This window comes from Hevea brasiliensis, chromosome 16 (genome assembly GCF_030052815.1).
Source record: "Hevea brasiliensis isolate MT/VB/25A 57/8 chromosome 16, ASM3005281v1, whole genome shotgun sequence".
Lineage (NCBI taxonomy): Eukaryota > Viridiplantae > Streptophyta > Magnoliopsida > Malpighiales > Euphorbiaceae > Hevea > Hevea brasiliensis.
In genome coordinates this window covers 2,889,908-2,961,996 of record NC_079508.1, presented here as the reverse complement: position 1 = coordinate 2,961,996, position 72,089 = coordinate 2,889,908, and the positions used below count along the sequence as shown (strand labels likewise).

The following is a 72,089-nucleotide window of genomic DNA, read 5'->3' as shown; positions in this document are numbered from 1 at the left end:
TATGAGGAGCAACTAAAGTCAAGCTTAAGACTTCAGCTCAATCCTCTTAACATTGAATTCCTCCAATATTATCAGCTATCTATTCCACAAATTCACCTAAACTCATGGAGGCTGCTCTAGGCTTTCCAAGCTTTATGCCAGAGAAAAAGGCTACATGCTTCTGTTCAAATATTCATGGCATTCTTCCATATTAATATGAGGGAGACTAAAGAGTAGTGGCACTTTCATGCTCGGAAGGGGATGGGCTTGTTCGCAATTTTCCCTCATCCTTGAAAAAGTGGAAGGATAAGTTTTTCCTCATTGAAGATACTATCGACGAACACTGGGGAGGCATCCAGGGGAGCTGGAATTGCTTTGCCAATAAAAGGGTGGGGAAACTAATGCTTAATACCGAAGAGAAAGCCATGGTGAAGGAGGTAAAGGCCATTGTCCGGCAAGATAAGATTTCAATCGGCACATTGATTGAGGCTGAGGCTGAGGCTGAGGCTAAGTAGTGGGACACCATGTACATGACTGGGGATGCTGTGGCAGCCAAACATTACAATAACATTTCTTTAAAAGGTAAAACTTTTAAATTGTGCTTTGATGATACTTATTGAGGCTCCTTTATTTGTGCAGGGATGTCGATCCGAGCAAAATACATCGAGCAACTAATAAGGAAGAAGAAAAAGGCTAAATGGACACTAGCTACTAAAGATATTCATACTCTTGCACCAAAGAGGGCAAGGATTGCCACCCTTGGCGAACAAAAAGCTAAGGCTCCTGCAACTAATTCAGAGTCAATACAAAGAGAGAGAGAGAGAGAGAGATTGCTCCTCTGCCCTAATAGCTCCCTAAATAGTCAAGTAGCTTTATTTAGGCAATCATTGGTGGACAACCTCAAGCTCGCTAGCTAGTTTGCCAATTGGTATACTCTTTTTCTGGATCATGCTTGATTGGAGGGCTAGCATGATGAAGATCTGGCTCTCCAAGTGGTATCCCTTAATAGCTCCTGAGGGAAAGAGCTTGAGCATTGCGGGGATGTGTCAGAACCCAAGAGACAGAGAACATGATGTTGATTGATGCTGTCGTTGCTTCTGGAAAGAAGATCCATGATCTTGAGGGTGAGCTTTAAATACTAAAGGAAATATTTTTTGCCTTTGAGGGTAAGCTCAGGGACGCTTGGGAAAGCCACTCGGCTGAGCAAGCTAAGTTGAAGAAGAAAGTGCAGGAGCTCGAGTTTGACCTTGTCACCTCTTGTGATCAAATGGCTAAGATATATGTCAAGGCCTAGAATGACATCATTGCAGAGCTTGAAAAGTGATACCCAAAGGATGATTTCTCCTAGGTTAAAGATCTTAGGGGCGATCAGGAACAAGGCGAGGGTGTAGGTGAGTAAGGGTGCAAAGGTGAATATGTAGGCCCCTTTGCTTAGAAAACTTTATACGTTTTTTCATTTTTAATGAACATGTCTTTAATTTTCTATAGAAAGATCTCATTAAGTATTGTAGCTTAGAAATAATAACCATCGCATAAAGAATAACGAGTAATAAGTATAGGTAGAATTTCTCTCCAAATAGGATAACTCGGACCCATAGGACGAGTAAGACAATTAAAATTAAATTTAGGTAACTCGAAATCTTCATCCGAATAAGATAAATTGCAAAATCAATATGCTAAACAATGGTAGCTCGAAACCAAATCCTGAATTGGATAAAATTCAAGATTAAAAGCGTAACTAATAATGCTTGTGGTCTCAACATGAATAAAATGAAGTTAAAATAAAATGCGTAAGTAATATCGCTCGGTATATTAGCTCAAACAACAGAGCATTTTACTAAAATACTTATGCTCATAACTGCGTTTGGCCTATTATTGTCAGAAAGATAATTTGCCTAAGTGTGATCGTTTGGAACCATGTTCTAAACATCTTTAAAATGATCTAATTGAAGTAAAATTGCTCAGAATCATATTCCGAATTGAATGACTAACAAAGCATACTTGAATTGCTCAATTCTTTTAATAAATGATTTTGATTAAGTAATATTGCTCTGTACATAAATCTGAGTTTTATCTGACTGATTTTTCACCCAAACGCTTTACACGATGTCGGTAGTTACCCTTAGTTTTATTTTAGCCTGGAGTACTATAGCAGTAGATGGGCTAAGCACCCTTAGTTTATTTAGCCTGGTGGACTATCACCATAAATGGTTTAGTTTATTTAGTCTGGTGAACTATTATCATGGATAGGCTAAGCACTCTTAGTAAAATAAGAAATTCTAAAAACTTTCTCTTTATTGATAATACTTGCAAAGATTATAGATGTTCTAAGCTCAGGGCAAAACCTTGCCATTGGTTTCAGCTAGCTTATAAGAGCTTGGTGGAAAACCTTTGAAATAATGAAACGTCCAACCTAGTTACAACCTAAATTTCTAGCCTTGGCAACATTGCTAGTGACATCATCTCATTTTAGCACTAACTCTCTAACCATAGACGCTCGACCTTTGACTTTCTTGTTGTACATGTTGACAATTTTCTATTTGTACTGCGCCATTCGAACAAAAGCTCATTCCCTTAGCTCTTCTGTTGTGTTGAGATTGAAACACAAGTCTTCCTTTTGTGAAGCTTCCTTAGAGTGCTTTGTTTAGGAAAATAGCGTACTAAGTTCCACTGGAATTATTACCTCTAACCCAAAAGCGAGTGAAAAGGGGGTTTCTCTTATGGTTAACCTTGGTGTAGTTCAATAAGCCCATAGGACGTTGAACAAATGATCATGCCAGGCTCCTTTAGCTTTACCCAGTCACTTTTTCAACCCTTGCAGTATTGTTTGGTTCATGACTTCAATCATTCCATGTGTTTGTGAATGATAAGTTAAGCCAAAACGAAGGTCAATACCCCATTTGGTGCAGAGTTCTCTAAATTTATTGCTAGTGAACTAAGTACCATTGTTCGTGATACTTACTTTTAGGACTTTGTGCAAAAGATATTTTGTCTGACAAAAGTGATTGCTCAGTCAACTATTGCAAATTGTGTTGCCTCGATTTCTGGCCACTTGGTAAAGTGACCGATAGTGACAATAACATATCTTTGGGACCTTGATCCTATTTGGAAGGGGCCAAGGATGTTGATGCCACAATAGTAGAGAAGCCATGGGCTGCCTATAGTTAAGAGTTTTTCTGTTGGGAAGCGAGAGATGTTGCTATGCTCTTGACAGTTCCTACACTTATGGACCAGATCTTTGGTGTCCTAAATTGCACTTGGCTAGAAGAATCCTTGTCTGAAAGCCTTCTTAGCAATTGTTCTTAGCCCTTTGTGGCCACTACATAATCCTTTATGGATTTCAAGTAGGACCAATAAACCATCCTCTCTGTTGAAGTATTTAAGCCATGGTTGAAAGTAAGATCTAATGTATAGCTAACCATTAATGAAACTGTACTTTGTAAAGTTTTGTATGATCTTTTTGGCTTCCAATTGATCATTTGGTAGTGTGCTTTGCTCGAGATAGTAGAAGATTAGTGTCATCCATGTGTTGCCGATATCGATCAATAGCGCTTTGTAACACCCTCACTGTAGCAATTCCGTACATTCTACTGTTCCGGTGACTAGTGTCAGTCCGAACAGCTAGAACATCTGGAAAAATATTTAGACTAGAGTGAGGAGTCATAAATAACTCAAATAATGATAAGAAAAATTTGAGAAAAATTTTAGAAATAAAATACAACCAAGTTAAATGAGCCGGTGCCCTAGCAATGGGTAACCTAGTGGGAAGTTGCTGTTTTCATAGCTAGAAGCCCTAAATGCAGGGAAAAATTCATGAAATAATTTTTGGGACTCCAGAAAAGAGTCATTGAGGTTTTTATGGCATTAGAATGCCAAGAAAAGGCTTAGAAAAATTTTTCGATCGGTACAGACGATTTTGGCTCCATAAGCCAAACAGATGGCATTTTAGTCATTTCGTCTTCAGAGATGATTTTTGACCGACTTTCCAGTTAAGTAAATAATTATTATGACATAAAATATGAATAAATATTATACAAATTAAATTGAAATTGAGTAGAAAAGAAAAGAAAAGAAAATGAATTAAAATTGTAATTTTGACCTCATGCTTATATCACTAAAGCACTCCCACCCAATCACATTGTGACACCTATATATAAATCCCATTAAAAGAGTTAAAAGGGCAGAAAATTAATAAAGAAATTCTATCATCTTCCTCTCTAAACCCAGCCGGCAGCCCTCTTCCCCCATGTTCACCATTGTTAACCTTCACACCACTTTGCCAACTTGAATTTTTCACCATAAAACCTCATCCTCCCTTCATTAAAATTAACCCTTACCACTAGATCAAGCTTGGGGCAGCCATTAGAAGGAAAAATATTGAAGAATTAAAAGCTCAAGTTGGGACTCAAGTAAGGTTAGTGACCAATTCTTCTCTCTCTCTCTCTTAATTTATAGTTAGGCACATAAATTGAGTAGGAAATTGTAAGAAAATTGCATGAGAAGCCCCTGTATGCTTCCCCCCAAATTTCTGTAGCCATGGTTATCTTAAGGTTGTGATGATTTTCTTTGATTTAAATGAGTGTATAGGCTTCCCTTGATGTGAATGTATCACTTCAATTATTAATTTATGAGTTTGGTGCAAGAAATTGAAACTTAGCAACATTTAGGGCTAGGGTTTGGGCAACAAATTTATGATTTTGTTCATGTAGTGGGGAAAGGAAGTTCTACTGGTCAATTAGTGACCATTTGGTTGTGTTTGAGTAGGACATGAAGTGAGTTGTGCCTTGGGAATTGAGGTTAGAGGTGCTGCCTTGAGTGACCTGCAGAGCTGGGTGTGAGTCCTGCAAGGTTGGACAGCTCTAACTTGAGTTGTGTAGGTTCAATTGGTGCAAGGCTAATTGGACATGACATTAGACACATAATGGCACAACTTTGATGAAGGAACTCTATCCTGAAAACAAACTTGTGATGCCCTAAAAATTGACCAAATCCCGATTGCACCAATTCTTCCTGGGCAAAATGACCAAATGAACAGTGTTCATTTATTTGGTCATAACTCAGTGTAGAAAGGTCCAATTGACCTGAAATTTATATCAATGGAAAGCTTAGGCAAATTAGAACAACTTTCATATAGAACACAAACTCAAATTCTAGACTTAATTAAATGAAATTGCTAGCCAAAGTTGAACTACCAAATCTAGCAGAACCAAAAATTGCCCAGAAATTCTGGGTAAAGGCAATCCTACCAGTTATGGTGAAATAGCCATAACTTGAGCTAGAAAACTCCAAATGGGGTGATTCAAAAAGTGAAATGTAACTAGACACAATGAGAAACAACTTTGATGAAGAATATTTGGCCAAATTCTCACTGTAGAATGGCCTAATGGAATAGTAATCTCTAGTACTCAAAACTGAAATTTCTGATTTATTTTCCATTGGCTAGAAGTATGGATTGGCAACTAATGCCAACACTTTTGGGAACCAAAATGTGGTAAATCTATGTGATTAAAACTCATGTAACTATTATATATGAGAAAGTCAATATTTTGACTTAAATGACCAAATGAATAGTAATCTTACATGTTAAGTACAAATATTCAAGAAATAACTTTGTAATATGCCCTAGTAGGCCTAGTGTGATTGGTTTGGATAGGTTGGCATGCTAATAGGGTTCTGATAGCAGTATTGCGTATGACTTCATGCCATTCTGTGATATGATAGCCTATGGTTATACTGATTATAATGTTATACTTGGCTTTATGCCTTATTGCTTTTATGGCTTATTAGTCATTATGTCTGCACACCGGGAGATACATTGCGACCAATGGTGTGACGGCCCAAGATACCTGGTACCCAGTGCTAGTTTACCTGTTTATCCAGTCCGGTCAATTTGTATAGGTTACTTGGGCATGGAAAAGTATAAATATAATTGAATTGATTATTGAAGGAAGTAAGGAGATTAAATATCAAGATAAAGAACAAGAATGATTACAATAAAAAGAGGCTCAAAATCATTAAGAAAACGATTAATAAAATGTTAGAAAGAGTTAATATCATAAGATGTAATTAGCCTTCGACTAAAAAAAGTTAGTAATTAATTATTTCTTATAAGCTCAATAATTAGGAAATTTTTACTTTTAATTGCATATTATATTTTCTTTTGTTATTGGCACCACTAAGCTTTATGCTTAACGCGTCGCTTTTGCAAGCGTAGTTACTGAAAATTTGGCCAGAGAGCCCAGCAGACCACAAACTGGGTGAGACTTGTATACAGATCTATATAGTGTCCATGTCACCTCACAGACTAAAGTGCATTGGTAAGACACTAGGTCCCATTTTGGTATTTTGTACTATTTATATTTTGTAATTAAACTTTTATTTTATTATGTATAGTTGAAACTTATGTAATATATTTGGTATTAATGCAAATATTTGTAATTTGTATTTCTAAATGAAAATTTAGTATTTATTTATGATTTGTACATGATTATCATATGAAATGAATGAATGACAAATAGAAGAATTTTTGAAAAAATGGTTAAGAAATATTGAGATTATGTTGATATAATGGAGTTTGAGAATGATGGGAAATGTATTAGAAGTGTTTTTCACAAGTTCCAAAGAACTGTTTTATTTATTTTTAGCCGGTACTCTGCCGGATTTTCTATAAAATTTTGAGAACCTCAAATTAATTTATAATTTCAATAAATGATCTAAATGAGATCAATTTCATAAATTTCACTTAATAATTATAAATAAATAAATCAAGAATGGATAATAATAAATGAGATAAAATATAGTGTTTCGGCACACTGTGTGGCATATCTTGCTCGGCTACACTGTAGACGGGTAAGGGGTGTCACATTTAGTGGTATCAGAGCATGGTTTAGTGTGTTTCTGGGTTTAGATAGAGTCCATACCATGCATTGCATTTGTAAGAGTTGAGGTGACACTAAAGCAGATCTATTTGTCTTTCTTATTTTGATTAGGATATGGACCCCACGTCACAAAGAGCAGTAGATGAGGAAGTGAGAGTCATGCTCCACCTGCAGCTGAGATTGGAGGTAGGGGAGAGCCTGCTCCACCAGCACCAGCAGAGCCTGCACAGCCTCCACAGGCCATGTTCCAGCAAATGGCCGAGTTTTTTAGACAAATGGCAAGGGTAATGCCACCACCACCACCTCCACAGCAAAAATCTCATTTAGAGAAACTCAGGAAATTTGGAGCAGTGGATTTTCTTGGCAAGAGAAGATGATTCTGTTGCAGCTGAGAACTGGTTGGACAGAACAGGAAGAGTTTTAAAATAACTCCACTGCATCCCAGAGCAAAACCTAGAAGCTGCTGTATCTCTACTGCAAGACGATGCATATCAATGGTGGAATACAGTGTCCAGTGAAGTGCAGCCAGAACAAATAACCTGGGAGTTCTTCCTCACTGAATTCAGAAAGAAATATGTGAAAAGTGTATACTTGGAAGACAGAAGAAGAGAGTTTATTAGTCTAAGGCAGAGGCAGCTATCAGTAGCAGAGTATGAGAAGGAGTTTGTCAGACTAAGCCGCTACGAAAGAGAGATAGTCCCCACAGAAGCAGAGAGGTGCAGAAGGTTTGAAGAGGGGCTAAATGACAACATTAAAATAATGATCACTGCCTTGGGGATTACAAACTTCACAAAATTAGTTGAAGCTGCACTGAAAGTGGAAAGGGTCAAAGTAAGTGAACAGAATAGGAAAGATAGACAGCATAAGAGGGAATTTGGACCAGGGCAGTCAAGTATACTGACTAATAATAAGAAGCTTAAGGGTTTTGGTACACAAGATCAGACACAGGGCCAGAGAGGACAGATTGGGATATCTGTAGTTAGTTCCCTAGACATAGTGTCACGACCCAAAATTCTGAACCGTGACCGACGCATAATTTAAGTATTCTTAAATCATGCAAGCCTTATCAGAGTATCTTGAATGAATATATTGTCACTTACTAATCCCAAAAATAGACAAAATCCAAATAAACAAAATGCTGAATAAACATCATAAATATCCCATAGGTAAACTGCGGAGTCTCTATAGATTTCAATAAAAACTTAAACTGTTCAATAAACTAAACTAATTAGTAGCCCGAGAAAACATGAATTCGGGCATACCACGAGAACAAATCAAAGTTGTCCCTCTCCAAAAAATGGACTTAATATTTGGATCAGTTGCAGAATACTACTGATCTTAAACATATAACAAACAGAGAAAATGTGGTTTGAGCTAAATGCTCAGTGAATGATAATTATAGCACACAATGGAATAGGAACAAGCAGACGCTTGATTAATTTCACAATAAATTTTCTATTCAATAAACTCATGCTCATGCTGTCAAAATCATTAATAAAATAATTTCATAAAACATATATATAAAATAAATTCATTTAATAAAAATTTTATGGTACAGTGCACCAGGGTGATGATACCTCACATCACCAAAGGCCAGATGGTAAGCGCGCTACCAGATATTAGATACCTTCCTCCTCCTTCACAGATATCAATGCATATGATACTAATGCAAACCATAAGCTGCAATGATGTATGACTCGACAATGCAACCTAATACCGTGATAGTCCACACGGCGGGGCCAGATAACAGAAACAGATACTGGGCACAGGTACCAATTCAAAATAGAAAATCAATTTGTACAAATCAATCAAAATCAATAAAAAAAATTTCAGATAGCAAATAATAACTGATAGTGCAATTCCAATAGTATATTTCAATAGTTTCAAAAAGTCAATAAAATCAAATCAATCTCAAATCAATTCAGTAACACATCGGTAATTTTTATAGTCAAATATCAATCAATATAAATACATTAAAGGCCTGTTCCCGGAATCCTGATGGGTCTAATGCAGAGATAGTTGACAAAATCAATTATTTAATCAAAATCGAAATAAAATTCAATAATAAAATAAAACTCTAGAAAATCACATATAAAATAATTGTTAAAATATTGATTTAAAATTTTATTTAATAACAAACTTAATGCTAAAAAATTTTAAAAGGGACTAAAACGGTGCCATGTATTATAATTACCACTCACCTAGAACCTCAAAGACAATAGTTATTTCAATGGAAGAGAGACAATTTCAACTGACTGATTGAATATTCAGATCTCCTACACACCCAAAATATTTTAAATATATATATATATATATATATATATATATATATATATATATATATATATATATATATAATAATCAATTATTGTCCAACAGCAATTATGATCAACTCAATTCAATACTAATGATCAAAGAAAAAAAAATAAATTTCTAGGGTAGTTGTAACAAATCAATGAAAGAAAATAAAATCAAATTCACCTATTATTGAATAAAGAATGAGAATTTTTACCTTGAAAACAGAATCGAATGTGATGAATAGAGAAGTAAAAATTTAGGAATTATCTGTTGAGAGTATATGATAGAAAAAAGACGTGACAAACAGGTTTTGAGAGCAAAATTTAGCAGAAGAGATTATTAGAGTATATATATATTTCAAGAGTTCTATTAGAGTATATATATTGAGAGCAAAATTTAGCAGAAGAGATTATTAGAGTATATATATATTTCAAGAGTTCTATTAGGTGTAGAATGGGATAAGAGTTATTATTGAACTGGGTTGTTCAGATTGCAGATATATATTTAATTTCAAAAATAATATATATATATATATCTAAAAATAAATAAGCAGACCATCCAATAAAATATATATATATATATATATATATTTTAAATATATTAAATTATTGTTAGCTAATTAAAATAAAATAATAATAAATAATAATTATATATGGGTTTCCACATACTTCCCCCCTTAAAAAAAATTTGGTCCCCGAATTTGAATAGACAAAATTCTAACCTGACGAATCAAATAAGTGAGGATATTTGGCTCGCATTTCAGATTCTGCCTCCCATGTGGCCTCACTACTTGAGTGATTATGCCACAAGACTTTGATCAAGGCCACTTCCTTAGACCGGAGTTTCCTAATTTGTCGATCTAAAATCTTTACTGGTTGCTCCTCATATGACATATCATCCCTAAATTACATGGTTTGAGGTTGTAAAACATGAGATGGATCTGGTACATACTTCCTAAGCATAGAAATATGGAAAACTGGATGTACATATGCAAAACCAGGTGGAAGGGCTAAACGGTAAGCAACTGCTCCAATTCTCTCCAAAATTTCAAATGGACCAACAAAACGAGGGCTAAGCTTCCCTTTTTTCCCAAACCTCATGATTCCTTTCATAGGGGAAACTCTCAGAAATACATGATCACCAATCATAAATTCTACATCTTTACGCTTAGGGTCAGCATAACTTCTCTGTCGACTTTGAGCAGTCAAAAGTCGATCACGAATTAGTCGAACATTCTCTGAAGTTAATTGTATCAACTCTGGTCTAGTAAGCCTTCTTTATCCAACTTCATCCCAACAAATAGGTGACCTACACTTTCGACCATATAATGCCTCATATGGAACCATCTCTATACTTGCCTGATAACTGTTATTATAAGCAAACTCCACTAAAGGCAAATGATGATCCCAACAGCCACCAAAATCCATAACGCATGCACGAAGCATGTCCTCTAATGTCTGTATAGTCCTTTCTGACTGTCCATCCGTCTGAGGGTGAAAAGCAGTACTAAAGTCTACTCGTGTTCCTAAAGCTTCTTGGAATTTCTTCCAAAATCGAGAAGTAAACTGAGTACCACGATAAGAGACAATGGAAACTAGAACTCCATGAAGACTAACAATCTTGTTTATATACAACTGTGCAAGTTTAGAAAAGTCATATGTAGTCTTCAAAGGAAGGAAATGAGCAGATTTTGTCAATCTGTCCACTATCACCCAGATTGCATTGTAACCACCTCGTATACTAGGTAAACCCATAATAAAGTCCATAGCAATATGCTCCCACTTCCACTCAGGAATAGGCAACGGCTGAAGTAACCCAGATGGTCTCTGATGTTCTGCCTTAACCTGCTGACAAGTCAAACATTTAGCAACAAAGTCTGCAACATCCCTCTTCATGCCACCCCACCAATAATGCTCCCTTAAATCACGATACATCTTAGTTGAACCTGGCTGTACTGTGTAAGCAGAATGGTGTGCCTCCTCCATGATTTCTCTTCTCAACTCATCAACATTGGGGACACAAAGTCTAGTGCCATAACGAAGAACTCCATCATCATTTAACATGAACCCTTGAGCGTGGCCTTGATGAATACTATCTATAATCTCACACAACTGAGAATCCCTCTTCTGAGCAGCCTTAATTCGATCAATCAAGATAGGCCTAACTCGAAAATGTGCTAAGAATGATCCAGCTACAATTTCAAACTCTACTCCCTGATCTAGCAACTCATGTAATTCACCAATCAGAGGCCTCATCTTGGTAGATATATGGGCTAAACTACCAGAAGACTTCTTGCTTAGAGCATCAGCCACCACATTAGCTTTTCCAGAGTGATACTGTATGGTGCAATCATAATCCTTCAGCAATTCTACCCATCTCCTTTGCCTAAGATTAAGATCACGTTGGTCAAAGATGTATTGGAGACTTTTGTGGTCAGTGAAGATTTCACAAGTCTCCCCATATAGATAGTGCCTCCAGATTTTCAAAGCAAAAATTACTGCAGCCATTTCCAAATTATGAGTTGGATAATTCTGCTCGTGCCTTTTCAACTGACGAGAAGCATATGCAATAACCCGTCCATGTTGAATCAAAACACATCCTAAACCAATCCTAGAAGCATCACAACATACTACATAACCCCCTGATCCGGATGGAAGGGCTAACACTGGTGCTGTAGTTAAACGAGTCTTATGCTCCTGAAAACTTTTTTCACAAGCCTCAGACCACTGAAATTTCACATTCTTCTGTGTCAACTTAGTTAAAGGTGCTGCAATACTAGAGAAGTCTTAAACAAACCGTCTATAATACCCTGCTAAACCCAAGAAACTACGAATCTCTGACACAGTTGTGGGTCTAGGCTAATGAAGCACTGCCTCAACTTTCTTCTTATCAACGCACACCCCATCCTTAGATACTGTATGGCCTAGGAAAGCCACACTATCTAACCAAAACTCACATTTTGAGAACTTGGCATATAGCTTGTGTTCTCGTAAGGTCTGAAGGACAATTCTCAAATGCTGCTCATGCTCCTCCTTACTCTTTGAGTACACTAGAATGTCATCGATGAACACTATAACAAATTGATCTAAGAAAGGCTTGAAAACTCTATTCATGAGATCCATAAAAGCAGTTGGAGCATTGGTAAGACCAAAAGACATTACAAGAAATTCATAGTGTCCATACCTAGTCCTAAAGGCCGTCTTGAGTATGTCTTCTTTCTTGACCCTCAATTGATGATACCCAGATCGAAGATCAATCTTGGAAAAATACTTTGCACCTTGAAGTTGGTCAAACAGGTCATCTACGCGTGGAAGAGGATACTTATTACGCACAGTTACCTTATTCAATTGCCTATAATCAATGCACATTCTCAAAGATCCATCCTTCTTCTGTACAAATAACATAGGAGCACCCCATGGAGAAACACTAGGGTGAATAAACCCCTTATCTAGTAGGTCCTGTAGTTGCTCCTTCAACTCCTTAAGTTCTGCGGGTGCCATATGATAAGGTGGCATAGATATGGGCTCAGTTCTAGGAACTAAGTCTAAACCAAACTCTACCTCTTGCTCCGGGGGTAAACCTGATAAATCTTCTGGAAACACATCAGGAAACTCCTTAACCACTGCAACATTCTCCAAACTTGCACCTTCTACCTGAACATCTCTAACATAAGCTAGATACCCCTTACACATCTTTCGCAATAATCGGCTAGCACTCACTACTGAGATAAGATTACTAGAGCTACTGCGATCTTCCTGAAATTGAAATTCTGCCTCTCTAGGAATTTTAAAGAGTACAACTTTATTATAACAATCCAATGAAACGTGATAAGTGGCTAACCAATCCATGCCTAAAATCACATCAAACTCAAACATATCCAAAGAAACAAGATCTGCAGCTAATTCCCTATCTCCAATGTGAACTATACATCCCCTATACACCATATCAGTGTCTATTGCATTCCCCATAGGTGTTGATACAGATAAAGGATACTCGAAAAAAGTAGGTGGTGTACTAAATCTCATGGAAAAGTATGGAGAAACAAAGGAATGGTTGTGCCCCAGTCTTAGCCATAGGCATCTGTTCAGATGTCTGATTAATAGTTTGAGGTGGTACCTCCCCTGTTGGATCAAGTTTTGCACCATTAAGACCCTTGGCCCTAGTTCTCCTCTTACATCTAACAGACCCAGGCACCTATTCATTTTAATAAACAAGCATTAAATTTGAAAATATGAGCCAAATTAAGACAGGTGAGAAGGTACGAAGGACGCAGACATCTAAAGCAATGATAAACTGAAAAGACGTTAAGGATCCTATGCTCCGCAAGTTTACTAGATCTCAACCGAGCTCTGATATCAACTTTGTCACGACCCAAAATTCTGAACCGTGACCGGCGCATAATTTAAGTATTCTTAAATCATGCAAGCCTTATCAGAGTATCTTGAATGAATATATTGTCACTTACTAATCCCAAAAATAGACAAAATCCTAATAAACAAAATGCTGAATAAACATCATAAATATCCCATAGGTAAACTGCGGAGTCTCTACAGATTTCAATAAAAACTTAAACTATTCAATAAAATAAACTAATTATTAGCCCGAGAAAACATGAATCCAGGCATACCATGAGAACAAATCAAAGTTGTCCCTCTCCAGAAAATGGACTGAATGTTTGGATCAGCTGCATAATTCTACTGATCTGAAACAGATAACAGACAGAGAAAACGTGGTTTGAGCTAAATGCTCAGTGAATGATAATTATAGCACACAACGGAATAGAAACAGGCAGACGCTTGATTAATTTCACAATAAATTTTCTATTCAATAAACTCATGCTCATGCTGTCAAAACCATTAATAAAATAATTTCATAAAACATATATATATATAATAAATTCATTCAACAAAAATTTTATGGTACAGTGCACCAGGGTGATGATACCTCACATCACCAAAGGCCAGATGGTAAGCGCGCTACCAGATATTAGATACCTTCCTCCTCCTTCACAGATATCAATGCATATGATACTAATGCAAACCATAAACTGCAATGATGCATGACTCGACAATGCAACCTAATATCGTGATAGTCCACACGGCGGGGCCAGATAACAGAAACAGATACTGGGCACAGGTACCAATTCAAAATAGAAAATCAATTTGTACAAATCAATCAAAATCAATAAAAAAAATTTCAAGATAGCAAATAATAACTGATAGTGCAATTCCAATAGTGTATTTCAATAGTTTCAAAAAGTCAATAAAATCAAATCAATCTCAAATCAATTCAGTAACACATCGGTAATTTTTATAGTCAAATATCAATCAATATAAATACATTAAAGGCCTGTTCCCAGAATCCGGATGGGTCTAATGCAGAGATAGTTGACAAAATCAATTTTTTAATCAAAATCGAAATAAAATTCAATAATAAAATAAAACTCTAGAAAATCACATATAAAATAATTATTAAAATATTGATTTAAAATTTTATTTAATAACAAACTTAATGCTAAGAAATTTTAAAAGGGACAAAAATGGTGCCATGTACTATAATTATCACTCACTTGGAACCTCAAAGACAATAGTTATTTCAATGGAAGAGAGACAATTTCAACTGATTGATTGAATATTCAAATCTCCTACACACCTAAAATATTAAAGAAAAATATCAAATAATAATAAAATATAATAACTTATATATATATATATATATATATATATATATATATATATATATATATATAATAATCAATTATTGTCCAACAGCAATTATGATCAACCCAATTCAATACTAATGATCAAAGAAAAAAAAAATTTTTCTAGGGTAGTTGTAACAAATCAATGAAAGAAAATAAAATCAAATTCACCCATTATTGAATAAAGAATGTGAATTTTTACCTTGAAAATAGAATCGAATGTGATGAATAGAGAAGTAAAAATTTAGGGATTCTCTGTTGAGAGTATTTGATAGAAAAAAGAGGTGACAAACAGATTTTGAGAGCAAAGTTTAGGAGAAGAGATGATTAGGGTATATATATATATTTCAAGAGTTCTATTAGGTGTAGAATGGGATAAGAGTTATTATTGAACTGGGTTATTCAGATTACAGATATATATTTAATTTCAAAAATAATATATATATATCTAAAAATAAATAAGCAGACCATCCAATAATATATATATATATATATATATATATATATATATATATATATATATATATATATATTTTTTTTTTTAAATATATTAAATTATTGTTAGCTAATTAAAATAAAATAATAATAAATAATAATTATATATGGGTTTCCACACATAGTAATAAGGGCATCAGCCCCAGTGCTTGAATGTATACACTGTGGTAGGAGACACAGAGGGGAGTATCGACTGTTAACTAGAGAGTGTTTCAAGTGTGGGGCTAAGGATCATTTCATAAAAGATTGCCCTCAGAGAAGTGGTTCAACAGCTCCAGTACAAGTTGATAGACCTGCCCCTACAGTTCAAAGGGGAAAAAGATCGGGCAAAGCAGAGACGGCTGATATTTCACAAAAAATTATTTCTGAGATAGTCGAAAGGCCCGAAGTCAGGGTGGCACCATGAGTATATGCCATGGAGGCTAGAGAGGAGCTGAACCCAGACATTGATGAGGCAATACAAGGAAGTGAAGAAGCAAGGAAGTAGCAGCTCCACAATTACTTAAGTCAGGTAAATTTCGAGGATGAAATTTAAATTAGAGGGGAAGAGTTGTAACACCCTCACTGTAGCAATTCTGTGCATTCTACTATTCCGGTAACCGGTGTCGGTCCGGACAGCTAGAACATCTAGAAAAATATTTAAACTAGAGAGAGGAGTCATAAATAACTCAAATAATGATAAGAAAAATTTAGGAAAAATTTTAGAAATAAAATACAACCAAGTTAAATGAGCCGATGCCCTAGTGATGGGTAACCCAGTGGGAAGTTACTGTTTTCACAGCTAGAAGCTCTAAACCCGGGGAAAAATTCATGAAATAATTTTTGGGACTCCAGAAAAGAGTCATTGAGGTTTCTATGGCATTAGAATGCCAAGAAAAGGCTTAGAAAAATTTTTCGATCAGTACAAACGATTTTGGCTTAATAAACCAAACGGAGGGCATTTTGGTCATTTCGTCTTCGGAGATGATTTTTGATCAACTTGTCCAGTTAAGTAAATAATTATTATGATATAAAATATGAATAAATATTACTACAAATTAAATTGAAATTGAGTAGAAAAGAAAAGAAAAGAAAATGATTTAAAATTGCAATTTTGACCTCATGCTTATGTCACTAAAGCACTCCCACCCAATCACATTGTGACACCTATTTATAAACCCCATTAAAAGAGTTAAATGGGCTGAAAATTAATAAAGAAATTCTATCATCTTCCTCTCTAAACCCAGATGGCAGCCCTCTTCCCCCATGTTCACCATTGTTAACCTTCACACCACATTGCCAACTTGAATTTTACACCATAAAACCTCATCCTCCCTTCATTAAAATTAACCCTTACCACTAGATCAAGCTTGGGGCAGCCATTAAAAGGAAAAATATTGAAGAATTATAAGCTCAAATTAGGACTCAAGTAAGGTTAGTGACCAATTCTTCTCTCTCTCTCTCTTAATTTATAATTAGACACATAAATTGAGTAGGAAATTGTAAGAAAATTGCATGAGAAGCCCTTGTATGCTTCCCCCCAAATTTCGACAGTCATGGTTATCTTAAGGTTGTGATAATTTTCTTTGATTTAAATGAGTGTATAGGCTGCCCTTGATGTGAATGTATCACTTCAATTATTAATTTATGAGTTTGGTGGAAGAAATTGGAACTTAGCAAAATTTAGGGCTAGGGTTTGGGCAACAAATTTATGATTTTGCTCGTGTAGTAGTAAAAGGAAGTTCTAATGGTCAATTAGTGACCATTTGGTTGTGTTTGAGTAGGAAATAAAGTGAGTTGTGCCATGGGAATTGAGGTTAGAGGTGCTGCCTTGAGTGACCTGCAGGGCTGGGTGTGAGTCCAGCAAGGTTGGACAGCTTTAACTTGAGTTGTGTAGGTTCAATTGGTACAAGGCCAATTGAATATAAAATTAGATACATAATGACACAACTTTGATGAAGGAACTCTGTCCAGAAAACAAACTTGTGATGCCCTAAAAATTGACCAAATCCGGGTAGTACCAATTTTGCCTGGGCAAAATGACCAAATGAACAATATTCATTCATTTGGTCATAACTCAGTGTAGAAAGATCCAATTGACTTGAAATTTATATCAATGGAAAGATTAGGCAAATTAGAACAACTTTCGTATAGAACACAAACTCAAATTCTGGACTTAATTAAATGAAACTGCTAGCCAAAATTGAACTACCAACTCTGGTAAAACCAAAAATTGCCCAGAAATTCTGGGTAAAGGCAATCCAACCAGTTACGGTGAAATAGCCATAACTTGAGCTAGAAAACTCCAAATGAGGTGATTCAAAAAGTGAAATGTAACTAGACACAATAAGAAACAACTTTGATGAAGAACATTTGGCCAAATTCTCACCGTAGAATGGCCTAATGGAACACTGAACTCTAGCACCCAAAACTGAAATTTCTAATTTATTTTCTATTGGTTAGAAGTATAGATTGGCAACTAATGTCAACACTTTTGGGAAATAAAATGTGGTAAATCTATATGATTAAAACTCATGCAACTATTATATAGTCAATATTTTGACTTTAATGACTAAATAAATAGTAACCTTACATGTTAAGTACAAATATTCAAGAAATAACTTTATAATATGCCCTAGTAGGCCTAGTTTGATTAGTTTGGATATGTTAGCATGCCAATAGGGTTCTGATAGCAGTACTGCGTATAGCTTCATGCCATTCTGTGATATGATAGCCTATGGCTATACTGATTATGATGTTATACTTGGCTTTATGCCTTATTGCTTTTATGGCTTATTAGCCATTTTGTCTGCACACCGGGAGACACATTGTGATCGATGGTGTGACGGCCCAAGGTACCTGGTACCCAGTGCTAGTTTACCCGTTTATCCAGTCCGGTCAATTTACATAGGTTACTTGGGCATGGAAAAGTATAAATGTAATTGAATTGATTATTAAAAGGAGTAAGGAGATTAAATATCAAGATAAAGAATAAGAATGATTACAATAAAAAGAGGCTCAAAATCATCAAGAAAACGATTAATAAAATGCAAGAAAGAGTTAATATCATAAAATGTAATTAGCCTTCGACTAAACAATAAGTTAGTAATTATTTATTTCTTATAAGCACAATAACTAGAAAATTTTTACTTTTAATTGCATATTATATTTTCTTTTATTATTGGCACCACTAAGCTTTATGCTTAGCGCGTCGCTTTTGCAATGCGTAGGTACTGAAGATTTGGCCAGAGAGCCCAGTAAACCACAAACTGGGTGAGACTTGTATACAGATCTATATAGTATCTGTGTCATCTCACAGACTACAGTGCATTGGTAGGACACCAGGTCCCATTTTGGTATTTTGTACTATTTGTATTTTGTAATTAAACTTTTATTTTATCATGTATAGTTGAAACTTATGTAATATATTTGGTATTAATGCAAATATTTGTAATTTGTGTTTATAAATGAAAATTTAGTATTTATTTATGATTTGTACATGATTATCATGTGAATTGAATGAATGACAAATAGAAGAATTTTTGAAAAAATGGTTGAGAAATATTGAGATTATGTTGATATAATGGAGTTTGAGAATGATAGGAAATGTATTAGAAGTGTTTTTCACAGGTTCCAAAGAACTGTTTTATTCATTTTTAGCAGGTACTCTGCCGAATTTTCTATAAAATTTTTGGAACCTCAAATTAATTTATAATTTCAATAAATGATATAAATGAGATCAATTTCATAAATTTCACTTAATAATTATAAATAAATAAATCAAGAATGGATAATAATAAATGAGATAAAATATGGTGTTCCAGCACACTTTGTGGCATATCTTGCTCAGCTACATTGTAGACGGGTAAGGGGTGTCACACGTCTCCTCCACATCCATTATTGGTGTTACGATCTCTTCAAAGAGGATAGGATGTGCCAAGTTCTATTCGCCTACTGTTACAGCTTTTGCTGGGGAATCTACTTCCTAGTTCTCCCCTCTTGGCACTTAAAGAATATGCACTTCTCCATTGTCTGCTCGGATTTATGCTAGTAAACTTTGGATTAATAGCTCGTATCTTCCTAGGTTCAGTTCTTTGACTTGGTAATTTCCTTACAATTGGATAACAACCAATTGTGAGTCGTAATAGATGTTAACTTTCTGGGCTCTTACCTCTTTGATGATATACAGGGCAATTAGGATTGCCTCATACTCGACCACATTGTTAGTTGCCTAGAACATGAGCTTCATTGTGTATTTCAGCTTTACTTTGTATGGCCCTTCAAGGATTATCCCTATTCCCATGCCAGTTGAGCTTAAGGCTCTATCCGCCCAGATATTCCATTACTTCTTTAATGATGTTTGCTTGGATTCTGGTATTAGTGTTAGCTTAGCTATGAAGTCTGCTAGCACCTAGGCTTTGAGTGCCATTCTTAAGACATAATGAATGTCATAGGCCCCCAAGATTATTGATCATGTTGCTAATCGCTCGGATGCTTTTGGTTGGTGTAGAATTTTTTTGAAGTGGATAATTTTTCATACTTCAATGGTGTGAGCTTCAAACTATGGCTTCAGCTTCGCTACTGATGACAGAACTGTGAAGGCTAGCTGCTATAGGATTGGATAATTGAGTTCAGATCCCTTCAGTACTTGACTGGTGTAATACACTAGTCTTTGCTCACCTCCTTCTTCTCTGATGAGGATCAAGCTTACAGTCTCTTTGGTAACTGCAAGATATAAAAATAATACCTCACCCGATTCTAACGAGTCAAGTAAAGGTGGAGAAGATAAAAATTCTTTCGAATTCTCAAATGCTACCGGGCATTTGTTACCTCATTTGAAATTACTCCTTGCCTTCATTGCTCAGAAAAAAAAAAAAAAAAAAGGAAGGCACTTCTTGGCGGAACAACTTATGAATCTCTTAAAAGCCATGATTCACCCATTATGTCGTTGGTTCTCCTTAATACTGCACGATGGTTACATGTCCATTATTGCTTAAATTTTCTCTAGGTTCACTTTAATGCCCCGCTAGGATATCATGAATTTGAGGAATTTTTTGGCTTTGACAGCAAAGGTGCATTTGTCTGAGTTTAGCTTCATCTCCATTTTGTTCAGTCTATTGAATGCCTCGGTTATGTCCTTGGCATGGTCCTTTAGCCTCTTGGACTTGATGATCATGTTGTTTACATACACTTCAACGATTTTGCCTTTCAAATGTTTGAACACCTAGTTAACTAGCCTTTGGTAGGTTGCTCCAATATTCTTAAGTCCGAATAGCATCGCTGGGTAAGAAGACTCCCAAGTCTGTCATCAAGGCTGTCTTCTTCTCATCCTCTGGATCCATCCTTATTTAGTGTAACTAGATACTGCATTCACTAAAGACACCACTGCATGTCCAACTATGGCATCTAGCAGTTTGTCAATCATCGAAAGTGGATAATGGTCTTTTAGGCAAGCCTTGTTCAGGTCGGTATAGTTGATGCACATTTTCCATTTCCCATTTGCCTTCTTAACTAGGATGACATTGGCTACCTAGATCGGGTACTTGACTTCTCTAATTAAACTTGCATCCAAAAGTTTTTTAACCTCATCAGCTTTTACCTTTAGATGTGAAACACCTTTTCTTTTACTGAACTAGCTTTGTTTTAATCGACACTCAGCTTGTGAGTGATTATGGTTAAGTCAATCCCTATCACATCTTTCGGATACAAAGCGAACATCGCCACTCTATCTTTCAGTGTTCAGATAACTATGTTTCTGCTCGACCAGTTTAGTGTAGTATTGAGATGAATCTTCTTCCCCTCTCCAAGCTCGACTTCTGTTACTGGATCAGCTAGCTTGAGTGAAACCTGGCTCTCAGGCTTCTCCAGCAGCTCGATCGGTTGGGTTACTTTGGTGATGACCTTAATGGACTTCTTGGAGCTTTCTTGTGCTGACTTCTGACTTACACGATTGATAGCTATCCTGCCTAGGGCAAGCAACTTAAGCACAGCTATTGCATGCTAATTATTATGTCGTTGCCATTCAAAATTGGGTGACCAAGGATGACATTGTATGAAAAACAAATGTCGACCACTGCAACTCAGTGTAAATTTTGCGTTTAATTCCTTCATCACCTAGAGCCACTACTAGGTTTATGTTTCGAGGATGGGAACTGTTTTGTCCCTAAGTCCGACCAAAGGGTACATCACCTTTGTTAAGCTCTCCTATTTATGTGCATGCTTTTCCAAGACTTCCTTTGTGATGAGTTTGACTGAACTACCCATGTCAATGACCATTTAACAAATCGTGTACCTGTTCATTTGCACAGAAACCACCAAAGGATTAGAATGTGGTTGTTTTACCTCATTGTCCCCAGAATCAAACATGATGGGTTCTTTGCTTAGCGCGTCCTTCTCAACCAAGAGTATTGCTCGGCTTCCTTCTGATGGCCTCTTGTTGCCAACTTTACCTATGCTTGGTCCTTCTACAATCACATTCATTACCCTAATTGGCTCATTATCCTTCTCTGCGATTGTTATGTCTTTGCTTCTAGAAGTAGTCCCTCTTCTTTCTGAAGATCTATCATCATGAGCATCCCTTACAAATCTTCTGAGGTAGCCATATCTGATTAGTCGTTCAATTTCATCCTTTAGTTGCCTGCACTCATCATTCGTATGGCCATGGTCTTCATGGAACCTACAAAACTTGCTCTTGTCTTGTTTCCCTAAAGTCTCTAGATTAAGCCTCTTCAGCCATTTAATCTGTTTGCCATTTTCCTAGATTTACATCAGAACCTTCGATCTAGCCTCACTTAGGGGTGTGTAGTTGTGAAACCTCTCCCTATTTTACTCGGTATTTCTGTCTAAGTTGTAACCCCATCTGTTTGAGTTATAACTTTTCTTGCCTTGTCTCTTCTCGTTGCCCTGCGTGAACTTTCTTTCTGCCCTTAAGGCCTATCACTCGTTGTCTAACCTGATGTATTTTTATGCCTTTTCCTTCAGCTGGTAATAGTCCACTATCGAGTTTTTTTATTAGATAATCGACGAACTTAACATTCTTAATTCTCTTTTTCAGAGCCTTGAATGTGGTCTCATAGTTTAAATTCTTAACCTAAATTGCCTTAGCATGAAACTGAGCAATATACTATCTAAAGGATTCCCTCTCTTGCTGCTTCACTTTTAGAAATCTGAGGGTAACTTCTTGGGTGGGATTCAGGATATGAATCTATTTTTGAACTCAGTGGCGAGTTGGTGGAAGCATTGGATTGATCTAGACTTGAGACGCTGGTACCATTTTTGAGCTAGCCCAATAAATGCCATTGGAAATGCTCGACAGAAGTGATAATCATTTACATTCTGGAGCATCATTGTTGTTTGGAAATTAGCAACATGGCTCCAAGGGTCAATAGTTCCTCCATATTTGTCGAGGATGGGTAATTTGAACTTTGGTAGAAATTGTTCGGCTAGGATTGGTTTGAATAGTGGAGACTCATCTCCATCTCGAGGTTTTCCTCCTCCACTTGCATCTAATATCTCTAAACTACTTTCACTAAACCCCCAGTTCACCTTTAATTGTGGAGATTCATCAGAATGCTCTTTTTGCTCTTTCGTCCTGGTATGCTTAGTCTTAGTTTGGGCACTATTGGTAAAGCGAGCTCCCTGAATAGCCTCTAGACCTATCCCTTTGGGCTAAGCTGGATGAGCTTCTCTGGTTGGTGCCCTTAGGGGAAGTTCTGCCCTTAATGCTCTGGGTGATGTGCTACAGCCTAGGACTAATCCCTTCAGGAATGCAATTTGGACCTCCATTTCCTGATGCATTAGTGAACCTACTCTGGTGTTAGTCCCTGGGGCTAGCCCTGTTAGTCAGACTTGACAAGTGGTATACCAACACTGCGTGGTGAGACTTGTCCACTATGAGCAATGTTAGATCCAATCACATTTTGAGCTACCCCAATCACCAGTGGGTTTATCTTAGCCATAGCAGTACCAGTAACCATGGACTTGCTAGTGTTTCGTGGATCTACAACCATTGATATAGCAAAAAAGACAAAAGAAGTATAATTAAATTAGGACTAGAAATTAAACTCGCAAAAGCACCAAAAAAGAAAAGCAAAATAAGTGAATGATTTTAATTGTGAGTTGTCAAACGATATTATAAGTTTCTCATAGCTAGCGCCATTGATGTTGCCGTGAGTCTTTGATGACCAGTCTAATGCCAAATCAGCCTGAAAACAAGAAAGACAGTGAAGTCAGTGGCCTATTGGCCAGCCACTCCGACGCCCAAGTTAGAGATGCTAGTAGAAAGTTATAGAGTAAATAATAGAGAGTTCTATAACCAATTTGCTAATAAGCATACTCGATTAATGTTTGTTTCGCATATTTATAGACTAAAAGTCAAATAGCCATTGTAGCTATTTGTAAGATCTCGGATATTAGGCTAATATCCTGAGATTTCTTCCAAATATCTAACCTTATCATTGACTGGTATTGTTGATGCTGGGTAAGGTTGATACTCGATTTGTTGAGTGAGCATCTACACTTGTTTTGTTATCTTGTTTGTGTTCGTTCAGCCTCACCAGCCAGAGCATTCTTTTGCTTAGTCTGGGTTACCCAAGCCTTCTTTTGCTAGGTGCAGTTAACCTAAAGCATGTGATTGTTAGCCTGGCTCTTGGTGATGACTCTTCTTTTTTGCTCTGACTTTTTGACCGAGCACTGACATTTTTTACTACCACATTGGATTGAACACTAACCTTTTAACTTAGTTTTGGACGGAAAGTTTCACTTTTATTTTCTTCAAAAAATTAATGAGCTTTGTGATTATATGCCTGATTTGGGTGATATGCACTATTTTGATTAAAACATAAGTTATTGATTTGAATACAAAAATGTTGAGCGCATAAGGAATTGGATATATAACAGGATAAGTAATGCTACTTGATAGGTGCAGCAAATGATGAGGTAAACAAGTGTTCTAATGAGAGAAATTAAGACTTTTACTCATATTGTTGAAGAAGAATTTGGAATTTTTGCCGGTTGAAGTAAGAAATGAGATCATGGACAAAAGCATGATTTCTGCTGTGTGCTTGGTTTGATTTATGCCTACACCATAACCTGCACAGTTGCCTCCCATGCTTTCGTATTAATTTCAATGTCATTATAAATTTGTTTTTTTTTATTAATCATAAAGAATTAAAGATTAAAGAAGGAAGGAGACCAACTAAACTAATTTTTTTTTTAGTAGTTGATTAAGTTGAAGTCTATAAAAGTTTGCAGCTGTCAAAGCAACAACAGAAAGATTAGAGTAAGATTCATGATTACTGATCTTGCAAGTAGGCCCATTCCCATTTCTACTGTTGATTCAATAGTATTTGCAGTTCCTGAGATTGCAATTACTGAAATCCAAAATGGTATATTAATTTCTATTTAAGTGGAAAATTCAAATTGGAAACTCTATTGTTTATGAATCAAACAGCATGTTTATTTGAAGACAATAGTTGCAGAATATTTATTTAAAATTTCATAGCTCAATTAAAATTGCATGGAAATGCTTCCATCTACATACTAACAATATCAACAGAACAACATGAAACTAACATTAAAAGGATAAATAATAATTGAAGTTCCTCCATTACCTGAAGTATTTGTTTGAACTTTTAAGTCTGTTTCTTCATGTAATCTAGGAAAGTTAAAACGTGACAAGAAAGCAAAACATAAAGGAGTACTACAACTAAAGCCCACGAAACTTTGATGATTAAATGATAGCATGCCCCAAAATTAAGATTTTGTTTATCATTTGATCTTTTGACTACAATAATTGAAAGGTACATCTTTTTTCAAATTTTTATAGTTGCTTAATAATTTAGGATTTACAAAAAACTCAGATATTCTTCTTTCATGGAAGAAATATGGGCTAAATGACCACAAAGTTGACTTTATAAAACATACGTTAGCACTTTTATTTGGATGACCCTGCACTGGATTGTGTCAAGAGAATAAAGCAATAAGTGCCAAGTTATCACCTTCCTTTAAATGTTTGCCCAACATCTGCAGGACCGCAGCAACACATGAGCTCATTTCTAATTTTTTTAATTAACAAACCTCAGAGATTCAATTATTTTAGATTGAAAATATAGTTAAAAACATTGTAGTCATTTTTACTATAATTTTATAATAAATTGGATAGAAATTGGACATATGGACCAATCTATTGTTAGAATAAAAAGCAAAGGAATAAAATGTTAGATTTTAAAAATATAATGACTAAATTGTTAGTTTTGCCTTATGTCAAGGATTATATTGTAATTTGCCCAATAAAAAAAAGAAAAATCATTTGGATATAATTGTGGTGAGGTTGAATTTAGAAGTTAGAATAAAAATCAATTTGCTCAATTTAAAATTAAATTAATTAAAATTAAATTTAAATTTAATTGAAACCATTGGATGAATTTGATTTCGGTTAAAATCAAAATTTTCATTTGAGAAATTTTTTGTTTTGTTTTTTTAATCCTATAATACCATTATCCCTATCGCTTTCGTTTCCGTTTCCGTTTCTTTCTCCTCCCTTGCTCTCTCTTATTGTTGCCTCTCTCTCTCTCTCTCTCTCTCTCTCTCTCTCTCTTTTCTCTCTCTGTTGTTGTCTCTCTCCTCCTCATTTCTCTCTCTCTCTCCATTCCCAAACCCCAACAGTTCGACTGTTGAAACTTAGAGCCGGCATAACAACTTCTAGAATGTATTCTTTTACAAGAGAATCACAACACGATATATTTTATCACAACATTTTCTTAATCAGGTACTTGTCTCATTCAATGTATGGCTATAAGAATACCTGTGAAGGAAAATATCCGTATTCCATGTCCAGTTGGTCCATCTGGAAGTCGAGCAATGAAGCAATTTTCAATGATGAGCCCTCCCAACCCAGTGCCACCTGTTAAAAGGATGAATCTAGCCTTTTGGTGAGTCAGGAATTAGCCCTGTTCTGACCAAGAATTCCCAATGATCAGGACGCAGAACGCAAGGATCAACGATCATGGTTTCCCCACCTCAAGGTTGGTTAAAGTTCAATTCAGATGTGGCCAAAAGAACACTCTGGGAAGTCAACAACAGTCAGATTTTAGCTGGGAAGATTATCACAGGCTTATCAGAATCCATTGACTACCAATCAGTGAATACATATTAGGGAAAGAATTTTTTTTTTTTTTTTTTCAAGATATGGAAAGAATTAAAGAACTAAAAAATTGTAACGGCTATGAAATTGACTAATTTTGTATTCAAAATATAATGGAAGATCTGTATACAGTAATGACTGGCACTTCTGACTCGCTCTGCTCTGTCTATCGGTAATATTACAAAAAAACAGAAGTAAAAACAAAAAATAACCAGGGAATATGTCCATTGGCCCAAGCAAGATTGCTAGATTAATTTATGAATGCCATTATACAATCCCAATTCCCCTTTTATAGAATTCCCTTCCCATTTTTCAGCTGATGCCTGCTCTACAACCTATGCATTCCTTCCCTGGCCTGATCATGTGCCTCTTCCAGCTCAGGTTCTCTTTTAGGAGGCTCTCGAATTTCACACTCCGCTGGTTCCCCTTTTCCCCTGAACCTGCTGTTTGCGTTGACCCTTAGCACCCCTGGACCTTTCCGAGTCTTCGGCTGGTCCATACTTGGAGCTGTATTCATAACAGGATTTGAGGAAATTTTTGGGTGAAATGGCAGAAGTTTGGTGATGGGAAAGTGAAGGAAAGACCAACAGAAGAGAGACAGAGAAACAGAAGATAAGGCAGAAGATGAAGATCAAGAAGGAAAGGGAAGATAGAGAGAAGAAGATAGAATTAGAGAGGATCGAGAGAGGAAAGGGAGAGAACTTAAAATCCCTAGGATGTGTAACAGCTCTGATGCCAAATGATACAACCAAAGTTGTATTGCACGATCTTTCTTGAGAAAGTGACAGAAAAGACAATTAAGAGAGCTTGAATAACGAAGAAATACGAGAGAGAATTTGAACAGAGTAATTCATTGCATTATCAAGCTTGAGTGATGCATCAGTCATTGCTCTATTTCTTCCACATATCCAGTAATTTCTAAGCATGAACCACTGGAAGTCATATCGCATATGCACAAGCATAGCATTTTGAAGCATGAACCAACTAATTACCTACCAGGTTGTATCCTGAATTTGTTAGTCATCACTGTCACTGATCTCAAACACTGAAATTCTAGAAACAAATGGCACACTGGAAGCACCTCTGAATCTATGGAAATAAATAACTGGTCTTTGCTTGTTCCCAGAGACTCTCAGCTTTTTTGCAGCAATCAGAATACGTCTCCCAACGGCAGCAGTTATTTCAAGCTTATTCCTTGAGCTTCCAGGGCCAGGATCAGTGGGCAATAGAGAAGGCGGCGTCCTTGGAGGTGTTTTAGTGGCAAACCGTGGAGCAGAATAAGCTTGAATATTTGAGTTATCATTCCTTCTGCCCTTCAGCTGTTTCTCTAGTCCACTCTCAGCGGCAAAGGAAGCAACTTCAGAGTTTTGAGGATCATAACATCTACTCGCAAAATTCAACCCTGAAGAGTTTCCTTGGATGTCAAGGATATCTCTTTCAGATAGTACTTCTGGTGACCTTTCGATGGGGGTGTGGACCAGAGGGCTGGAAGAACGAATGACAGGCTTAACCTTATTTCTTGACATTTGAACACTTTCATTATCAGTAGAATCTGGGGTTTCTTTAATTATAATAGGGCATTCCTTCTCAATGTCATCCAGTCTGTGATCTAGGTGAATCATGCTTTTCTTTTTCTTCCCCTTTTTATTGAAATGGGGGGCAGTTTTCCAAAGTTCTTCTGCAAGAGGTTTAATGCTGAGGAGTCCTTTGATCCTCTTTTTACTACCGTTGTTTATATTGTTCTTATCAGTGTTAGTAACACAATAATCATTGATGTTGCTACCATCAGAATCATGATTGTCATTTTTTGCAGCTAGACAGTGGGATAGGCCAGGCTTATCCATATCATTTGAACGTTGTACTTCCACATGAAGAAACCATGTTCCTTTGAGACCCTGAAAAGCATACTTTACAGGCAGAGACCCTGTGAGGTGGTAGAAGCAACTTTTTCGCTTCACCTGTAAAGAAAAGGTAGCGTGAACAGAAACTCTGTAAAGGAAGCCCACGATAGAATCAGAACAAAAAGGGAGAAAAAAAAAAGGATCAATTCAAAAAATACCATTAACCCATGCGCTTCAATTTCTCCTAGTTGTGGGAAAATACTTAAGTGCTTTCTCTCAACCTCTCCTACATAACAATTAGGACATGAAAATCTAGGAAGTAGAGTAAAGGAAAGAGAGAAAAGGGTGGCATCAAATCTAGATAGCATCTTCAATTAATGATCAACTAAAAGTACATCAACCAGCTTGAAGATGGTAGCAAGAAAGAATGCAGAAGATGAGGTTTGAGAATCCTTTACATCCAATCAGATGAAAGCAAAAGAAAGAAGAATACAGAAATAATGAAGCAAATAATTGCCAAAAAATATAAGCAAACTCAGCAAAATACATCAGCAGGATCTCCACCTGCACTCCTCAAAGCAGTCATACGATTTAGAACTACATTCCTAAATCATTATGTAAGTTTATAATGGATGTCTAATCATTGAGGTTCTCTGGAGCCAAAGTTGACACAAGATTTGTAAGTTGACTTAACCCTCTCATTAAGTGGTTCAGTCCCACTCTACTATACCTTTTACCTCTCCAAATGTACACATGTGAACTGACTTAACCCCTAGTCCCAAGCTAGTTGGGTCATCTACAGTAGGATTTTTTTCCCATCTTGTTCAATCTGAAGATGACATTTCCTTTTTCTACATCAAGTCAGTATCTCCATAACATGTATGTAGGTTAACCAAATTACTTAAACATCAGCCTTGGCACAAAGACATAGAAAACGTTCAATTGGCAATCTAACACTTCTTAATTCCTTAGCATCCAGAGATATAACTGAAGCCAAGATGTCAGTTTGATTGCAAATTCATGGGTAAATAGACACTAGACTTCTAAAAAAATTAATGAGGCAAGTTAATGACAAGCATAGGGTGAAAATTTCCTGTTACAACAAATTTCACTATCGATTAATAAACCTAGAATTTTGGCCTAATTGTCGACTTGGAAAGTATCATAAACTTCCCTTTTCTGTGCACGCATGGTCTCCTTCACATGTATTCACACCGATGTGGGGACTTCTCCTTGATTCAAATATTACGTTATTTTTGTTGATGAATTTTCTCGTTAAGTGCAGCTGTATCCTGTGAGAATAAAACATGAAACACTTACCAAATTCAAAAATTTATTTCAATGGCTGAAAACTTCTTCATTCCCAAGTTCAAAACAAGTTTGCTGGGAGAAATTCATTTAACAAAAGAAGTCTCCTATGAAATTCCTATTATGAAATAGGATGCAGAAACAAGTTTTAAAATGAAAAATAAAATTCATTTATATAATCTCATAAATTATAACATTATCCTAGCTTATACAGCTTTAGCAACTTTTTGTTTTAAAAACCAAAAGACGGCTTTTAGGATTCAACTGCCGACTTTTGTTTTTTGTTTACCAAATGCTTTTGGTCCAGTAGTTAAGGTTTCAACTGCCACCAGCTAGCTCCAAACTGAACAAATGAGAAACTTAGTCAAAGATTAGAGCTAATGAGAAAACAAGTGAATGGTAATCAGTAATCTTCCTTCTAAAGATAGAAAGTTGCATTAGTTGACTTAGTTTTTTACTACAATATCTCCTCTTACATACCTTGTGATTATTTCGGAGATCTTTATAAGGAAGTAAGTAAATTGGTAATCTTAATTTTAGGAGACAATTGCCTCAGCAGACTTCGTTCTATTGTTGTCATTTCTCTTATAACATAGTTTTGTAATTATTTGCAACCCCAATGATTTTGCTCCAATACAAAATCAATTTAATAGTTCAGAATTTAAGATTAAATAACATTTCAAGAAAAATAGAACAAAGCACAACTGCACACTTAAATCTCACAGAGGTGCGCCTTGCACCTTGCCTAAAAGCACACACCCTAATAATAAGAGACCCACCTCAGGAAGGTCATTTGCCTTTAGGTATTTGAGGCACTCTTTAATAACTATACAAATCAAAAAACAAAAGGAAAGGGATTTAAAAAAAAAAAAAGACGAAGAAGAAGATTTTTGGGATATTGCAAGTGATGGTATGAATAAGTTGAATAGCATACAAATTAATCCAAAAGGAAAAAGGCATAATAAACAGGTAATCAACATTAATAGAGTAAAAGCACAAAAACTTGAAAGAACCTATAGCGCTATGTATCAAGATAAGAAGCAATTAGCCTGATATATGGATAAAAGTAGGCATGGCATAGTAGTAAACAGGTGTCGCAAATAGATAGAAGAGCAACAGGCTAAGAAGAGGCACTTACTCTTGAAATCAGCAGCAGTGATATCTGGAGAGACGGCCATGGCAATGTGAGTGCCAATGTTTGTGTCCGTAAAGATTACCACTTCCTCACCAGATGCCATTTAGAAGTGCACTATGGATCATTTCCAACAACTACATCTAGCCTTCTACACCTGCACAAGCAGCAAATCTAAATCCTCTAGGTACTAATCATGTACATTACGCAAAACCAGAATTGATTTCAGTTTTGGAGCAGTTTGCAGTGGTTGAGCACATTTGCCTTACCTCTTAATTTAAGCACCCATTCGGTTTAGCCATTGATAGCAGAGGTTTAATCGTAGGCTGCAGCTGATAGCCCAATTCCACAGCGAGCAGAAGAATAGGTTTAGTAAATTTTATATCATAAAATATATAAAAAGAGACTTCGAGCTAGATGGTTTTGCATTTTCATTTTCGTGCTGACCAAAATACCCTCAACTTTATAATTTATTCCATATAATAACGTTGATAAGCAAGCGTATAGAGTGGTTACTTTTTAAGGGCCTTATACTACAGATTAATTAAAAATGAAAAAAAAAAAAATATATATATATATATATATACACACACACACAGAAATATTTTGTTATTTCAATGCATTAATAATAATCTATAATATAATAAAAGATGCTTGATGTTTAATGGATTTGTTGTAAATTTTGTGATGCCAATTTTGCCTTGGCTTTATGGCTACGGACAACCAAATCCTTTCTTCCTTTTCCTTTCGCTACAATATATGCCATGTTAACATCGTTTCAATGGCAACAAATACCTAAAACTATCATGTAGATCAGCCAAGAACTATAATGATCAATTCAAATATCCCATGATATTTAGATCTTGTTGGATAAGAAATAATAACAGATTTTTTTTTAATGGATAAATCATAATATGAAATGAAAAAAGTCAAAGAAGTTGTCGAATTACACAAATTGATCTCCCTACGAACACTAAGTGCTGCAAATTTATCTCTGAACAAAAATAATGTACATTTATCACTTAAATGCGAAACATCACAGGCTTCCATGAGGAACACAGTAGTCTCAGCACCTTTGTTGGCGATGTAAAGTATACCATGATGCTTTATCAAACAAAGCAGCAACCTAGATGGCAACAAATAATCAGACTTGAATGCATCCAAGTGTGTAGAAGTCAACCTCTTTTCCATAGTTAAGCTAAGAAGTTCATGAAGCACCGGCACCACACGCTTTCGTGCCTTAGGATCAGCCGCTTTGAATCTCCTAGCATTCAAGTATGGAGAAGGGAATTCCATTCTCTGCCACCTCCCAAGTTCGTCTAGATAACTTACATTTGCCCTAAAACCAGAAGAAAAGCACCATTTAAAGGAAAATGGGGCCCAGGAAATTACCATCGTTTGATATTCTAGCCTTATTCTTGAGAGGATTGGAGAGAGGAACTCCGTCGTGTGTTAATCTTTCCTTGCAGGCAGTGATAGATGATTAAGAATCCAAATTCTCTAAATGAAGATAAGCTTTCCCATCGACATCTTTTACTGACAAAAAAAATCTGGGTAATTTGGAATCAACGACTTCTTAAAATCTTGGGGCAATCCTAATGCATTCTCAATGAATTCAATCTTTTCTAGTGGCTCCCTACAATCAACTGACATCATTAATAACTTCCTCACTGGCAAACTTCCCATCCTTCTTAGCGAGTGTAGCAAAAGGAGGCGTTGTTCTACTGCCAGCATCAACATGGAATACTGAAGGATACTTCTCAATGACAGCTTCTCAAAGTCTCAGAGGAGGAGACATTGGCACTTTTTGACTGAATTAGGGATTTAACGTGTAAGATAAGCAATCGCTTCTTCTGTAAGCCCATGACTCGATCAAGTTCATGGACTCTGTGGCATATCTTTTTTATGGGTCCTCTTCCTTCGCTTGATTTTTGCTTCAGTGGAACCCATCCAACATAGTGCTTGATTTTTTAAATGGGAATGGGAACGCATAGACATCTTTTTTTTAGTGTAAAATAACAGATTTTAAAAGATAGATGCAAGTAAGAAAAATGTAAATGTTCTATGCATGTTGGAGGAGAAATAAAACTGATTCGTTGAAAGAAAATATCAAACAGTTAGAGTGCAATATGGTGGTGCTTTCAAACAGAAAAACAATTGCACAAGTTAAAACAAATATTAAGAATTCCAATAGCAAGCAGGGAAATGATTTCAGTAAATAGCAGTAGAAATTGAAAAGCTGGATGAATAATAATAATAATAATAATAATAATTAAAAATACGATCAGAAGGAGGCAGCGGTAGCGAAGAGTGGGTCAGGTTGGATGACTCAGAGTCAGACCGCCATAAGATGCACACGCTAGTTCCTTGCCGGTTGATACAAATTTAATAGCAAAGTAGGACCAGAATCTGTCTAACTCCAATTATGTCAGCGCCCTTAACAAGGAGTTTTTAAGATAAGTGTGAGTTTTTAGGACTTTTTTTTCTAAACAAATGAACCTAAAAAATAGCGAGGCTATCCATAACAGTGTCCAACAACAAAAGATTGGTTTTTTTTTTAATTTAAAAATTATAAAATAAAATAAATTAGTAAAAGAAAAAAAAGCAAGGCACTACCATAGGTCTGCAAGCTGCAATTGTCAAACCAATTTCTATCTATCTTAGTTTTCTGTTTAACACCTAGTATATGTTTAGTATAAGGACACCTAACTGATATGTGTCCTACATTGTAAGAGGATTCCATGGAGCACACAAATGCAATTGGAGGATTTTTTGGTCCACCACAAATAAAATGTGATCCTTATGCAAACACATACAATCAAGGATTGAGGAATCATCCTAAACTCATCTATGGCAACCAATCCTTGAATCATCCTAAACTTACCTATGGCAACCAATCACAAAAGAAAACCTTTCCTAATCGACCCCTTGGTTTCAACCAAGTGCAACCTTAGTTTCAAAGGTAGCTACAACCAATAGCTCAAGATCAAGTTATGTCTTTAGAGGATATTATCAAATCTCTTGCTACTAATGCTATGAATTTTCAGAAAGAGACAAGAGCAAGTATCAAGAATTTAGAGAATCAAATGAGCTAGCTAGTCAAATCAGTTAGCAAGTTGGAAGCACAAGGGTCTAGTAAGCTTTCTTCTCGACCAATTAAGAACCCAAAAGAAAGCGTATTTGTAATTGTATTGAAAAGTAGCAAAGAAGTGAAGCACCAACTAAGGACACTTCACCTGAACAAAAGGTCGACTATAGAATTGAAAAGGAACAAGTGGTTGACAAAAACAAGGAATAAAAGCAAGAGTTTGAAGTTCATTCGAAGGTAAGTACTTTTAGTATTATCTTCCCATTAACGCTACCGCGATGCTAGGATATTAACACCACAAAGGTGGAGGAAAGGAGTCGCTATCTGTGTAATAACTGAGACAAATTAATAAGAGGGGATGTAAGTGGCAACTTACCCCTTGTAGAGGTCTACTACCCTTCTTCTATTATCAGTCCAATGGCCTAGGTTCGAGATAGTGGATACAAGAAATAGAAAGTGTTAGATACCTTCTTTGCTTAGACTTATCTTAGAAGAAGTGTCAGCCTCTACTGATGATTCCTAAAATCTGTCTTATTATTTCTTTTATTAAATTCCCTAATCATATGTTTATGCAAGTCTAACGCTACACACATTTGAATTCAACCATTTAAAATAACAAATAAGTACATGTGCATCAAAAGTCCTATTATGTGATGCTTCTAAGTTAAAAGAATTACCTATTACCAAATTTTTTCTTATCTTTTTTTTTTTTTTACTTTTTTAAATGTCTTTTTAATAAAGCCCAAAATATTTAAGCTCACATTCATTTTATAACTGAAATTAAAAGTTTAATGAGCTTCATTTTTTAATCTAGCTCAATTAAATATTTTCTAGTTCCATTTAAAATCTTGAAAAATATTAGATTAAATCCAATTAAATAATACAAGCTTTGACCCTTAAAAAACCTTTTATTTTCAAAACAAAGAAATTAATTTACTAAAATACAAATTTATTTTATTTTATTAGTATTCTTGTCATTCCACAACCTCCTCAGTGTTTTATGATTTCTCACCATCTAATTGTATTTTCACCATATGAATCCCCACCGCCTCTACAAAGCATATATTCCAAGGGTCAAAAAAATAGGTATCTACAAGATTTAATCCAGGACGATCAGAACTTTGCAGCATTAACTGTTCTCGATCCTTATTCTTCTGCTGACCTTCAAATCCAGCCACACTTGATCTACTAGAAGTAACTTCTTCTATCAAATCTTGAAACCGCGATCTTAAAGAAAATCAAGCTACAAGAAGCGATCTCTTAGCTCTGATAATATGAACAAAAATGGATTTGATCAAGAAACTGTAAATCTTACAAAGGAAGAAAAATGGAGAATGAACATAATTTCCATTCATTTGAAATAAAGAGTAATTGTCTCCTTTATATACACATCTACAAATGAATTACAAAGTCAATAATAATCTAGAAGCATCTGTCAGCTATTCAGATTAGTTTTCCTGCCTTTTGGTACTAACTCCGAAGATTTCCTCTGTTCGTGTTACTATACCTTCGATGCTCTAGGTTGGAGCTCTATTTAGAGAGTTTGTGTTAACAAAACGCACCGCATTACTAAATTCCCACAGTCCTACATTTCACTTAAAACCACAACACACCGTTTTGATTAATTGTCTGTCATCCTTCATGCTTGTCCTCTTATTGCTCTTGTTGGAAACAACCAACAACTAATAACTTAAAGTTAGTTGTTAAGTTCAATCTCCTAGTTTATCAAACATATAACGGCGATGCCACATTGAAGGAAGTGGGTCATAGAAATTTTTTTCTTATATATTGTATATTTTTGGTTTATTTTTTACCCTACAAAATGGTTTCTCCATGAAATTAATATAGATGATAAAAAATTGAAAAGAAAAAGGTTCGAGAAACTAAAAAAAAATATATGTATTATTTTAATTTTATTGATTTCAATTGAAAATTGGTTTGTAACTTGTAAATTGAGTAAATTATTACATTTTCTTTATGTTTCATTTTATGGATATTATTTTATTTCCTTGACTTAATTAACATAAATTTGAATAAATTAATCATGCAAAAATAATTTAAATCCATTTAGTTTCATGTCAATCTAATATATATCAAAATTTCTAATTTGTTTCAACGCATTGTTTGATATCATTTTAATACAATTGCATCTATTTATTTTTTATAAGAATTAATTTTATTATGAAATATATTTTGCTTTTTAGGTAATAGATAAATTTCTTATAAGAAACCTTAGAGCAACAACATATTGTCCAAAGGAACTAATGTGCAACAAAATGAGTAAAAATCTTCAAAGCAATCTTGTATTTATCATCTAGTTTATTTGCTTGTAAAATTAGTATTGGCTTTGCCAGTTGCAATTGCAAGAGTGAAAATGTCATTTTTCAATGAAGATTGTGAAAATTTAGTTGCATAACTAAATTGGTGTCAATTTATGAATGATTATCTAATTACTTACAATGGAAAGAATGTATTGATCATGTTGGTAATGAAACGATTATTCAACCTTCCAAAATATGAAAACTCGTCAAGAACAATTACAATTTTTTAATGTTATGTAGTATTTATGTTTAAATGAAGCTGATCCCAATAAAAAAAAAAAAAAGTTTAGGGCACCACTACGGACAACATACATACTAATTTAAAAATATAACCAAACACCTTCTAAATATACAAAGAATATAAGACTTTTGAAAGTTTTAAATATTTTAAAATCTTTATTTTTTTTTAATAGATTGGAGATATTTAATATCTTACCTTCAATTATCTTATATTATTTTAAAAAATTTCCATACACTTTATTAATAACTTATTGACGGTCGGGTCAATTTGAAATATTAACTAAACGTAAGGGTTTAATTGATAATTATGTAAATTTAGGATTTAATTACAAAAATTGACAAATTTCATTTTTTTGAGTAATTAATCCTAATTTGGGGTTTATAATGTGGCTTCTATAGTGATGATATGACAGCTGACGTGGAAATACCGTTAAATATACTAATAGTTTTTTTAAGGTCTAGTCAATTTGAGACATTAATTAAATATTAAAGTTTAATTAGCAATTATGTAAACTTCAGGATTTAATTACAAAAATTGCTAAACTTTAGAATTTTTTTGACAAGTAACTCTTTAAAATAATGAAAAAAAAAATTATAGATTCAAAAGAGTTTCAAAGGCCTTTAATTCCATCAAAATTTGACTTTTGGAAGGTTAGGTTTGGATTTTTAGGACCATGTTTAGTGGTAATGATCCCTTGATGAGATGTAGGGATAATAGAACTGCTTATGAATCACTTCTTATTTGTAACTCATAATTTCGAATTATGATATATCTTACATTTTAAATTGAAGTGTACCGAACCATTTTAAAACGATTTTAATTCAACTCATTTAATTCAAGTAGTCCATTCGCACATAATTCCAAATGTTTGTGCTTGTGCTCATTTTATCTAAAATTTTTAATTTTACAATTAAATCTTAATGTTATCTATTACTTAAATTAAAATTTACTAAATTATAATTTAATCCTTTAATTTAGTAAAATTTTTCAACTTAATCATTCAATTTAAATTTTATATTTAAATAGTATAATAAAAATATTATTATTCTCAAAATTAATTTATCTTCTTATCAATTATTTTTTAGAATTGTTTTGGAGTTTTTTGAAGTTCTGCGATATATATTTTTTAGATTTTCAGGTTGCTAGTTGATCCATGAGATCTCTACTTGGGTTTTTGATTTTTGTGTTTCTAGTAGCTATGGGTTTGTCTAAGAACAGGCCGGCATACAAAGGTGATTCCCGACTCTATCGCAATCTGTGACGACTAAATCAGGGCGAGGAAGGTCGCGGCTTCCCCCTTTCCTATCCTAGAAAATATGTAAAATTAATTATTTTTATTATAATTAATGATCAATTAGACAAAAGACTAAATTATAAATTTTATCAATATTAAAAATTAAATTGCTTAATTTTACAAATACAAGGGTTAAGTTGTAGATTAAATTATAATTTACCTATTAGAATTTGAGAAAAAAATTTTAGTGTTGATTAATTTATTTAGTTTACCTATTCAAAATTAAAAGGTTTAAATAAAATAAGCAACAAACTTTTTTTTATCAATTAGCCAATTTGAATTAAGATAATTTAATAATTTAGTGATTTAAATTAAAAGAAAATAAAAGATAAATTAAACTAAATTCAATAATCAAATTAGATCATCAAAATGCTAATTTCATTTCGACACAATTCGAATTATGAGTGATGTTTCAATTTCAGCAGCATTCTTATGAGCGAATGTCGGGAAAACTAATGATTTATTCCCAGAAAGTGATGCCAAAGCTATTTGCTCTATTCTTTTTGCTCCTGGAGGATCATTGCAAGGGTTATATTTAGTAAATTAAGGCTACAAGTTCCCCATAATCAACAGCTCAGTACAGGGGGCTATTTTTTTTTATTTTTTTATTTTTTTATTTTTTAAATGGAAGCTCAGCCCAGCTTCCTTTAACCATGGTCACCATGTGGAAATGGAAGAACCAAGTTCATGCCAATATCAAATTGATACTCTTACCCTCAGTTGCCATTAGCTGCTCACAATTATTTTTATGCATATCCAGCATAATCTAATTGCTACTGTTACTAGAATTCCAAGGCAGATTTCTGAGCTTAGCTCCATTTCTAATTCATTTCATCTACAGAATCTCATGTCCAGTCACCTTCAAATCTTCTCCAACAGCTAGATAAATCAACTCTATAGTTTTAATAGCCTGCACAAAGCAGATAAGCAAACGACCGACCAAATCAAAAGCTACTCAAACATCAAGTACCTACATTGGATTTGTAAGGAATAACAAATAAGCATGAAGATGGTTGACATCTAACTTGTTCCGCATAAATTACTGGGTGATTGTAAGAGACATACAATAGAATGATACAATAATTTGTAAAAGCTCCTCAAGGCAGTACAAACTGTGCAATTTCAAGGGTACCTCGGTGGTGAAGGACTATTCACGACTTTTGCATGTTTGACAGCAGGCTTCGTGAACCAAGTTGTGTAAAGAAATTGCTTGTGAGGCCCTATATGATTGCAGATTAACCTAAGTTTCTGCCTCTCTCTCATCCATCTCAACACTATTTTCATATGCCTTTTTCCTGTCAATCCTCTAAGGCCAACTTCCTGAAAATTTGTTAACCATACATCAATAAAAAAAAATTAAAAAAAAAATCAAATGCAAAATAATGGTCAAAACTGAAAAAAATAGAGACAACTTCCAAATTGAAAAAGAAAAATACCAATATAAATCTTAGTTAAAATTAGCTTCTAACTATGTTTATTTTTATTGAATTCATGTTAAGGAATTATCATTACTCCGGTAAAAGAGAAAAATATTACTAATCATACTTACATATAGTCATTTCTTCCCTATTTGGCACATTAATTTACAATTACAAACAGTGTGAAGTAGTCTGATTTTCCCATTTTGAAGATTACCATTGTGGAATAGGCATTGTCTACAAGATTATTATGTAAATCTCTATCAAGTAGAGGCTGCTTAAAGCAATTTGATGGTCTTAACCTAGGATGATACATGTGAATGAGTACTGAGTAGAGAAAGAGTAGCATTTGGGATTTTCATAATGATGAGTGGAAAAACTACAACTCAATAGGCTTCTACATAGTTCATAGAGAACAGGGAATCTAAAAAAATGCAGCAGCAGACCTAGGAAGATAACTACATGGACACAATAGCATACAACACAAAAATAAGCATGCATACATACAAGCCTCATAAATGCATAACAGATTTATCCCACAAAGACAGCATAGCACCATTGTGTGAATTGAAATCCATTCAAGCATTAGCAAGCACAAGAAAGCTTAAATAAGAAATCTATCTATGCATCGCCTCTAATAGACGCAAAGAAAGCTTCTAAATTCCTAACATTAAAATAAGTCTCCCATTAAATTCAGCCAGTGAAAGTCTAACAAAAGGGTGATCCAATGCACAAAGAGTCCCACACTTGTGCGCTCAGAAAGGGTTGATGTTTGCAGTCTTACCTACTTTATATGGCATTTCTTCATTTTGAAATATCACATTGTTTATTTTCTCTCATAGCATATTTTTTGGATACCTACTCCATTAAACTACTAGCCCAATAACAAAACATACCAACTTTACAATCAAAGAATAGAATTTAGATTTAGAGTTTACTTAGCATTTATGTAGGAGCTAATGTTAAGAAAAACAACTCCTCAAATATATTAATTAGAAAGTCCTAAAAATGAAGTAAAATTAAATTTTACATGTTAGTCATAATAATTGCAAAAAAAAAAATTCAAACTGCTTTCTTCAAGAATCTCGTTTGCTTGACATTGCTATTGAAACACCTTCTTAAATATACTAATTGAGGGGTATTAAAATTAATTTAAAATTAAATATGACATATTTTAGTCATAACAATTATAAAACAAATAATTTTAAAATAATTAATTTTCAAACTAATTTTCAACACCACCTAAAAGGGTACTGCTTGAAAAAGCAATTTTCTAACCTTCCAACCTTGATGCCAAACCCTTGTTAGTCAAGATCACTCAATTTTATAAGTTATATCATAAAAGTTACTCAACTTTAATTTTTTTTATTTAAAACTCATTCAACTTCAATTTAAGTATCATTAAAGTCATTTGCGGTCACACAACTTAATAAATTATATATTTTGTAAATTTCTTAGGTGCTACAAGATGTTGTTAGTGTGCGTACATACATACAATTCGACTCAACTCAACTCAACTCAACTAAGTCTTTATCCCAAAAATTTGGAGTAGCTATATGGATTCTCTTTCTCCACTCTAAATGATTTTGGGTTAAATCCTCGGAAATGTGTAATGCTTCTAGGTCATGTTGTATTACTCTCCTCCAAGTCAGTTTAGGTATACCCTTTTTTTCTTTCTATCCTCTAACCTAATGTGCTCTACTTGTCTAACTGGAGCCTCCATATGTCTACGCTTCACATGACCAAACCACCTCAATCTCCCTTCTCTCAACTTATCCTCAATTGGCACCACTCCTACCTTTTCTCTAATACTCTTATTACGGACTTTATCTAGTCTAGTATGGTCACTCATCCACCTTAACATTCTCATCTCTACAACTCTTGTCTTAGACACATACGACTCCGTCAGTGCCCAAGACTCACTACCATATAACATGGCCGGTCGTACAGCTGTACGGTAAAATTTTCCTTTCAACTTATTAAAAATCTTGCGATCACATAAATTCCCATGGCAAGTCTCCACTTCAACCATCCGGCTTTAATCCTATGACTAACATCCTCCTCACATCCCCCATCTACTTGAAGGACTGAGCCGAGATATTTAAAGTGATTACTTTGGAACAGTACCACTCCATCCAAACTATCTCATTCCCTATCATCAGTTCGATCTTCACTGAACTTGCAATGCATGTATTCTGTCTTCGTTCTATTTAACTTAAAGCCCCTTGACTCTAGAGTCTAGCTTTCTATTGACTCCTTCTCGCGTCTCATCTAGCTTTTTATTTGTGTGGCATGGACTTTAGGGTTACTCAAATTGAAGTTAAGGAAGTTTTGAGTTTTAAGTTTTAAGAAAAAAATTGAAATTGAGTGCTAATACTGAAAAAATACCTAAAGTTGAGTGAATGTGAATGAAAATTAACCAAATTAACATGGAAAACTGTAATAACCAATCATAGTGACTTTAATGATACTAAATTAAAGTTCAATGAGTTTTAACCCAAAATAAAAAAAAAAAAAAATTAAATTTAAGTGACTTTATGGTATTGAGTGACCTCGAGTGATAATCACCACCCAAATGAAGCAAGTGTTTCTAAAAAAGCAACTTTTGTACCACAATCCAAATGAAGCCTTCATTTTCTAATATTAGAGAAGAGAAGCTACCAAAAAATTAGAACAAAGATTAAATTTAAACAGATGAGATACCTGAATCCTTTCCCAAGTTTCTGAAACGGTAAGAGGGCCATGCTCCTTCACAATGTCGAAGATTGCCCTTGTTATGGTCTGTGTCTGCTCAGGTGGTGTTTTGAGCTCTATAGGTTTCATTTTGGGCTTTGGTTTCGTTGAAAAGTATCTAACTGCAGATCCAAACATCTTCTACTTTCTCACTCAATATTGTCTTCGAGTTCTAGCTACAAAAAAAAAAACTATATTTTCTAGGCACAATGTAAAGCAATAAGGCAAACAGAAAAATTACACATAACATCTTCATGGAAAAATAAAATAAAATAAAAATAAAAAACTATTCAAATAAAATCAAATAAAATTGAGGAAGCACCTCATGAAATCAAAAGTAATCACATGACCACGGGTATTGTCAGATAGAAGAAGGAAAAGAGCCAATGTGAAAGAAATAAAAACCCCTAGAAATGAAACACATTGTTTCCTATTGGTTGTTCTTATACTTGTGATAATAGGCTTAATTGCACTTAGGTAGGTGGCGTTGGAGTTATCATGTAATTTAAGTCTTTCAATGACCAAGAGAGAATAACTCAAGAACAACACATTTTCAATTATTTTTCACCATATCTATTCACTATGGCCCTTTTGGAATTATACCTTAAGAGCCTTATACTATGGGCTTAATTAAAACAACAACAAGTAAGTCTTACTTCCAAACTATTGGGATTGATTATATAGATCTTTTTCAACATTCACCTGTATTTGAAACCACTTCTGCATCAATATTAAAAAATTGTAAATCTTCTGACACTACTTCCCTCAACATCATTTTAAGTCGAGCTTAATTAAAAATGGAAAAAAAAAATAACGCAAAAATATTTTGCAATTTCCTTGCATTAATAATAATAATTTATACCATATAATAAAGGATGCTTGGTGTTTCATATATATATTTTTTTAAAATTTTTGTGTAGTCAATTTTGCCCTTAGCTTTATGAATGTAGACAACAAAATGCTTTCTTCCATTTTATTTACCTACCAACTATGCTTACTAACATCATTTCAATGACAACAAATACCTAAAACTATCATGTACATCAGCCACAAACTACACTAATCAGTTCAAATCCCATGATATTTAGATTTTGCTGGACAAGAATTAATAACAGATTTTTTTATGGATAAATCATAATATGAAATGAAAAAAAGTCAAGAAGCCATCTAATTACACAAATTGATCTCCCTATGACCACTAAGTGCTACAAATTTATCTCTAAACAACAATAATGTACATTTATCAATTAAATGCGAAACATCATTGGCTTCCTTGAGGAACACAGTACTCCTAGCACATTGGTTGGCGATATAAAATATACGATGAAGCTTTATCAAACAAAGCAGTAACCTAGATGGCAACAAATACTCATAGTTAAATGCATCCAATTGTATAGAACATTTTTTCCATTGTTAAGCTAAGAAGTTCATAATGGATTTTTGGGGTAAAATAAGAGATGGCTTCTTCTGCAAATACATGACTGGATCAAGTTCATGCACTCTGTGGTATATCTTCTTTTTGGGTCCTCTTCCTTCGCTTGATTTTTGCTTCAGTGAAACCCATCCAACGTCGTGATTGATTTTTGAGATGGGAATGGGGATGCACAGACTTCTTTTTTGTATAAAAGAAACGATTTTTAAAGATAGATGTAAGCAAGAAAAAATGGATGTTTTATGCATGTTGGAAAAGAAACAAAACAGGTTCATTGAAAGAAAAGATCAAACAGTTAGAGTGCAATACGGTGATGCCTTCGCACAGACAGCAATAATTGCACTAGGTAAAACAAATAATAGCCAAGCAGGGGAATGATTTCTATACATAGCAGTAGAAATTGAAGAGCTACACAAAAAAACAAATATATATACATATATATATTTATATATATATATATTACCGATTATTAGAGGGAGGCAGCAGTAGCGAAGGGCAGTTTGGATGAGGACTGAGGACTCAGAGTCAGAACGCCATAAGATGCACACGCCAGTTCTTTCCCAATTGATACAAATTTCGTTGCAAAGGCGGACCAATATCGAAATGTCTTTCAATTTACCCTTAGACTCTGTACTTATTAAAAATAAAATAAAATAAAATAACGGTGTGATATTTTTTAAAAGGGCAATTGTGAAAAAATTGTCAAATATTTAAGTTAATTTATATTTATATTTATAATTTTAATTTTTGTGTGAAATAATTAAATCTTTAAAATTTATTATATTTATATTTAATGAATAAAATTAAATTTAAAAAATTAACGATAAACCATAATATAATATTTAAATTTTATTTAATTATCAAATAAAAATATTTAATATAATTGTAATTTAATGTAAATATTTGACATTTTAATTAATTAATTAAATTTTATATTTAAAAAGAAAATATATTTTATATTTATTTTTAATTAAAATTTTATATTAAAAAATATTTTTATTAATTAAAATTAACATAATTATCTTTTGAATTAAACTAAATAAATTTGTGCATCCAAATGTAAAAATAAATTCACACCCTTTTACAAAGTGTTTGCACTATAATTTAAAGTAATTTTGAAAAGAATATATAATTAAAAATAATGTATCCCATGTGAATTATAGCATCCATTAAATAAAATATTTATTTTACATATAATTTATTCTAATTAAAATATATATTTTATTTAATAAATGCTACAATTAATGATATATTGAATTTAAACATAATTTTTCACTATTTTTTACTAAATTTTAAAAATAAATTTTAATTTTAATTGAAGAGAAAATTAAAAAAAAAAACTCAATGCAATAATATGCATAATTTGACAATTTTAATCTTCTCTCCACAAAGAAAAATAAAAAAAAAAGTGAAAAAAATTTATATTTAAATCCCATTTATCATGAATCTTAATATTAGAATTCATATGTGATACATTCTTTTCAAAATTGTTTTGTTAAAAGGTTTGAATTTATTTTACATTTTATATTTGTGTACATAAATTTGTTTGACTTGATTCAAAATATAATTACGTTAATTTTAATTAATGAAAATATTTGTTAGTATAAAATTTCAATTAAAAAAATAAGATATATAAATTAAATTAAAAAAAAATTAACTATAAATTATAATATAGTATCTGAAATTTTATTTAATTAATAAATAAAAATTTTGAATATAATCATGATTTGATGTAAACGTTTAGCATTTTAGTTAAATTGATTAAATTTTATATTTAAAAAAGTATATATTTTATTTTTATTTTTAATTAAAATTTTATATTAAAAAATATATTTTTTATTTTTATTTTTAATTAAAATTTTATATTAAAAAATATTTTTATTAATTGAAATTAACATAATTATCTTTTGAATTGAGTCAAACAAATCTATGAATCCAAATGTGAAAATAAATTAATACATTTTTATAATGTGTTTGCATCACAATTTAAAGTAATTTTGAAAAAAATATATAATTGAAAAAAATATATGCCACATTAATTGTAGCATTCATTAAATAAAATGTTTATTTTATATATAATTTATTCTAATTAAAATGTATATTTTATTTAATGGATGCTACAATTAATGATATATTGAGTTTAAACATAATTTTTTCACTACTTTTTACTAAATATTTTAAAAATCCATGAATGAGTTTAATTTTAATTGAAGAGAAACAAAAAAAAAAAAAAACTCAACGCAATAATATACATAGTTTTACAATTTTAATCTTCTATTCACAAGAAAAAATAAAGAAAAGGAAAAAAATTTAGTAAAAAAAAATTTATGTTTAAACCCGATTGATCATGAATTGTAGCATTACAATTTATATGAGATACATTTTTTTTAAAATTGCTTTGTAAAAAGGTATAAATTTATTTTATATTTTATATTTGGATATATAAATTTATTTGGTTTGGTTCAAAAGATAATTACTTTAATTTCAATTAATAAAAATATTTTTTAGTATAAACTTTCAATTAAAAAAATAAAAATATATATATATTTTAAATATAAAGTATTAATGGACTAAAAATGACAAAATGTTTACACTGAATTACAATTATATCCAAAACTTTTATTTATTAATAAAAAAAAGTTTTAGATACTATATTATTATCTACCATTAACTTTTCAAATTCAACCTTTGAATACGGTAATGACAAATCTTAAAAGTTTGGTTATTTCATAAAAAATTGAAGTCATAAATATAAATGTCAATTGACCAAATATTTGGTATTTTTTATACAATTGGCCTTTTAAAAAATTATGGTATAATATAATTTTTTTAGTTGGTTAAAAGGTTGTTTTAGAACAAGTAGATAAATTACAAGAATAACTTATTTACAATTTATAACTTATTTTAAGTAGCTTTTGAATTATAAGTTAAAACAATAGGTGTTTGGTTTATCTTGTAAGTTAACAAAACTTACTTATAAGTAGGAGTAGAAAAGTCGTAAATAATTAGTTTTTCTTTTGACTTATAAGTTAAAAAAATGCTTAAAATAAGCCAAAAGTTAGAAATCAAGTACTCCTTACTTATCTACATATTTTAAAACTACTACTTAATCAAGTAAAATATTATATTATTCCAATAATTTTTGAAAATATTAACTCTATTTTGATTTTAACAATCATAATACTCAATTGTATATCTTTTTTTGTTATTTTAATAAATTAAGTTATTTTTAAATATTTTTTAATCAAAACATTTAAACTATTTAAAAGTCAATTTTAAATAATTTTACAAAATGATTAACTATTTATTTTTAAAATCAACTAACAATTTAAATAATACATTTTAAGTTAAAAGTTAGAAGTAAGTAACTAAGTCAAACATCCTTTTACTCATGACTTTTTACTTATAAATAAGTTTAACTAACTTATAAATCAAATCAAATACTATTGAAATATAATTGGTAAATTACTTTTCATTCTTAAATTATGTCAAAATTAATAGATATATCCTCAATTTTTAAAAATTAATAATTTAGTTCTTATATTTTAACTTTGTCAAACTGAAGGTCTCCCCATCAAATTTTCCATAATTTTTTGTTAATTCTTCGAGAAATGATCAAATAGCATTAAATGTAATTTATTATTATTATTATTATTATTATTATTATTATATTTGAATTATGTCAAAAGTAAACATATGTCCTTAGCTTTTAAAAATTAATGGCTTAATCACTATATTCTAACTCCGTCAAATTGAAAAGAAAATATATTATTTTCAAATATGAACGAAGAAACTTTCGATTTGATAGATTTAAAACATATTAACTAAACAATTGATTTTCATATTTGTTTATTTTGATATAATCTAATAATAGAAAAAAGTTAATTTACTCAATTTAATTTTTGGTGAGGAAAAAAATAGAATATAGAAAGATTCATTATGTTAATTGAAAAATAAAGGAAAATAAAACAAAAAATTATAGATTTAAAAGAGTTCAAAGGCCTTTAATTCCATCAAAATATGATTATTGGAAGGTTAGATCTAGATTTGTAGGTAGGCCTGAGTAGCTTTTGGTGTGAACTCAAAAATCGAACCGAACCAAGCCATTTCGGTTCCATCGATTTGGTTTTTTAGTTCTATCGGTGAGGTTCAGTTTGAAACTTTTAGTATATTTGGTTTTCGGTTCGGTTTTATTTTTTATGGGTTATAATTGATAAAACCGAATAGTAAAATGGCCCAAGTAATTTTTCAGCCCAAGATGCATAAGTCTCAAGGCTTTTATCCAGTCCAATTATCCATTCAAGCTCAGCCCAGAGAATAGAAATTAACCTAAAATATTTTAGGGTTTATTACAACGGAATCGAACCAAACCATTATTTTTCAGTTTGGTTCGGTTCGATTATTCTTAAATAATCGATTTGGTTCGGTTTACTTTTTTAAGATTTTCTGTTTTTGGAGTTCAATTCGATTTGGAACTGAACCTACTGAATGCTTCCCCCTATTTGTAGGAGTATATTTAGTGGTAGATCTCTTTGATGCAATGTATGGATGATACAGCTTGTCACACCTTACCCCTCTATAAGGCAAAACATGATCCCGTAGTATACTTAATAAATTACCAAACTTCTCCTACCGATAATCCATTAAATATACTATAAAAGATTTTAAAACAAATTTTACTTCTTTTGAAGGTGGCGAGCACTTTTGTTAGGAATTAAAAATTTTTATTTGAAGTTAAACCACATATCAAATTTTCAATCAATTTAAAGTTTCCGCAAATTTTATAAAAATTTCGGCAGAGTGCCGTCTATAATTGGGAAAAATCAGTTCTTCAAAACCTGTGAAAACACTCCCAATAATTTCATTTCTCAACCCCAACCGCCAATATATTCTCAAATCAATACAATTCAACCAAATTTTAATTCAAAATTCACAACTCAAAAATTATTCAAAATAATTCGATAAACTCATAAACATTGCATTAAATTAAATTTACATACACAAATCTTAATTTACAAAAGAAAAATAAAAAATAATATTATTACAACTTTAATATACAACTGCTCATCTAACTACCTGGACTCATGCTCAGTTCTGCAGGTCAGCCAAGGCAGCTCACCCATACACAAATGCTAAGCCTCAACTCACTTCATTTCCTCATCATACACATTCAAATGGTCACCAATTGACAATTAAAAGGTTAATGAACCATCACATGACCAAACCCTAGAATTGTTCAAGTGTCCAATTTTTTTCATTTCATACATGCACAATTCTTGCATTTCACTTACTTAATTATGTTCAATACTCCATCCACTACCAAAGGCTGCTCATAACCATTTTTCTACCAAGCAAAATCATCAAACCCTAGCTAACCCTAGCTAACAAAAATTGTAAGTTGCACACACACACTTGTTTGCTTTATTTCCTTATATTTCCTACACAATTCATGCCATTGAACATGAATTAAAGCAAAAGAAGTAAGAGTTGGACACTAACCACAAGTGAGAAAAATTTTTCCCTTCACAAAACTTCCTCTTTCCTTCCTCTTCTTGCTGCTTAGTAGTGTTTTAAGGTATGAGGATCAAATTTAGTGTAGGGCTTGAGTGATTTTATGGTGAGGTTTGGTGTGGAGTGAAGCTTTGGTCGAGCTTCAATGGTGGAATGGGTGGAAGGGAGAGGGACAGCTGACTTTTGGGTGAGGATGGCTGATGGCTTTTTTTTCATTTTTTTGTATCCTTTATCCACTTTTTATAAGTTAATTTAAGTGTTGATTAAATATGATTGGTGGGATTTTTTTAATGACATCATAGTGATGTCATAATTGGCCTTTTATCTCATTTTCTCTTCTTTTCTTCTCTACTCATTTTCAATTTAATTTTTAGCAATATTTATTCACATTTTGTGTCATAATAATTATTTACTTAACTGGACAAGTCAGCCAAAAATCACCTCTGAAGGCGAAATGACCGAAATGACCAAAATGCCCTCCGTTTGACTTAACAGACTAAAATTGTCTGTACCAATTGAAAAATTTTTCTAAGCATTTTCTTAGTATTCTAATGTCATAGGAACCTCAATGACCCTTATCTGGAGTCCCAAAAATTATTTTATGAATTTTTTCCCAGGTCTAGAGCTCCTAGTTGCGAGAACCGGAACTTCCCACTAGGTTACCTATCGCTAGGGTACCGGCTCATTTAACTTGGTTGTATTTTATTTCTAAAATTTTTCCTGAATTTTTCTTACTAATATTTGAGTTAATTATGGTTCCCCACTTTAATTTAAATATTTTTCCGGACGTTCTAGCTGTCCGGACCCACACTGGTCACCGGAACAGTAGAATGTACGGAGTTGCTACAAGGAGGGTGTTACAATATGAATACTACAAGTGTGGCTAAGCTTAACATGTGGCAAGGGAGTGTCTTAACATGGAAAGGGTTGCCTCTCACCAATAGGCAGTGTCAGGCAGTGTGGCTCAACCAGCTACAAGGCAGACTTTTATGGTTTCCTCTCAGGGTAGAGGATAAGGAAGAGGAAAAGGGGTGTCATACTGCATAACATGTTCTCAAGGAAGCAGTTTTATAGCACCGACTTGGATCTTCACCATGACAAGCAAGAAGCGAACACCTCCAACACAATAGTATCAGGTAAAATTCACATAGAAAGCTTCAGTGTGCATGTTTTGATTGATCCAAGTGCTTCACATTCTTTTATTACCCACCCCTAATACAATCCAAAGGTTAGGATTGATGGTTTCAAGGCTAGAGTGTCCTTTATTGGTTAGTGGACCTAAATGTGATCATTCAGTGATAGAGAAGATTTGTTACTGTTATACGGTCATGGTTGAGGATATATGCCTTCCAGCTGACCTAGTGATTCTAAAGTTGACTAATTTTGACATCATTTTAGGGATGGATTGGCTCTCACTAATTATGCTACCTTGGATTTTAGGAACAAGGTAGTAAAGTTTAGATGATAGGATGGTAAGATGATTAGAAAATGATGTATATGGTTCATAGCTCATGTCAAGGAAGTAAATATGAAAAGAGATGGATCAATTCAATCCCAGTGGTGAGGGAGTTCTTAGATGTTTTCCTAAAGGAACTAACTGATTTGCCACCTAAAAGAGAGATAGACTTTGAGATTGATCTAGTACCTAGTACAGGTCTATTTCTATCCATCCTTACAAAATGGCTCTGTAGAACTGAAAGAGTTAAAGGAACGGTTATAGAATCTAGTAGACAAAGGGTTTATTAGACTAAGTGCCTCTCCTTAGGGTGCTCCAATTTTGTTTATCAAGAATAAGGATGGTTCTCTGAGGTTGTGCATAGATTACAGACAGTTGAATAAAGTAACTATGAAAAACAAGTACACTTTTCACGTATCGATGATTTGTTTAATCAGCTAGCAGGCGCTAGTTGTTTGTCTAAGGTAGATTTAAGGTTCAGAAATCACCAATTGAGAATTAAAGAGACAAATATCCCAAAGACTGCTTTCTGAACTAGGTGCGGGCATTATTAGTTTCTTGTAATGCCGTTTGGGTTAACTAACCCCAATTGCATTCATAGACCTCATGAACAGGCTATTCAGACCTTTTCTAGTTCGCTTTATTATTATCTTTATTGATGACATTCTAGTGTATTAAAGCCCAAAGGAGCACATTATAATTATTTTTTTTTCTTATGAAAAGATAATGCAATATTTACATTATAATCCTTATTAATAAATTCCCAAATTTTCAACAAAACATACAAAAATATAATACCAGTTGACGTGGTAAAAATATTATTTTTTTATATATTGTTACTGATGTGGCATGAAGTTTTAATTTTTTTTTACTGAATTGTTATTGACTTGGCAGCTGACATTGCAAAAATATTATTATTTTATATGTTTGTGCTAATGTGGCATACCTTTAATAATAAAGAAAGTGAAAACTTTTCGACATTTATCAATTATAGCCAATTCTATAGTTTTTATTTCATTTATACTTAGTTGACTAATTTTGATCTAACTTGGTCTAAAATTAATATTTTATTATTGGCCTACTGGCCAAATAAATCTAAACCTTTATGTTGGTTGTTTATTTTATTCAAATCTTTTAATTTTGGATAATTTAATCAAAAATTTTGAAATTGAAGAAATTTATTCAATTAGCAAAATCCCAATTGGGGATTTTGACTTTGCCACATTGGATGCTAAGTGGCTTAATAAGTGGCAATTTTTTTTTATTTGATTCATCTCTCTCTCTCCAACCCCCCCCCCCCCCCACCCCATACTTTCTCTTTTCCCTTCCCTCCCTTACTCTCTCTCTCTCTCTCTCTCTCTCTCTCTCTCTCTCTCTCTCTGACGCACACACACTAAAAACCTCCATGTAGTTGAGTTTAAAAATGAGGTAGTGAAGTAAAAAATCCAAACATTATGCAAAAGTTTGCTGGGGAATACTTAGTAGCTATTAACGGAACCTTTCTCTTTTAATATAAACATTACATTTTTTGAATTTTTATTTAGAACTGCTCCCATATATTTTAATAATCCATTCATGTGAATTTCATTATTCAATATACATATAGTCCACATTTCAATCCCATCATACTAGCATTTCTCTTAACTTAGTTGTTACTACAGCATAATAAATTAAGTGTTGAGGTCCTGATTTAATCCTATAAAAAAAATTTATTCTAATAAATGTAGTTAGCAGAATCCATTTTCTAAGTGGTGTTTGCCTAAATTAAAATTTAACACAGCTTAAGAAACTATATAACTAAACTGGATATTGCATTCTTGATCCCATATCCTAAAGTCATCATCCTTTACTTTGTGGTAAGGCTACTAAGGAAAAGGTTTAGATTTTGGAAACCAAAAATAGGGTTAAAATTCTTTTTAATAGAAATCAAATAATATTTATATATAAATGAAAAGCAAAGTAGTAGCTACAGAAAGGCCAAAGAAGCGTCTTTTCCACATCCACAAAAACTAGCCCTTGCAAAGTTAACCAACAACCTATTTCCCTCTCTCTCTCTCTCTAAAACAATTTTCCTAGTCTTATTCATATGCTTTTCTCAACCTTTTTCTTATTTGTATTTTTCAAGTTCTTTCATCATGAACAAATTTGATGTCTATAATTTTCCATGGGATGAGAGAGAGAGAGAGAGAGAGAGAGAGAGAGAGAGAGAGAGGGAAAGAGAGAGAGGGCGAGAGAGTGAGAGAATGAGGGGGGGAGAGAGAGCAAGTGAGAAAGAGAGAGACAAGGTAGAGAGAGAGATGAATCAAATAAAAAAATTAAAAACTGTTACTTGTCAAGTTACACAGCATCTCATGTGCCAAAAGTCAAGATCCCTAAATTAGAATTTAGATTTTGGATAAAATTTTTTCAATTTTGAAAATTATAATTAAATTATCTAAAATTAAAAGATTTTTATAAAATGAGCAACCACCTAAAGGTTTGGATTTATATGGCCAATAGGCCATTATTATTTAACGTAATTGTGAAAAATAAATACTTATATTAATTAATATAATAAAAAAGGTAATTTTCTCATCTCTCTTCTCATATTCTTTTTGGCGATATTTATAAAACTTATTTGTAAAAATAAATATTATATTAAGCAAAGTACACTTTAGTACCATGTACTTTGACATTTTTAGTATTGAGGGCATATACTTTGTTTTCTTGCAATTAAGCACAATAACTTTGGCTTTATTTACACCAACAATGTTAAATGATGTTGAGATGGCATGCTGATATAACACCCATGTATGATGTGGCATGTCAATGTATGATGCATCATGAATGACATGGCGCTGCCATGTCAACACCACATCATGCATGGTGTCACGTTAACACTACATCATCAATTTTTTTTATCATCATTCATTTTGTCACCTAAGTACAAAAAGATAAAAGGATATGTCCTCAATTGCAAAAAAAAAAAAAAAACAAAAAAAAGCAAAGTTCAAGCCCTAAATGTTAAAAGCACAAATAATTTGAAATTGTATGAAAAAATAAGGAAAGTGAGAGAAGGGGGAGGGGGGGGGGGGGGAAAGAGAGAGAGAGAGAGAGAAAATGAAAGACATGGGGAGAGATAAAGATAGAATGACTTTCCCATGCCTTTCTCTTCATCTCTTCCTCTCCTTCTTTCTCTCACTGTATCTCTTTTTTCTCTCTTTTCCTATTTTTCTCTCTCTTTATCTCTCTCTCTTTCTATTTGTCTCTCTTTTTATCTCTCCCTCTCTCTCTCTCCTTATTTTTTTCATGTACATTTAAAAGTGCAAAAGTTTTAAATAATGAGAGAGAAATATACAAATAGGAAGAGAGAAAGAGAAAGTCATAAGGGGGAGAGAGAGAGAGAGAGAGAGGGAGGGAGGGAGAGATATGGAGATACAAGGAGACATAGTGAGAGAAAGAAAGAGAGGGAGAGATGAAGAGAGACGCATAGGAGAGTCAATCTGTCTGTATCTCTCTCCATATCTTTCATTTTCTCTCTTTCTCTCTCTCTCTCTCTCTCTCATTATTTCTGTTTCTCTCTCTCTCTCTCTCTCTCATTATTTCTGTTTCTCTCTCTCTCTCTCTCTCTCTCTCTCTCTCATTATTTCTTTTTCTCTCTCTCTTTCCTTATCTTTTCATGTACTTTTAAAATTTTTGGCTTTTAGTATTTAGCGCTTAAACTTTGCTCCTTTTTTGCAATTTAGGACTTATACTCTTACCTTTTTGCACTTAAGAACAAAATGAATGATAACATATAATTTGATGATGTGGCATGCCACATTAACACCACATCATACATGGCGTTACATCAGTATGCGCATTAGTGCCATGTTATGCATGGGTGCCACATTAACATGCCACGTCAACACCACATTAACATGTCACATCAGTATCATTTAATAACATTAGCAATTTGTCCTTACGGTGCAAATAGAACCAAAGTTCCTATCATTAATTGTAACAAAATAAAATATATGCCCTCAATACTAAAAAGGTCAAAGTACAAGGTACTAAAGTGTACTTTGTCCCAAAAATTAAATAAATAAAATAAAAGATAAATTTGATTAGCCATATCCATTTCAACGAAAATTTGGATAGTAGATGAGAGAGAAATTTTTTATTTCAACTCATTCTAACCTTATCACACTAGTCTTAGGTTTTTCCTATATAAATACCTCACCTAAATGACTTGAAAGGAAAACTTGGTCAAGCTATAATCTTCTAGAGCACTTGAGAGAGATTCAAAATTAATTAGAAGATTCTCTCTAGTGCCATTAGAGATCCATTAGGATGCCCCTCCCTCCACCAAAGCCACCTTAGCTGATTTTGAGATTTAGGTTAAATTTAGGTGCCCTATTAAATCCTAATTACATATCCATTGCTCTAGATCTATGTTCCATCATTCAAGGGTGTTCTTAAGAGTCCTATAAAGCCTCTAATCTCAGAATTGAAGAACTAAAATAAGGTACATCTAATTGGGCACCGAAATCACTCCAAATGTTTATATAAGATTTTTTTTTGCTTTTGTTCTTTTTTACTTTTTGAAAACAACTTATTTTGTCTATGATATTATTTTTAATGAATATTTTAGGGTGTTTCCATGTGATTTTGGTTTTTGAAGCATCCCAAAAGCATTTTTCTTTAATTAGTTATGATTTTCTAAAATTTGGATATGTATAAACCTGGTTCTGCTCATATCCAAATTTGCATAAATTGTTTCAGAGATATTTTTTTGTCAATTTAATTGTTTTTTTTTTTTATAATTTTTACCTTAACATCTTAGCTTTCACATATTTTTGGAATTGCAATATTCTAAATATTTAAATGTGTAAAAATTAATTTAATATTAAAGGCTAAATATATTTTATTTACATAATAAGTATCTTTTTTAGTGCTTATATTCAAATCCATGTAGGTTTCAGCAAGTTTCTCTTTTCCAAATTTTAATATGACATGTTAGCTAGTTTTTCATAAAATTTTCATAATTTTTCATATAGGTTTACTATTTTTAATATATTTTATAAATTTACTATCCAGAATTGAGTTATATGCAGTGGAGCTGAATTTTTCGATTTTATGTTTGCTCTATATGACCTGATATTGAAAGCATCCTTTTTCCATATTTTAGATCAACATGTGAAGGTCATGTATTGTGTTTTTTGGAATTTTTATGATTTATTTTCTACTTTTCTTGAATTTTCCATTATTTTTGTCTAGATTTATGGCATGTTTTAGTTGAATTAGGTCTCTTTTGTATTTTTATCCATTATCCATGTTTTTCCTTATTATTTTGAGTTTATTATGTTCTTTAGATCTGTTGGAATTATGATTAAATGATTGGCCTACGTTAGGAGACTTTCTTTGGATAGAGTTAGTTTTAATCCTGACTTGATTTAGTTAATTAGATTGATCTTATCTTTGACTTTATTTATTTATTTTTTGTTTATTTCATGTAGTTATTTCTTTTTTATTTTATTTTAAATACTTAATTTTAATGTATTTTGAGATATTTTTGCATGTAAAATAATTAAATAAGTCAAACAAAGCCCATTAAGCCCAATATGGCAATCATATGCACATTAGTGAAGCCCATTCAACTTGAAAGGACTTTTACTCAATCAAATAAAGGATCCCAACCTAATACAGTCCATGATGAATTCCAATGCCTCTTGTATGAGGTTAGTTGGCCAGCCAAGTACAAGTTGAAGGATATTTTAATGGTTGTAAAGGCCATTATAATTTTAATATCTTTTCTCCTCCCCTTTCTTTAATTTAGGATTTTTAATTTTTTATTTGAAGATCTTTTATTTGTTTGGATTATTTTAAAATGAACCTTTGACATATAAATTGACTTAGTAAAGATGCATATAGGGAAATATGGTAACAAAAGGCATGTAACCTATAAATTAAGGCATGCTTAGGAACATCCTTTTATGAGCATAGTGAGATTGAAATACCCCCTAATGTTCTTTACTTTGTGCTTTATGTGATTCAACATGTTCAATAGCATGAAAATTGACATTATATATAATAAACTTAGTTAAATATGCATGTAAGATAAGACGGTAATTTGGCAAACATCATTTAAGCTTAGAAACTTAGCATGATTAGGAAATACGTGTGTGTACCTTTATGTGATATTTGAACAATATTCGTGTGTAACATTAGACGTAGATAAATTTGTGTTAAGGAATTTAATAAAAGAAAGAATCAAACAGACTTTAGGAATCATTGTAGAGGCTGGCCCTTGTTTTGAGGTAAGTTCAGGCAGAGAGGGTGCCTAACATCTTCCCTCTCTTTGTAGCTACTATCCTGAACCTAAACCATTGGGCTCATGGTAAAAGAAGGGTAGTGGACCTTTGCAAGGGGTAATTGCCACCCACATCCCTTCTTATGAATTTATTCTAGTTATTAACCAGGTGGAAACTCCTTTTCTCCACCTTCATGGTGTTAATATCTTAGTATCATGGTAGTATTATGGAAAGATGATACTAAACAAGCTCAAAGGGGTTACTCAATCGAGACCCTCACATAACTATTTATATCTAATGTAGTCCTATTTATGAAAGTGCACCAAACAAATAAATAACCTAATCATCACGAGAGAGGATATGCTACACTTGTATTATATAGGTATTTTAAGATACTTTTATTCCATTTCATTGGCATTTTGTTAATAATTGTATGATTTCTAATTAGTTTCATTACATTTTAGGATTTTGAGTTGACCTAGCCTAATTTCAAGATTTTTGTGTTTTATCAAGTAATTTAATGCAATCCTAAGGCCTATAGCACAATTGGACAAGTTGGGAAGTCAAAAAGCACAAGTCAAATCTAGGAAGATTACACAGGTCGTGTTGGGAGAACCAGACTCGTGTTACCAGTTGCTAGGAAAGTGCCAAAGAAAAGATAGTTACACGAGCCGTGTAAGGGACCTCATGTAAAGGTCCCTAGCTCATGTAACCTTCTGTCCCACTATTTGATGAAGAGTTTCAAAGCTCCAAAAAGTTACACAGCCTGCTCTATGTAATGGTATGCGAGCCATGTAATTTACCCAGCTCAAATTCCAATTCAACTCCAACTCTGTTTTGCACGACTTGGAAAGACTTCTAAGGCCTCCACAAGAAGTTAGAATCAAGCTAGGGATCGCATCTTTTACATTCAAACTTAGATTTTCAACAATTTGGTGAGATTTGCACTAAGATTCTTAGGAGTGATTTGCAGATGAAGTTTCAAAACTCCAACTCTATTCAGGTTTCTTTGTTTTATTTCTTCAGATGTTTTGTTATTGGTATTTTACTTTTAGTTTGATTGTTAAACTCACTATGAGTGAGTAGTTTTCTTAATTCTAGACATAGGGATGTAGCACTTTCAATTCTGTTATGGATTTATATTAATTTTATTTAATAGATTTGGAGATTTATTCTTTGATTTAATTTCTTGTGATCTTAATGCGCCACTTAGTTATGATTCTAGATACTAATTGATAAACTAAAAGGTGAATATTAATGTTAAAAAATCAAGATATTGAACTTAGGGTTTTTGACCTAGAGATAGGTTGAGATCCTATGTGGAGTTTAAATTAATCAAAGAGCTTGAATGGTCTTAATTAAGATTGATCACCGTAAAAGTAGTATTCAGGTTAATTAAAATATACCTTGAGTGCCTTGAGAGAAGATTTAAGATAACTTAGGATCAATTTCCCTTAAATTAATAACTTTCTAATTTATTGAATAAATGAGATTAAATTTGTAATAGGTTGAAGTGTGAGCCCCTAATTCTGGAATTGTCTTTATTAATTAAATATCTTATTTAAATTGTTTAGCTTTCTTTTATTTCATTAGTTCTAGTTAACCTAGTTTAAATTCTCATCATCATGTTGGTAGTCTAGATAGTTGTAATTCCTGTTTAGTTTAATACTCACCAAGTTCCTCGTGGGAACTACTCACTACTGTATTACTTGTTAACGATTCGTGCACTTGCAGGATTTTTGCACAATAAGTTTTTGGCACCATTGATAAGGAACTTTTGTTGATATTAAACGATAGGCAATTTAGCTAATTTAGACATTTTATTTTATTTTATTTTATTTTATTAGTTATTTTATTATGTTTTCTTTATTTTTATTTTAGGCCTTTTGTTTAGTTTATGACGGAACTAAACCAGAAGGAATACTTGAATTTGATCCAGAGATAGATAAAGCTCTAAGAGCCATCAAGAGGAGGAAGAAGCAATAGGAAGCTGAAACTTTAACCATGGCAGATAACAGGCCAAAACCCTTGAGGACTATGGAGCCCCAACTATTCAAGGATTCTAACCAAGTATTACCAAACCTGCAATAGATGTAAATAACTTCAAGCTTAAACCGGCATAGCTCCAGATGATTCAACAGACGCAATTTGGATCAACACTATTACCTCAAATATTTTCTTGCTTTATGCAACACATTCAAGATGAATAGTGTTTTTGAGGATGTTATTAGACTTAAAGCATTCCTATTCTTTCTTAAAGACAAAGTAAGAAAGTGGTTACTATCTCTCTAACTAGGCAGACCTTTCATAAACCTTTTTATCAATATACTCCCCACCTGTGAAGATTACTAAATTGAGAACCAAACTAAACACATTCAAGCAAAGGGACAATGAATCACTCTATGATGCATGGGAAAGGTACAAAGATCTTCAGAAGGAGTGCCCACACCATGGCATATAGGACTAGCTCCTAATTCAAAACTTCTATAATGTTTTATTACCATTGATAAGGAGCACAAAAGATTCAACAGCTGGTGGAGATCTACTAGAGAAAACAGCCACAGAATCTCTCAAACTTCTGGAGAGAGTTGCATATCACAATTACGAATGGTAAAATGAGAGAAGGGATAAAAGGAGAATAGTTGGAGTATTAGAACTGGATGCTCTTAGCATGATCAATGCTCAATTTGATCAACTTTCAAAAAGGCTTGACAGAATGCAAGCCAATGCAATTGGAACCAGCAATCATTCCTTCTACCACTGTAGAGGAAGACGTCAAAGCTCAGAATGCAACAACTGTGGTAAGCCATCCATAGAATAGATGAACTATGTGAACAATAGCGGAAACTTCAATCAAAGGGCAGCCAATAATCCTTATTCAAACACCTACAACCCTGGATAGAGGAACCACTTAAATTTTTCATGGTCAAATTCGCAAAACCAATAAAACTAGCCAATCAATAGACAATAAGGATACAGGCCAATGCCACCAGGTTTTCAGAACAGAGGTCAAAAAATAACTCAACCACCACCTCCTTAACCTTAACAGCCTGAATCAAAGTTGACTATAGAATCCATGATGGAAAGTTTTCTAGCAACTCAGCAACAACATAATGAAATGATCAAACAACTCACTTTCATAATGGACTAATTGGGCACACACAACAAAATGAACCTAAAAGAGTAATGCAAAGCAGTTACCTTGAGGAGTGGTAAGATACTAGAAGATTAGAGATTATAAACCAATCAGAAAACAATAGATGAAAGTTCTAGTGAAATTAATACTCAAGCAAAGGTAGATGAGACATAAGCTGACAAAGGTAAGGAAAAGAAGGGGGAAAAGAAAGAAGAAAAGAAGGAACTACCAAAGTCCTACCAACCACCATTACCTTTTCCTCAAAAGTTCTAGAAGGCTAAATTGTACAAGCAGTTTAAGAAATTTTTAGAAGTTTTGTAGAAACTTTACATCAACATTCCCTTTATAGAAGCTCTATCTCAATTGCCATCATAATGCTAAGTTCTTAAAGGAGATACTTTCGAATAAGAGGAAGCTTGATAACTACGAGACAGTGGCTTTCACAGAGGAATATAGTGCAATCTTATAGAACAAACTGCCTTTAAAGCTGAAGGACCCTGGAAGCTTCTCCATACCTTATTTCATTGGCAATATGAATATTGATAAGGACCTTTATGACTTAGCAGTAAGTGTTGGTTTGATGCCCTTATCTATCTATCAGAAGCTAAATTTTGGAGAACTTAAACTAACTACAATTTCTTTGCAATTGGCAGTGAGATCTATGAAGTACCCAATAGGAATTCCAAAGAACATCCCCATAAAGGTTGGCAAATTCTTTATATCAGTCGACTTTGTTGTTCTGAAAATAGAGGAGGATGTTCAAATTTCCATAATCTTGGGAAGACCTTTCTTAGCAATTACCGGAGCAATCATAGATGTTAAAAATGAGCGGTTGACTCTTAAAATAGGAGAAGAGGAAGTAGAGTTCAACTTGTTTCATGCCATGAAACAAAAGTTAGGCATGGATAAGTGCTTAAGGGTTAACATAATTGATGAGCTAGTTAAAGAGGAGTTCAACAAGAGATATCCAAAGGATCCTCTAGAAGCTTGTAGTATGCACAGTGGAACTATAAAGGATGAAAACAAGGAAATTGTAGCAATAGCATAATCACTAGAAGCTAGCCCACAACTACCATTGGCTCAAGCACTTCAAGTAGAGGAGTTGAAGCAAACTCCAACCTATTAACATTCAATGACAAAGAGGCAACACAATAGGTAGAACTCAAACCCCTTCCCTCCACTCTCAGGTATGCATTTCTTGGCTCAAACTCTACTTTTCCTATAATAATTAGTGCTGGTCTAACTAAGCTAAAAGTGGAAAAATTATTAAAGGAATTGAGAAATTATAGGAAGATCATTGGGTATAAAATAAAAGACCTAAAGGGAATTAAGCCTTCTATTTGTATGCATAGGATACCTATGGAACAGAACAGTAAACCCATAATAGCACACCTCCTAACATGAAAGAGGTAGTTAAGAAGGAAATCTTGAAATTATTAAATGCAAGATTAATCTACCCTATTTCTGATAGCAAATGGGTTATTCTAGTACATGTAGTACCTAAGAAGGGTGAGATGACTATAATGAAAAATGAAAATAATGAGCTAATCTCCACCAAGACTGTCACCAGTTGTTGAATGTGCATTGACTATAGGAAACTAAATAGTGCTACCTGGAAAGACCATTTCCTTCTTCCATTCATTGATTAAACGCTTGAAAGACTAGCCAAGCATTCAAACTTCTGTTACTTAGATGAGTGCTCAGGATTTTTCCAAATCCCAAGTCACCTAGAGGACCAAGAAAAGACTACTTTCACCTGTCCCTAAAGCACTTTTGCTTATAGGAGAATGCTTTTGGTCTATGTAATGTCCCTGCTACTTTTCAAAGATGCATGATAGTAATTTTCTCTGACTTTATTAAAAACATAATGGAGGTATTTATAGATGATTTCTCTATCTATGGTACTACTTTTGCTGACTATTTGATTAATCTTTCTAAAGTGTCAAAAAGATATGAGGAACCAACCTTGATACTTAATTGAGAGAAAAGCCACTTCTTAGTTTGAGAAGGCATAGTTCTTAGTCATCTAGTTTCAGAAAGAGGCATAGAGGTGGACAAGGTGAAGATCGAAATCATAGAAAAGTTGCCACCACCAACATCAGTCAAAAGAGTGCAAAGCTTTTTTGGAACATGTAGGATTTTATCGAAGATTCATAAAAGACTTTTCTAAAATAGCTAAGCCGCTAACAAATTTGTTAAATCAAGATGTACCTTTTGATTTTGATGAGAGTTGCCTTACTTCTTTTTGCATGACAAAAAGAGCACTAATTTCTGCACTAATAATGCAACCTCTAGAGTGGGAGCTACCATTTGAGATCATATGTGATGCAAGCAACTATGTAGTGGGAGCAGTTCTTGGGCAAAGGAAAGATAAGAAAGTCCATGCTATCTACTATACTAGTAAGATGCTTAATGATACACAGATCAAGTATGCAACTACAGAGAAAAAGTTTCTAGATGTTTGTAATTGACAAATTTAGATCCTACTTAGTTGGATCAAAAGTCATTGTATACACAGACGATGCAACTCTTCGGTATCTTTTGAACAAGAAAGAAGCAAAACCAATACTAATCTGGTGGATCTTCCAGGAATTTAACTTGGAAATTAAAGAGAAAATGAGAATCGAGAATGTAGTAGCTGATCATCTCTCCAAGATGAAGCAAAAAGAGAGGGGGAACACAATTAATGACATGCCAATAGATAACTCCTTTCTAGATGAGCACCTCTTGTCCATAACTTAACCCCCATGGTATGCAGACATAGTCAACTATCTTATATGAGAGTGCTACCACCAAATACGTCATATCAACAAAGAAAAAAGTTTCTATTTGACATAAAGAACTATAGTTGGGAAAAGCCTTTACTATTTAATAATGTAATGATGGCCTCATCAGAAAATGCATTCCAAAGGAAGAAGTTGAAAGCATACTCCAACACTGCCATTCCTCACCTTATGAATGACACTTTAACACAACAAAAACAGCAGCAAAGATAATACAAGTAGGTTTTTATTGGCTATCCTTATTCAAAGATGTAAAAACCTTTGTGCTTACCTGCAGTGAATGTCAAAAGATCTAAAATATCTCTAGAAGGAATGAGATGCCCTTACATGGAATACTTGAAGTAGAGCTTTTTGACATATAACGGATAGACTTCATGAGTCCATTCCCATTTTCACTTGGAAACAAGTATATCCTAGTTGGTGTGGATTATATATCCAAAAGGGTGGAAGCAATAGCCTCATTAATAAATAATGCTAGAGTGGTCATCAAATTCCTTAAGAAATATATCTTTACAAGGTGTGGGACACTAAGAGCCATAATCAATGATAGGGAAAGTCATTTTTGCAATAGCCAATTTGAAGCATTACTCAAGAAATATGGAGTGACTTACAAAGTGGCCACATTATATCACCCACAAACAAGTCGGCAAGTGGAGATCTCAAATAGAGAATTGAAGAAGATACTTAAGAAAATAGTGAATCACTCATAAAAGGATTGGTCCTTGAAACTTGATGACACACTGTGAGCTTACCGTACAGCCTTCAAAATACCTATTAGAACTATTCACTTCTGCTTGGTCTTTGGGAAATCATGTCACCTTCCTGTCAAGCTTGAACACAAGGCTTATTGGGCAATAAAAACACTGAACTTCGACTTGAAAAGTGTTAGAGAAAATAAGCTTTTACAACTCAATGAATTGGAAGAAATTAGGAAGATGCCTATTGTTGGCACTAGATGGAGATAGCCTAATGGTCCAATATCCTACCCAGATCTCTTCGACCTACAGCGCTTGGCTGTTGCACTATAACAAGTTGCAGTTTCTCCTCTGTTAACAACTTAAGCTTTTGACATGGTAGTAAGCATTCGATCCTAAAATTGGTATCAGAGCCAAGGTAATGGGTTCAAATCCCTGGCAGGTTTGGGGGGGGGGGGGGGGAGATTATTGGCAGTGGGTGGGGATAACCCAGTGGAGTAGCATCCTACCCAGATCCCTATGGCCCATGGCGCTTAGGCTGTTATGCTATAAGAAGTTGGAATTGTGCCTCTGCTAATCGCTTAAGCTTTTAGCACAGTGGTAAGCATTCAATCCTACACCTATAAAAATGCAAGGATCTATAAAGAAAGGACAAAGAGCTAGCATGATAAGCACATAACAAGAAGAGAAATTAAAGAAAGAGACCTTTTCTTGCTATTCAACTCCAGATTGAAGCTATTCTACGAAAAGTTGAGATCTAAATGGTTTGGACCTTTAAAAGTCTTATAAGTCTTTTCTCATGGAGCAGTAGAAGAATGGAGTGAGACATCAAGAGCATTCAAAGTCAATGGCCAATGCCTAAAGTCATACTTCTCTGGAGAACCTATTGAAAAAGGAGCTACACACTCCTTTGCTGATCCATCTACCCCTCAATGAGCCAATAGTAAAGAGAGGAAAAGCAAGAAGCTAAAAAGAGAATGGACTGGAACAAAGGCACAAAACCACATAAAAGAAGTGAATTTCAATCAGGGAAGTTTTCTTATTTGCTAATTCTGTGATGTATTGACATGTCTAAAACCAAATTAGCTTAGGAATAAAAGTCAAATATAGTATCATTGTGCTTTTAAAGTGCTATTTTATAGAGTTTTCAGTAGTTCAGTAGTGAAACATTACTTAAAACAATAGAAGAAAGTTACGTGGGGTGACTCATGTAACGTTACACGGCCCCATGTAAAGTGTTGCAGCAAGCATTTTTAAATGGGATCATTTTGCTCAAAAAAACACACCTACCCATAAACTGACTTCTTAACCCTATTTAAACACCAAAACCCTTCCCAAAACACACAAACTCATTTCTTTCTCTCCTAAAAATCTCTCAAATCCCTTTCTCTTACCAAATCCCCTTCCAAAACCCTAATATTAAGAAAATAATATCACCTCTAATGGCTCCATCTAAAAGAGCAGCACACCGTCCCTCATCCTTACGTGCTAGAGATGACTCTCCCTCCCCTCCATTATGTCCAAGAACCAGCCAAACATGTAAGGAGGCGATAAAGCAACCATAAGCATAAACACAAGCACGACCATAAGCACCATGCCAACCACAAAGCCCTTCAAGGATGCTACCAAGAACCATAAAGCACCATAAGCACCATTCCCAAGATTTCTAATTGGCTTGGCCATTCAAGGATGCTAACCACAAAGCCCTCTCCCTCCAACTTTTAGCACGCAAGATTACCCCTACCAAGTGTCCTGACAGTGATCTTTTAGAGCAATTGGGGTTGAAGGCACAAGTGGATGTATACCTATGCAACATAGGATGGGAACAGTTTGCCACTCTTCAGTTTCCCACATACCAAGACCTCACATTTGAATTCTTGGGAAGTTTCTAAGCCAATCTTTAGGCCATGGATATGGTTGACAGAGGATGCATTGAGTTTAGACTTTTAGGAGTCAATAGGGCATTGAACATGAATGGGTTCAATGCCATATTTGGCTTTTACAGTGATGGCTTATAAGAGATTCTTGTCAATAAGAAAATATACAGTAACATCACATTCTGGCAAATAATAGTGTCAAATGTATCGAAGTACCATCCAAGCCACTTTAAATCTTTAGGGCTCACTAACCCCGCATTCTGATATCTCCACCGCCTAGTAGCACACACCATCATAGGGTAAGGAGATAGTTTGTGACTGGTCAATGCTAATGAACTATTCTTCCTCTGGTGCATGCTTAATAGCCATAGATGCATCACAGGGTACTTCTTCTACCAGCACTTCAAAAGGATCTCACACTAAATTACAAGGCATATAATGAATGGGGGCCTCATCGCGGCCATAGCCATGCTCTTCGGATTTGTACTTGCTCATGTACAGTTGCATCCTATCACAAGGATGATGATATAAACACAACCACATGCATCTCCATAGGGATATGCAGGAGAGTAGGAGATTGGTGCCTTCTAGTGGATGAACATGGCAATGTCATACATAAAGCACCACCAAAGGAGCAAGGAGAGCCATCTGGTGCCCAGCAACAACCTGAAGAGCAACAGCAGTAAGAAGGAGTAGACCCAGTACTCCAAGCCTCACCAGTTTGAGTTCCACCATTCACACCACCTCCTACTGACCTTATCCTAGCATACTTACAGTTGATGGAGCATACCTTCACCCAGAGGTTTAGAGATGTAGAGGACAGCCTCCAGGATGCACACAACAAGCTTGATATGCTTTTGGAGAAATAAGAAGAGAGTGGACATTCCTCCCTATTAGAAACATTTTAGACTAGGATAACTAGATAGGATCATTAGTGGATTTTGTATAGGCATAGGCCTAACACACACACACACACACATATCTTATTCTCTTTCTATTATGCCTTATCAAATTTATGTAGCTTGCATATTATATTGATTGCCATTGAGGACAATGTCAAGCATGAGTTTGGGGGTCTATGCAATTTCTTACATTTTTGCATCTTAGTTAACTTTTGCATTTGCATTTCCTTTCATGCCTTTATTTTACTTGTGTATCAAAATTTTCCAAAATTTTTTGAATTTTCCTTAAAAACATGACTAAACTTTAATTAGCAAACAATTGTTCTCTCATGGGTTAATGGATTGAATGTACCAAATAGGCTAAAGATTTTAATGACTTGTTTGTGAAAAATTTATCTTCTAAGTGAAGCAAGACTAATTAAACTAATTCACAATTATTAGTTTATCATAATGAAATTGCAAAGCAAGGATAAAATTCTTAGAATATGAACAAGCTTAAGTATGCCTCACCAACCCTAGAATAGATTTCTTTGACTATCGAGGCGAAACTCTAGTATGCACTTGAGAAAGAGATGATTTAGGCATTCCTTGTTATTAACCTCATTAAAGCCTTAGCCACCCTTAATATAAATTATCCCTTGTAGCCAATTTGAGTATATGTTTTTACCCTTATAAGTTCTTTGCTAACCCATAAAATTAACCTAGCCCTTAGCCTAAACACTTATCCTAACCCTATGAGAGGAATCAAAATGCAAAGTGAGAGGCACACTAGGTATGCATAAACAAGGGGGAAAGAGTAAAAGTAGAAAAGTACAAGTATGCTATAAAAAAAAGTGCACTTCCAAACTAGTAAAAGAATGAGTTTGGGGGTAGGTACCAAAATGGGACATAAGGCACAAATAGAAGTCAAATCAAATGCAAAAGTCCCTATCAAAGCACCAAAGGAGGCAAACTTAGCACTAAGAATCAAAATTGTAAAAAGGCTCCTTTTCTCCATGTTCAAAGAGGAACGTAAAAATTTAGTGTGCATTGATTTTTTGCAAGATGTTTCTTCTTATATTTTGCATTCCTTAAATCCTTTTTCATTAGTAACCACATCAATCACCCATCAGCCCCATTACAACCTTATAAAAGACCTTTTGATCTTTTGAAAAGTGTATGCTACATTAGTAGAGATAGAAAATTGAGATATGTCTATGGGATTAGGGATATACTCCATCTTCCATACAATCATTCATGATAGAGGCATTCTAAATTAGTGATTTTTTTTAATCCATCTTAGTGAAAAAGACTCTTTGTGCCTTATTAATAATCTTTTAATTGGAATGATTGGTTGAAACTTCATAAAGGAGATGGATTTCTAACAAACAATCATTGATTATTTTATGCTTTGAAGGAAGGGAATTAGAATGTAGTTGTTGAGAGTTCAATTACATGCAAATTGAGTTTTTGGTTTCAATTCTAAGAAAACAAATAACTCTAATGAGTTTTTAAGCTTCAATTTGCTTGAGGACAAGCAAATGTTTGAGTTTGGGGTTATTTTATATACTTATATCTTATACGTATTTTAAGGTACTTTTTATTGCATTTCAATTGTATTTTGTTAGTTAATTGCATGATTTCTAGTTAGTTTTGTTACATTTTAAGAGTTTGAGTTGATCTAGCTTAATTTCTTAATTCTGTGTTTTATTAAAGTAATTTAATGAAATCCTAAGACCTAAAGCACAATTGGAAAAGTTGGGAAGTTAAAAAGTACAAGTCAAGTTCTGGGAAGATTACACAGGCCGTGCATTAGGAGAACCAGACCCATGTAACCAGCTGCCAGGAATGTGTCAAAGAAAAGACAATTACACGGGTCATGTAAGGGACCCCGTGTAATGGTCCCTGGCCCATGTAACCTTCTGTCCCACTATTTGATGAAGAGTTTCAAAGCTCCAGAGAGTTACACGGCCTGCCCCGTGTAATGGTACACAGGCCATGTAATTTGCCCCAGCTCAAATTCTAATTCGACTCAACTCTGTTTCGCACAACTTGGAAACACTTTGAAGGCCTCTAAGACTCTGAATTAAGGGTTTTTATGCCAAATATAAATATAAAAAGTCATAATTAAGCTAGGGAACACATCTTTTACATTCAAACTTAGATTTTCAACAATTTGGAGAGATTTGCACCAAGGTTCTTAGGAGAGATTTATAGCTGAAGTTTCAAAAGTTCAAAGGTGTAGAGTCTTTTATCTGGGTTCCTTTATTTTATTTCTTTAGATGTTTTGTTATTGTTATTTTACTTTTAGTTTGATTGTTAAACTCACCATGAGTGAATAGTTTTCTTAATTCTAGACTTAGGGATGTAGCACTTTCAATTCTATTATGGATTTACATTGATTTTATTTAATAAATTTGGAGATTTATTCTTTGATTCAATTTCTTGTGATCTTAATGCATACTCTGTGTAGAGTTGTACTTAGTTATGATTCTAGATATTAATTGATGGACTGAAATGTGAAGATTAATATTGAAAAATCAATATATTAAATTTAGGGTTTTTAACCTAGAGATAGGCTGAGATCTTATATGGAATTTATAATTAATCAAAGAGCTTGAAAGGCCTTAATCAAGATTGATCGCCACGAAAGTAGGATTCAGGTTAATTAAAGTATACATTGAATACTTTGAGAGAGGACTTAAAATAACATAGAATTAATTTTCTTCAAAGTAACAACTTTCAAACTTATTGAATAAATGAGATTAGATCTATAATAAGTTAAAGTGTGAGCCCCTAATTCTGGAATTACTTTTAATAATTGATTATCTTAGTTAAATTGTTTAACTTTCTTTTATTTCATTAGTTCTAGTTTAGTACTCATCAAATTTCTCATACGAACGTTACTTTATTCACTACTTTATTACTTATTAACGATCCGTGCACTTACGAGATTTTGTACAATAATATTGTCTAAATTTAAAAATTCATAGAACTTTATTTATGAATGGTTTAAGAATTAAAGATACTCACAATCATCTATATAATATAGAAAAATATTAAAATATATATAATTTTAAAAATTTTAAATCAAACCAAAACTAGCCGATTTTAATTCAAAGTGACGGAAAACTGTAACTGGCCTGAGGATTGGAACCGTTAACTCGATAATCCAAACCAAACAATGACCCGCTGCTCGGTTTACATTTTCAAAATCTTTTGATGACGATGATGATCTGCTTCACATCTCACGGCTCCAAATATTTCTCTCAAATTTGTTGAATGAATCCTATTAAAACTTATATATATATATATATATATATATATATATATATATATATATATATATTAAAATTAATTTAAAATTAAAATTATAGTTTAAAATTAGAAATTCAGAATAATAAAGTAATTTTTTTAAAAATTATAGAAAATAATATTTCTTAAAAACACTTTTTAGATCTTAATTTCAATACTAAACGGTATTTAAAAAAAGTGTCTCTATAAAAACAAAATATTTTCAAGCACCACATGTTAAGATTATTTTCAAATTTTGCTAAAATTTTAATTATTACAACAAACCTTTTCTTTTACAGTGATTAAAAAATAATAAAAAATAAAAGTAATTTACAATTTAATTTTAAAATTATAGATTTAGCCTTCTGATTTTAAAGAATAATGAATTAATGCTCAAAATCTTAGTTCTACCAATAAAATTGTCTACCTATTTAAACTTATTGTATTATAAATTAAAATAATTAAAATATTCTTATTTTACTTTTAATTGAAAATAATGCGTCATATATTTTATTTTTTAATAAAATAATTTTTTACTTGTATATTAAATGTGCTGAAATGGATCACACTCCATTTAGGGTCAAAAAAACGATCAGGTCACAGATGTCATTTCATTTTGGATAATTTATAATTAAATTCAAGAAAAATTCACACATTAATTTCAGGCAAAGTTTATTTCCATTAATAAATTAATACTTGGCGTTTAAATTGATGATTGCTCTGCTTTTTAATTTGAAATAATTTAATTTTTTAAGTTTTATTTTATTAACAAAATAAATTTTAAAATTTTATTTTGTTAATAAAATAGTTATGCATTTAAATTTTGTATTTAAATAATTATATAAAATTATTTTAATAAAACAAAATTTTAAATAGTAAATTAGTTTAAATTGAAAATTAGTTAATAGTAGAGATTAATTTGTTAATGGAATTAAACTTTAAAAACTAAATTGTTGCTACAAAACATATTAGGAATGGCAATTGAGGTTGGAGAAGGGGATCTCCTCCCATCTTTGCCACATAAGAGTTTGAGTCTGGCGGAAAGTTCACAAGGAGTGGGACGAGGCAGATTATTTTAAAAAATTATTATTTAATTTTTATTAATGAAATTATTATTTAATTTTTTATTTTGAAAAATATATTAATTAATTTTTATATTTTTTTTAATACTCTTTCATCCATCTATTTAATTTAAATTAAGTTTTTATTAATTAATATATTGAAAAGACAAAAAAAATATTATTACTAGACTAAATATTTTAAGATTTAGAAAAATATAGATATTATTTAATTATGTTTTTTAATTTATAGGACTAAATAGAATTTGAACTAATACCTTACATAATAGACTTTAAAAAGATTAGAGAGTAAACAAAATAAAAATATAAGGGCTAATTAAAGTATTTTTTAAAATAAAAAATTAAATAGTTAATTTTATTGAAATTAAAGGTAAATTTCTTTTTAATCCATGAGTTATGTCAAAATTAATACTTATATCCTTTTATTTTTAAAAATAAACAATTTAATTTTTGTATTTTAATTCTATCACCCAAAAGGTCTTTTCATTCACTAATTTTGTTAGGTTAATGGAAAAAATATGGTCAAAAGTAAGAGTAGTCCTATTTTATATTTGGGATGAGGTGAATTAATGTAAATACATATTCTTTATATTTCGAAAGAAAAGAGAAATGATATATTTAAAAGATAAAAGAAATAAAATAGTTTAGCTCTCATCTCATTTCTTACGCTTTCTATCTACGAGAAAAATTAAGATTTGAGAGTAAATAAGGCTAAAGATTATCCTTACTTTTATCCTCCGTTAACTCATCAATTTTCAAAAAAAATATATGAATAATATTCTTTTACTTTTATTTATTCATTCTTCACCCTCGTTCAAAAAAACCTTGAATGCCTTAGATCTTCTTCTCCTTTCTTTTTATTATTCTTTGCCATTTACGCAAAATGAAGTACTCCATGGATTTCCTGTAACTAAATCTGGTATAATCCCTTCCTCTTCCATATTATTCATCTACCTTTTAACATCATAAAAAAAGCCCTTGTATGCATAACTTGTTAATGAATTCCAAGCAGCATTCTTGTTTTTCATATTAATAAAAATTGCTTGAGCAATGAAGCTAAAGTTTCCATATACATTATAATCAAGCTCATTTCTTATCACATTACCATGAATTTATTTTCCAATATTCAAGAGCTTCAATTCAGTGACAGATATAAAACAATCAACAAAATGAACTAATGGGTACTGAGAATAAAGAAATGAACCAAATTCAATTGGATCCTAAAAAGCACAAACAAAATAGTTGATTCTTTTCTATTATATAAATTTTCCAAAACAAACACCCAAACTAAGATAAATTGGATTTGAATAATCATTTGTTGCTGCAACCAAAAAGCCCGTAGCCGTCCTCCTTTCCCTCCCGTCCATACAGCTCCACCATCTTCCTCGTTGATGAAATTGCTGGAATTTCGGTAAGAAATTGCAGAACCAATATCGACAAGAAATTGCAGAAACAATTGCATAAATTGCAGATGGAAACGAATGCTGACAAGAAATTTGAAACCAGAAATTTCCTTCTTCTTCAAGTCATAACCCATTCAAGTTCAACCAACTTCAACACAGACCAAAACCCATAACCCAGAACTCCATATATGCGTAAAATGTGATGAAAACATTCTTCCAAAAATCATAAGCTTTTCACTAGAATTCAATCAATATCTTATGAAGAAACGAATAAGAACACCAGAATGCAAAACACCATTGATTTCCGGGAGAGTCCAACAGCTTTATTGAGGTCGAAATCAAGGGATCTCTATGGTGGGTTGATCTCATGTTGGTTCAAATCACATGTTGATGATTCACCATTAGTGTTATAAAAATACCG

The 72,089-nt window shown here is 33.2% G+C and overlaps 2 protein-coding genes and 1 pseudogene across 3 annotated transcripts; all 3 read right to left on the bottom strand.

Moving 5' to 3' along the window:
• Positions 1–26,553: 26,553 nt before the first annotated feature.
• LOC110648479 (uncharacterized) lies at positions 26,554–31,148 on the bottom strand. The gene is made up of 4 exons (XM_021802732.2): positions 31,024–31,148; positions 30,761–30,911; positions 28,533–28,600; positions 26,554–28,431 (listed from the first exon to the last, which is right to left on the bottom strand). Exons 2-4 carry the CDS (start codon positions 30,858–30,860, stop codon positions 27,490–27,492), a joined length of 1,110 nt encoding a protein of 369 aa, XP_021658424.2. The 5' UTR covers positions 30,861–30,911; positions 31,024–31,148; the 3' UTR covers positions 26,554–27,489.
• A 137-nt stretch (positions 31,149–31,285) lies between these two features.
• LOC131174424 (protein WHAT'S THIS FACTOR 1 homolog, chloroplastic-like) lies at positions 31,286–32,986 on the bottom strand (annotated as a pseudogene).
• A 5,664-nt stretch (positions 32,987–38,650) lies between these two features.
• Positions 38,651–43,894, bottom strand: LOC110654499 (uncharacterized). 2 transcript variants are annotated; one of them, XM_021810510.2, is made up of 3 exons: positions 43,745–43,894; positions 41,820–42,025; positions 38,651–39,018 (listed from the first exon to the last, which is right to left on the bottom strand). In XM_021810510.2, exons 2-3 carry the CDS (start codon positions 41,985–41,987, stop codon positions 38,821–38,823), a joined length of 366 nt encoding a protein of 121 aa, XP_021666202.2. In that variant the 5' UTR covers positions 41,988–42,025; positions 43,745–43,894; the 3' UTR covers positions 38,651–38,820. The 2 variants fall into 2 exon arrangements, with proteins under 2 accessions (XP_021666202.2, XP_057993636.1); XM_058137653.1 differs by lacking the exon at positions 43,745–43,894 and having other exon boundaries at positions 41,820–42,049.
• Between the last annotated feature and the right edge of the window lie 28,195 nt (positions 43,895–72,089).

What these genes read in the sequence shown, in the direction of transcription:
- LOC110648479 (XM_021802732.2), bottom strand. Translation starts at nt 30,860, where the DNA reads ATGGCATCTGGTGAGGAAGTGGTAATCTTTACGGACACAAACATTGGC. An exon ending in CACTGCTGCTGATTTCAAGA is followed by an intron (nt 28,601 to 30,760) that starts GTAAGTGCCTCT and finishes ATTGTTATGTAG; the next exon opens with GAGAGGTTGAGAGAAAGCAC. An exon ending in TTGAAGCGCATGGGTTAATG is followed by an intron (nt 28,432 to 28,532) that starts GTATTTTTTGAA and finishes TTTTCTTTACAG; the next exon opens with GTGAAGCGAAAAAGTTGCTT.
- LOC110654499 (XM_021810510.2), bottom strand. Translation starts at nt 41,987, where the DNA reads ATGTTTGGATCTGCAGTTAGATACTTTTCAACGAAACCAAAGCCCAAA. An exon ending in AAACTTGGGAAAGGATTCAG is followed by an intron (nt 39,019 to 41,819) that starts GTATCTCATCTG and finishes ACAAATTTTCAG; the next exon opens with GAAGTTGGCCTTAGAGGATT.